The sequence below is a fragment of the Caretta caretta genome, chromosome 13 (assembly GCF_965140235.1).
Source record: "Caretta caretta isolate rCarCar2 chromosome 13, rCarCar1.hap1, whole genome shotgun sequence".
Lineage (NCBI taxonomy): Eukaryota > Metazoa > Chordata > Testudines > Cheloniidae > Caretta > Caretta caretta.
In genome coordinates this window covers 34,199,308-34,271,180 of record NC_134218.1, presented here as the reverse complement: position 1 = coordinate 34,271,180, position 71,873 = coordinate 34,199,308, and the positions used below count along the sequence as shown (strand labels likewise).

Here is a 71,873-nt window from a genome sequence, read left to right as displayed (position 1 = left end):
GAACAGAAGAACCCAATGCACAGCTACAGACTAGGGACCGAATGGCTAGGCAGCAGTTCTGCGGAAAAGGACCTAGGGGTGACAGTGGACGAGAAGCTGGATATGAGTCAGCAGTGTGCCCTTGTTGCCAAGAAGGCCAATGGCATTTTGGGATGTATAAGTAGGGGCATAGCCAGCAGATCGAGGGACGTGATCGTCCCCCTCCATTCGACATTGGTGAGGCCTCATCTGGAGTACTGTGTTCAGTTTTGGGCCCCACAGTACAAGAAGGATGTGGAGAAATTGGAAAGAGTCCAGCGAAGGGCAACAAAAATGATTAGGGGTCTGGAACACATGACTTATGAGGAGAGGCTGAGGGAACTGGGATTGTTTAGTCTGCAGAAGAGAAGAATGAGGGGGGATTTGATAGCTGCTTTCAACTACCTGAGAGGTGGTTTCAGAGAGGATGGTTCTAGACTATTCTCAGTGGTGGAAGAGGACAGGACAAGGAGTAATGGTCTCAAGTTGCAGTGGGGGAGGTTTAGGTTGGATATTAGGAAAAACTTTTTCACTAGGAGGGTGGTGAAACACTGGAATGCATTACCTAGGGAGGTGGTAGAATCTCCTTCCTTAGAAGTTTTTAAGGTCAGGCTTGACAAAGCCCTGGCTGGGATGATTTAATTGGGGATTGGTCCTGCTTTGAGCAGGGGGTTGGACTAGATGACCTCCTGAGGTTCCTTCCAACCCTGATATTCTATGATTCTATGAAGAGTGTGGAGGTGAAGGCTGGCTAGGTAAGTGGTGTAGGGTACAGGGTCTTGGTTTTGTGGAACATCAGTCCACTTTCTATGGAGGGGGGATATATAGTTTGGATGGAGTCCACCTCAGTACAAGTGGGACCAGTCTTCTTGGGGACAGGCTGGCTAGACTAGTCAGGAGGGGATTAAACTATTAGCAAAAGGGGAGGTTAAAAAGAGGGAAGATATGAGCACTCAGAACAAAATGGAAATATATAGAACAAAATTAATCAAGGAATCAAAGGACATGAAGAGAAGGAATTACTGAACTGCCTATACACGAATGCTAGGAGTCTGGGTGACAAACAAGGGGATTTGGAATTGTTCGTTTATTAGAATAAATTTGATCTGTTTGGTATTACTGAAACTTGGAGGGATGATTAATGCAACTGGAATGTTAAAATCTATTATTATAACCTATTTAGGAAAGATCAAATAGGGAATGGCACTATAGGTCATCAATAACATTACTTGTTTCTGAGTTACTGATAACTTGGAAGAAAATGATCTTAAATGCTTATGGATCAATGTCCTAACAGCCAAAGCACAAGATGGTTTCTGCTACAGACCACCAAATCAAAACTGGGAACAAGATGATCACCTCTTTATGCACCTATCTATAATGTGCAGAAAAAAACCTGTGATCATGGGGCACGTCAATGTGAGTGACATATGCTGGAGGTTATTTGCTGTCAGTCCTAAAACATCCTTGTAATTTCTAAACATCATAGATGACAATTTTCTAACTCAATAAATGTTGCATTCTGCATGGGTAGTTCTACATTAGACCTTATCCTGACAGATAAAGAGGAACTGATCACAGACTTAAAAATTAATGGTAGCATAGGTACTAGAGATTATGATCTGATTACATTTATAATGTGAAACCAGAATAAAGTCCATATCAGTAATATATATTACTCTTGAGGGAATTCTGTACCACTGCACACACAAAGAATTCATTTGTCCTGCAGAATTTTTGTCAGCGGAAACTACATTCTGCCCCAGAAGTGCTGCAGTTCCACCTTGTCAAAATTGACATTTTCCTGTGGACAATTTTTGATTTCAGCTATTCCACATTTTCTGATATTAAGATGTACTGTGGAAAAAAAGGTTTCAGAGGAACAGCCGTGTTAGTCTGTATTCGCAAAAAGAAAAGGAGTACTTGTGGCACCTTAGAGACTAACCAATTTATTTGAGCATGAGCTTTCGTGAGCTACAGCTCACTTCATCAGATGTTTACCGTGGAAACTGCAGCAGACTTTATATACACACAGAGAATATGAAACAATACCTCCTCCCACCCCACTGTCCTGCTGGTAATAGCTTATCTAAAGTGATCAACAGGTGGGCCATTTCCAGCACAAATCCAGGTTTTCTCACCCTCCACCCCCCCACACAAATTCACTCTCCTGCTGGTGCTAGCCCATCCAAAGTGACAACTCTTTACATAGTCAAGTCGGGCTATTTCCTGCATAGATCCAGGTTTTCTCACATCCCCCCCACCCCCATACACACACAAACTCACTCTCCTGCTGGTAATAGCTCATCTAAACTGACCACTCTCCAAGTTTAAATCCAAGTTAAACCAGAACATCTGGGGGGGGGGTAGGAAAAAACAAGAGGAAACAGGCTACCTTGCATAATGACTTAGCCACTCCCAGTCTCTATTCAAGCCTAAGTTAATTGTATCCAATTTGCAAATGAATTCCAATTCAGCAGTTTCTCGCTGGAGTCTGGATTTGAAGTTTTTTTGTTTTAAGATAGCGACCTTCATGTCTGTGATTGCGTGACCAGAGAGATTGAAGTGTTCTCCGACTGGTTTATGAATGTTATAATTCTTGACATCTGATTTGTGTCCATTTATTCTTTTACGTAGAGACTGTCCAGTTTGACCAATGTACATGGCAGAGGGGCATTGCTGGCACATGATGGCATATATCACATTGGTGGATGTGCAGGTGAACGAGCCTCTGATAGTGTGGCTGATGTTATTAGGCCCTGTGATGGTGTCCCCTGAATAGATATGTGGGCACAATTGGCAACGGGCTTTGTTGCAAGGATAAGTTCCTGGGTTAGTGGTTCTGTTGTGTGGTATGTGGTTGTTGGTGAGTATTTGCTTCAGATTGCGGGGCTGTCTGTAGGCAAGGACTGGCCTGTCTCCCAAGACTTGTGAGAGTGTTGGGTCATCCTTTAGGATAGGTTGTAGATCCTTAATAATGCGTTGGAGGGGTTTTAGTTGGGGGCTGAAGGTGACCGCTAGTGGCGTTCTGTTATTTTCTTTGTTAGGCCTGTCCTGTAGTAGGTAACTTCTGGGAACTCTTCTGGCTCTATCAATCTGTTTCTTTACTTCTGCAGGTGGGTATTGTAGTTGTAAGAAAGCTTGACAGAGATCTTGTAGGTGTTTGTCTCTGTCTGAGGGGTTGGAGCAAATGCGGTTGTATCGCAGAGCTTGGCTGTAGACGATGGATCGTGTGGTGTGGTCAGGGTGAAAGCTGGAGGCATGCAGGTAGGAATAGCGGTCAGTAGGTTTCCGGTATAGGGTGGTGTTTATGTGGCCATTGTTTATTAGCACTGTAGTGTCCAGGAAGTGGATCTCTTGTGTGGACTGGACCAGGCTGAGGTTGGTGGTGGGATGGAAATTGTTGAAATCATGGTGGAATTCCTCAAGGGCTTCTTTTCCATGGGTCCAGATGATGAAGATGTCATCAATATAGCGCAAGTAGAGTAGGGGCTTTAGGGGACGAGAGCTGAGGAAGCGTTGTTCTAAATCAGCCATAAAAATGTTGGCATACTGTGGGGCCATGCGGGTACCCACGGTAAACATCTGATGAAGTGAGCTGTAGCTCACGAAAGCTCATGCTCAAATAAATTGGTTAGTCTCTAAGGTGCCACAAGTACTCCTTTTCTTTTTGTGGAAAAAAAGATTAGCTTGCTTCTCCTAGCTCAATTATTTATCTATCAGCAATGATCTGTCCCTTACCACACCACCTGTGGTTTCTTTGTCCTTCCTTTTATGGTTTGTGTTCTGGCAGATTGTGAAATCAATGGTGAAGGGAAATCAAACCAATGTGAAGGAATTTATTCTGCTTGGCTTCCCTAGCTCTTGGTATTTACTGATCTCTCTCTCCCTGCTATTCTTGTTCACATACCTCTTGATGGCCATGGGAAACATTTGTAAACAATCCCTGCATAATGGGCTACTCCTGCTCTATTGAAGGCATAAATGTAGATAGACACCTGAGGTCACTACATGGAGGGTATTTTGGTGCCTCAAGATACACATAGACACATTGGTGCCTAACTCCCATTGAAATCAATGGGAGTTAGGCACCTAAATACCTTTGAGGAGCTGGGCCTCAATGGAATTTTCAAAAGTACCTAAGCAGGATAGCCATGTAACATCCAAAGGGAGTTAGGCACCTCATCTGTTCAGGTGCTTTGGAAAGTCCTCCTAGGCTCCTGCTGCACCTTTATGTGCATAAACACCTGGCCTACAAGATCAAAGTGTGAGGTGGGCACCTCACTGTCTGGCTGCTGTTTCTCCTGCAGAGGTTGCCTGGTACATGAGGAGGGAATGACGGATACTTTGTGCTTTATTTTACTTTCCTGTATTTCAAGACCACTTTCTAACTCAATTGAGTGAAGGGAAACAAAAAAGGAAATGTGTTTTTGAGAATGAAATGCAGTGTCTACTAGATTTCAGTTCAGGGCAAGAGAATGAGACATGGGCACCTATAGTTCCTGATATCCCAAGTCAAACTGGGTCAGATCCCCAGTGGATATAAGTTAGAATTGCTCAGCTGAAATCAATAGAGGTTTGCTGATTCACACAAGGCGAGGATCTGGTCCACGCAGTTTGGCCAGGGTTGTGATTCCCCTCTGCACCTCTAAAATTCAGGCACATGCTATGTTCACATGGGGCAGGATCCTGCTCCTATACCAGTGCAAATCTGGAGTAACTCTCCTGAAGTCAGTGGAGTTATAGCTGTGTAAGCCCAGTGTCAGTGAGTGGACGATCAGGAGAAGAGACTCTGGTTTTTGGCCCATTGCAGTCAATGGGCCTGATTCTTCCTCTCATTCACCCCCATGTAAATCTGGAGTAACTCCACTACACTCAGTTTGGCTGATTCCCCTCTCACCCATTCCAGCGTGAATCTCCCCTGTCTGTGCCTCAGTTTCCCCATCTGTAAAATGGGGATCGTGACCCTGACCTCCTTGGTAAAGTTCTTTGAGAGCTACTGATTTAAAGCCCACTATAAGAGCTAAGTGTTGTTGCTATTGGTTGGCTGCCTAAAGAATCTGTCCCACTGCGCTCTGTTATTCAGCCAACTCGTCTCAGGACTGGATCCACGAATAATGATTGAGGCTTGACATGCGGCAAGAGCATGTAGAAGTTGCTCAGAATTTAGTGCAGAGGAAATCTATGAAGGTAGGTAAGTGTGAGTTTACAAAACCCATGTGGGAATTAGAGCCAGCTTCTCTGAGGATTGGCTCTTGAATTATTTGGTTCATGGCCCCTCAAGCAATTCCCTCTGTAGTTCTGAGAAAGTCTGTGAATTTCTCTGAAGATTATGTCCCAAGGTGGCCGCCTGAGCTGATGAAATAAGTCATCCTGAATTGAACACTCTTACATTGCCTGAATGGAGCACCTAAGAAGACAGTAGTATATAAGAGATAAATAGACTTCAGTGCCATAGGGGAGAGAGAGGAAGACAATAGCATATAAAATACATAGTTCATTTTCAATTATAAGTATATACTAAGATATGCTGATAATCTATTAAGGATATTTGATGGTTGACTTCATTAGAGCAGGTTGTGTGCTTGAATCTTTTGAAAATGTTCAAAAAATGTGTCAGAGAAGCAGAATGATTGTCTGTGTTTAAAAAATAACTGTTGGTTTTTTCTCTCTATGCTTAAGAGAGCACCTTTTTTCTACATTTGATGTGATGGCAATTATGTTTCATTCAGGATGCATCCACAGAACTGCCACCCACACAGTGAGTATTCTGAAAGTTCTTTGAGTATCTACTCAGAATGCTTATAAGTTACACCGGTTTAAATGAAATCAGATGTGGTGGTGTTATTATTATTCTTAGCATTCAAATTAATACTAGTTTAGAGGAAGTTGCACAAATCCCTCAGAAATTCAATGGATTTGGGTTCATAATTCCCTCAAGCATCATAGAGCATGCAATCCTATGCTTCTGCATTGCGCTCACTCTCCAGTATAAAAACATTTCGCTTTCGGTTTCTGGTCAGTTTGGCCTTCTTGCTGTCTTACAAAATAGTTGTAGTTTTGCAAACTATGCAGAGATACTTTGTTTTGTTTTGGCAGGTCTAATCTTCCCCCAAACTTAGTCTGAGTCATACGGTGACTTTAGAGGGAAAAGACAAAGATTCTAGCGATTGTATCACCAACAGAATTGTTTACTACATTCCTGTCAGTGACTCCTGTGAGAACATCTTGAAGAGAGTGCAGTTTGCAGAGAGGCTAATTAAACTGAAGAAAATGGGATCACACTTCATATTAAGATTCCCTTTCTAAGTCCTTTAGAAACAGGCTTGGAATTATCAGATTTTTGTCGGTAAATGACAATAAACGTTGACTTCACTGCACACCCAGAAAATGACATAAATATATTTCCATCAATAATCCAAATTAACAGGTAAGGAAGGAAAATGCTGCTTAAGGGTATTTGCTTTGCTTATTTTGACAAGTGATGACAGAGTTTTAACAGTTATAAACCTTTAACATGTTGAATCTCAACATCTACTGTCATTAAATAATTGTCTGACTCTGCTCCATTGTCTGGCCCACATAATGAACTGCAACTTTGAACATTTAATTGATAAAAATGGAAATAAACACTTAAAAGCATAATACTGTGCAAATATGGAAATCTAAATCCATAAAAATAGAAAAGCAATGCTTAAAAATAAGCATTGATATTAGCGATGGGGAAAATGAATTCTTCCATGCCTATTGACAAAGTTTAATTGATTTTAAGCATGCTAAAGACATAAGCAGTATATGTTCCCAGGGTTATAAGCACATCAGTAGAAAGTTTCAGAAATGGTTATATATCGGGTTTATAAACACATTTGGAGTGGTTGGCCTCAATACAAATTGGGTAAGCATTTATTAAAGCTTCAGTTATTAATCCTTTACAAACTATGTATGAATGGAACCTTAATATAGAGAATACCCAGAATTAGAAGTGAATGGAGTCTGGAAATCGGGAGTACCATCATGGTTACCAATGGTTCAAAGGAGGTATAAGTCAAATATGCACTCCATCAACAACAGAGGATTGTCCTTTAGATGTCTCAAGGCAGACATTCTGTTCGTGCCCTCTGGGGCACCTGGCATTGGCCACTGTTGGAAGAGAGGATACTGGGCTAGATGGACCTTTGATATTCTAGAATAGCAGAGTTGGAAGGGACCTCAGGAGGTCATCTAGTCTAACCCCCTGCTCAAAGCAGGACCAATCCCGAATTTTTGCCCCAGATCTCTAAATGGCCTCCTCAAGGATTGAACTCACAACCCTGGGTTTAGCAGGCCAATGCTCAAACCACTGAGCTATCCCTCCACATGACACAGTATGGCTGTTCTTATGTTCTGATGTTCTGGCTCTGGAGGGAGTGTGAGCTAATAGCTTAGAACAGTGGTTCTCAAACTTTTTTTTTCCGATGGACCACTTGAAAATTGCTTAGGGTCTCAGAGACCACTTAATGATCTTTCCAAACATTTGTACCATTAGCTAACTATTGTAAAGTGGTTTGGATAAAAGCGCGATATAAAAAAAACCTTAATGTATTTTTTGTTCTACAAATAAAAGCACACAATTCATATTTTAATATCTGTAGTCTACCTTTCTAATGCAATGGATGTGCCTCTACCCGACCACAGCAGCCCCCAAGCTGGGACTGGGAAGGAGGGTCATCTCTCCCTGGCATCCGCAGCCCTGGAGCTGGGGAAAGTCACCTCTCTGGCCGCTGCAGCCCTGCATGTCCCAAATTCACCAGACCCACTCTTCTCACCCTGCTGCCCCTACCACCTACCCCCTATTCCCTCCAAGACCACAACCTCACCTTACATGTGCGTCTTAAGGGTCCAGGCACCTAATTAGTGAAGCCACACCTTCATGGCTCCACTAATTAGGTGGGTGGCCCTTCATTCTCTTGTGTGCGGCTGCCCAGATGCTCACCTTAGAGGGAAATATCCGTGAACCACCTGAATGGAGCTTGCAGACCACTAGTGGTCCGCAGACCACAGTTTGAGAACCTCTGGCTTAGAAAAAGGAATCAGGATGCTTCGGTTCTGTTTTCCAGCTCTGGGAGTGGGATGGGGTCTAAGGGTTCTAGGGCTAGAAGTCAGGATTCCTGTGTTCCATTCCCAGCTCTAGGAGGGAAGTGGGGCCTCGTGATTAGAGCAGAGGGCTGAGAGCAAGAAATCCAGGATTCTACATCTGGCTTTAGGAGGTCAGTTAGGCCAGGTTTCTTGGCTCTGTGGGAGGACCAGAATCTAAGGCTGGGATTTTCAAAGGAACCTAGGGAAGTTAGGTGCCAATCTGCCATTGAAACTCTAGTTCTCAGATGACAACATACTCATATCTCCTACTGAGAACTGAATGTGCACTACTTCACATAAATTGTGTTCAGTATCCTGCAGGATACTGCTCTTTAATGGGAGATGAGGGCTCTTGTCAAGATAGGATATCTTTTTCCTAAGAGGTAAGCCCTGGTTCAACCATTAGCTACTGGGCTTTGGTGAAAGGAATTATCCAACCTGTGTGATACAGGAGGTCAGACTGTATAATCCCTTTGGGCTTTAAAAAAATAATATATATTATCTATGTACATGACTGCTCAGTTTGTTAACAATGAGCTGCAATTAACCAAGTCACCTGGGTGTTTCTTTGTCTTCCCTTTATAGTTTCCTGTGTCTTAACAGTTTTAAGAGGGCACCCAATGGCGAAGGGAAATCAGACCAATGTGAGGGAATTTATTCTGCTGGGGTTCCCTGGCTCTCGGTATTTGCAGATTGCTCTCTTCCTGCTTTTCTTGTTCATGTACCTCCTGACGCTGATGGGAAATATCACCATCATCTCCTTAGTGGGGATCCACCGCCACCTGCACACCCCGATGTATTTCTTCCTCTGTAATCTCTCCTTTCTGGACATCTGGTTCACCACAGGCTACATTCCCAAAACTCTTGCTCTCCTATTGTCCCAAAGCAAAACCATCTCCTTCCCCAGTTGCCTCCTGCAGATGTACTTTGTCTTCTCCCTTGGCTGCACTGAATATCTACTTCTGTCTGTCATGGCCTATGATCGCTATCTGGCCATATGCCACCCATTGCGCTATAGCTGTATCATGAACAGCACTTTGTCCATTCAGCTGGTTCTTGGATCATGGGCAAGTAGCTTCCTGACTACTTCTGTGCTGGCGTTTCTGATCACCAGGTTGTCCTTCTGTGACTCTACCGTCATCAACCATTTCTTCTGTGATGTAGATTCTTGGATAGAGCTGTCCTGCACCGACACGCATCTCGCTGAGATGGTGTATATTACTGTCTGCTTTATTGTCGTCCTTGGATCCTGTGCCGTCATCCTGGTCTCTTACATTTACATCATCTCCACTGTCCTGAGAATCCCATCTGACCAAGGCTGGCAAAAGGCCTTTTCCACTTGCTCGGCCCATCTCACCGTCGTGGTTTTATGGTACGGCTGCTCCATCTTTCTTTATGTCAAGCCTTCCAAACAAAACTCACTGGAAATGAACAAAGTTGTCACCCTCTTGAACACTATCATGACACCATTGCTTAATCCTTTCATTTACACGCTAAGGAACAAAGACATTAAAGAAATCTTGAGAAAGGCATTCAGTAGGACATAGGGTGAAAAGACAGCAAGTGTAAAAAATCGGGATGGGGGTGGGGGCTAATAGGAGCCTATATAAAAAAAAGACTCAAAAAATTGGGACTGTCCCTATAAAATTGGGACATCTGGGCACCCGAGTAGGACATGATACGATTGCCCAATGGCCTGGATATAACTGATTTAGGCAGGCAGTGACAGGAAATCAAATGGGGAAAATGGAGACTTTTTGACATTTGTTTTCATTCCAAATCACAGCAGAAACAAGTATTTTCCAAATGTCATGTGAAATGGAAATTGCAAAACAAACCCATTTCAAACCGTTTGTTGGGGGGGGGGGGAAGGAATCAAAATTCCACTTCAGAATGTTTGTTTTGCAATGTATGTTATTCCATTTATTTTAACATTGTCATGACATGTCAGTAGCGTGCACTCTATGGCATGCCTTATTATGTCAAGTTTTCACAATATAATAATAAAAGTCAAAATTTTCTTTTCTCATTTATTTTTTCTCTTCCCTTTTTCCTTTTCACAAACCAACCAGTTTTGGAGGGCAGCTGCTACTTAGCAGAGATTGGAGCAGTTTGCTTCCTTGACAATTTTGAGAAGAAACTAGGATAAAAGTGTGAAAATGGCAAACTGTCTCATCAGAACAGAAACAAGAGCCCTTTTGATCTAGAAAGAAGATATTTCAATCTCTTCTGAGTGGTGACTGTCAGTTTTTTTTAGTATAATAGAAGAATACAATGCAATAATAGACGATTTCAATGTACATTGTGAAATATTGTGAAAAATAACAGAAATAATATAAACATGAAAAATAAATTTTGAAAGAAAAATATCTACTCTAAAGCTTAGATTTCAAAAGGAGCCTAAGAGATCAGCTACCCAAATCCCATCAGAAGTGGCTGGCTAACTATCTTGGGATCCTTTTGAAACTGCAGCGTAAATTCTTCCCTCTGACCTATTCCCTAGTACGCTGATCATGAGCATCTATGGTTTGGTGTGTAGGGCACTGAACCGTGAGCCAGGAGAGTTTGGGTCACTCTGTGACCTTAGTTACACTGATCTAATCCCAGAGAAACACCACTGCATTTAACAGCTGGATTCCATAGTGAACAAAATAAGAAGTTTTTCAGTCTTCTGGTTCTTTTCACAGCACTTCCAGGTACTGTAGTGTGTTTGGATTCTATGCCTCCCCTTCCCCATCTGGCACTTAACCTATTTAAGAATCCCATGTGAGCAGTGCTAGGCATTCTTATATTAAAAAACTAGAGATCATAGAATCATAGAATATCAGGGTTGGAAGGGACCTCAGGAGGTCATCTAGTCCAACCCCCTGCTCAAAAGCAGGACCAATCCCCAATTAAATCATCCCAGCCAGGGCTTTGTCAAGCCTGATCTTAAAAACTTCTAAGGAAGGAGATTCCACCACCTCCCTAGGCAACGCAGTCCAGTGTTTCACCACCCTCCTAGTGAAAAAGTTTTTCCTAATATCCAACCTAAACCTCCCCCACTGCAACTTGAGACCATTACTCCTTGTCCTGTCCTCTTCCACCACTGAGAATAGTCTAGAAACATCCTCTCTGGAACCACCTCTCAAGTAGTTGAAAGTAGCTATCAAATCCCCCCTCATTCTTCTCTTCTGTAGACTAAACAATCCCAGTTCCCTCAGCCTCTCCTCATAAGTCATGTGTTCCAGACCCCGAATCATTTTTGTTGCCCTTCGCTGGACTCTTTCCAATTTCTCCACATCCTTCTTGTAGTGTGGGGCCCAAAACTGGACACAGCACTCCAGATGAGGCCTCACCAATGTCGAATAGAGGGGGATGATCACGTCCCTCGATCTGCTCGCTATGCCCCTACTTATACATCCCAAAATGCCATTGGCCTTCTTGGCAACAAGGGCACACTGCTGACTCATATCCAGCTTCTCGTCCACTGTCACCCCTAGGTCCTTTTCCGCAGAACTGCTGCCTAGCCATTCGGTCCCTAGTCTGTAGCTGTGCATTGGATTCTTCCGTCCTAAGTGCAGGACCCTGCACTTATCCTTGTTGAACCTCATCAGATTTCTTTTGGCCCAATCCTCCAATTTGTCTAGGTCCCTCTGTATCCTATCCCTACCTGCCACCGTATCTACCACTCCTCCTAGTTTAGTGCCATCCGCAAATTTGCTGAGAGTGCAATCCACACCATCCTCCAGATCATTTATGAAGATATTGAACAAAACCGGCCCCAGGACCGACCCCTGGGGCACTCCACTTGATAGCGGCTGCCAACTAGACATGGAGCCATTGATCACTACCCGTTGAGCCCGACAATCTAGGCAACTTTTACCCACCTTGTAGTGCGTCCATCCAGCCCATACTTCTTTAACTTGCTGACAAGAATACTGTTGCAACCGTGTCAAAAGCTTTGCTAAAGTCGAGGAATAACACGTCCACTGCTTTCCCTTCATTCACAGAACCAGTAATCTCATCATAGAAGGCAATTAGATTAGTCAGGCATGACTTGCCCTTGGTGAATCCATGCTGACTGTTCCTGATCACTTTCCTCTCATGTAAGTGCTTCAGGATTGATTCTTTGAGGACCTGCTCCATGATTTTTCCAGGGACTGAAGTGAGGCTGACTGGCCTGTAGTTCCCAGGATCCTCCTTCTTCCCTTTTTTAAAGATGTCCGTGTCTATGGGCCTGATCCCCCCCCTCTCATTTTCTCTGGTCTAAATCAGGAATAGCTACCCTTACCTCAATGGGCCACATTCCCAGCAGGAGCAAATTGGCCACACCTACCAATGGGGCCAGATCCCCAGCTGGTGTGAATCTGCATAGTTCCAGTGCAGACAGTGGGCCACCTCCACTAATGTCAAAGGGATGGAATGCTCAGCTGTTGTAAACCAACAGAGCTATGTCAGTCAACAGCAGCTGAATACCTGGCACCATAAGCAGTTCCTGACTAAGAACTATTCATAGAATCATAGAATATCAGGGTTGGAAGGGACCCCTGAAGGTCATCTAGTCCAACCCCCTGCTCGAAGCAGGACCAATTCCCAGTTAAATCATCCCAGCCAGGGCTTTGTCAAGCCTGACCTTAAAAACCTCTAAGGAAGGAGATTCTACCACCTCCCTAGGTAACACATTCCAGTGTTTCACCACCCTCTTAGTGAAAAAGTTTTTCCTAATATCCAATCTAAACCTCCCCCACTGCAACTTGAGAGCATTACTCCTCGTTCTGTCATCTGCTACCGTTGAGAACAGTCTAGAGCCATCCACTTTGGAACCCCCTTTCAGGTAGTTGAAAGCAGCTATCAAATCCCCCCTCATTCTTCTCTTCTGCAGGCTAAACAATCCCAGCTCCCTCAGCCTCTCCTCATAAGTCATGTGTTCTAGACCCCTAATCATTTTTGTTGCCCTTCGCTGGACTCTTTCCAATTTATCCACATCCTTCTTGTAGTGTGGGGCCCAAAACTGGACACAGTACTCCAGATGAGGCCTCACCAATGTCGAATAGAGGGGAACGATCACGTCCCTCGATCTGCTCGCTATGCCCCTACTTATACATCCCAAAATGCCATTGGCCTTCTTGGCAACAAGGGCACACTGCTGACTCATATCCAGCTTCTCGTCCGCTGTCACCCCTAGGTCCTTTTCCGCAGAACTGCTGCCTAGCCATTCGGTCCCTAGTCTGTAGCGGTGCATTGGATTCTTCCATCCTAAGTGCAGGACCCTGCACTTATCCTTATTGAACCTCATCAGATTTCTTTTGGCCCAATCCTCCAATTTGTCTAGGTCCCTCTGTATCCTATCCCTCCCCTCCAGCGTATCTACCACTCCTCCCAGTTTAGTATCATCCGCAAATTTGCTGAGAGTGCAATCCACACCATCCTCCAGATCATTTATGAAGATATTGAACAAAACCGGCCCCAGGACCGACCCTTGGGGCACTCCACTTGACACCGGCTGCCAACTAGACATGGAGCCATTGATCACTACCCGTTGAGCCCGACAATCTAGCCAGCTTTCTACCCACCTTATAGTGCATTCATCCAGCCCATACTTCCTTAACTTGCTGACAAGAATACTGTGGGAGACCGTGTCAAAAGCTTTGCTAAAGTCAAGATACAATACATCCACTGCTTTCCCTTCATCCACAGAACCAGTAATCTCATCATAAAAGGCAATTAGATTAGTCAGGCATGACCTTCCCTTGGTGAATCCATGCTGGCTGTTCCTGATCACTTTCCTCTCATGCAAGTGCTTCAGGATTGATTCTTTGAGGACCTGCTCCATGATTTTTCCAGATTATTCAGTGGGCTGACCCTGCCAGCTGTTACTGAGGAAAGTACTTCTTACCCCAGTAATCTTATTGTTACCAATGAAACCACTGCTGTCAGCAGACTTACTCACATGCGTGAGGATTTTCAGGGTTAGGCACATCTGAGGGTATGCATGACTCAGCACCTAACTAGTGTGGTTAACAAAAGGACAAACGACTGACCGGATAGTGCACTCATGCCAGTTTTTTTGCACTGATCTCTCTCCAACAACTTCAGTGCAGCAACTTGGGATTTGCCTCAGTGAAAGTGATGGGAGAATTTGGCCTGATGTATCCATGTCTGATCCTTTCTCACAGACAGACAGCCTAAGGGAGTTAGACATCCAGCTGGGATTCACAGAGGAGCTTAAGGAAATCCGGTGCCCAACTCCCACTGAAAGTCATTGGGAGTTGGGTAGCTAACTCCCTTAGGCCCAGCTGGAAATCATACCCTCTGGTAGCCTTGAAAATTACAACCTGTGTGTGCTGGATCAGTCTGGCCAGATAAAACACACATGCTTGGCTTGAATCTTATATTCATCCACAGGAGAGAGATAGATATAGTGTGGGCAGCATCCTAGATATGTTCCAGGAATTATTTTGGAGAAGTTCTCTGGCATTTGTTATACAGGGGGCCAGACTAGATTAGCACAATGTTCCTTCCTGGCATCAGAATCTATGAATCTAAGCATTGCATTCTTCCCCATTTCTTTATTCTAGTCGGTGTCCCCCAGCCCTAATGTAGAGGGACCATCTGCCTTTCTTTAGAGCACCACAAATCACCCTTGATCTAAAAGAATCCCTGTGGTAAGTTGTAACATTTCTCTGTTCATGCAAACCTTCTATGACCCCCTGGGGTACATCTGCAGGGACACAAATCCATTCCATGAAACAGTTGCACCAAGGCCAGAGTTGTAACTCTTGAAACACGGGTACCAGGGTCCCCACAACTTTGGGATGACGTGGTAAGAGGAAGCTGGGTTTATTGGACTTTAGCAGTGCATGGACCTTGTGTTTTACAGACATTGGCTTTGTGTTTTCAGAAATAAACTTACAATTTATCTCCTCCTTTATTATTCACCACCATCATATACAGTCTATTTACTCCTTTTCCCCATTCCCAACCTGTGTCCATTTATTAGTGAAGTTTAAGTCTAGCTGGCTATGTTGCCTTCTTGTGGTAATTATATTTATTTGGCTCGGAGCTTCCAAGCACTGCAGGGGAGATGAAATGGTTTGCTATTAGGCTGTCTAGCTCCTTAGGCTGTTTTGAAAATAGGGGCTTAAATCCACACCTTTTTTATGGACAGTTGCTGAGATTGGATGCCTAAACCCTGTGATAATCCAAGCCCCATTGCTCTCATTGTCACACGCTACAGAGCATTGCTTAAGGGCTGACCCAGCCCAGTGTTACCGGGAGCTCATTACAGAGAGTGAACTTCAGGAATCTTGTCCCAGGCAGACCAAAACAGCATTTAAACAGGTTTCAGTTCTCAAGAAATCAACTATTAGTCTTGGAGTCTCCTTTGCTCCACTTCCACAGATAACCCTACACACCTGGAGTGGTTTCACTGCTCTTGGGAAAGGGTGCAAGGGCCACATCCATAGACACACTGGATTTCCTGAGATGCTGCATTCCAGACACAGATAGACAGGCTAAGTAGCCAATTCCATACACTAGTAGGTAAACTAAGAAAACAGAAAGAGAAATCACAGGTCAGAATGATCTCACCATATGTATGATCCATGTTTAAAAGGCAGGTGAGTTGATTCATATTTTTATTACTTGTAGTCTTTCTGTTGTTTCAATTTCAAAGGAACAGATGCTGCCCCACTTGTTTTGGGGTGGATATCTCTGCAAGGTCCCCTTGACTTCTGCCTGGATGCAACAGTCTGCTCCCGCACAGTCAGTTACAGCACAGGGGCCATGGTTGGCAACCCACTTACTTTCGCTCACTCACAACAATGACAAACGAGATCAGTTGGTGCGTGTTAGCCATAGTTTCTATTTGTATGTGTGTGTTAGGGGGTTGCAGGGCATTCTCTGGAGCAGGCACTTAGCTTTGGAATTCACTTTTCACGCAATCATAGAATCATAGAATAACAGAGTTGGAAGGGACCTCTGGAGGCCATCTAGTCCAACCCCTGCCCAGAGCAGGACCAATCCCCAACTAAATCATCCCAGCCAGGGCTTTGTCAAGCCTGACCTTAAAAACTTCTAAGGAAGGGGATTCACCACGTCCCTAGGTAACGCATTCCAGTGTTTCACCACCCTCCTAGTGAAAAAGATTTTCCTAATATCCAACCTAAACCTCCCCCACTGCAACTTGAGACCATTACTCCTTGTCCTGTCCTCTTCCACCACTGAGAATAGTCTAGATCCATCCTCTTTGGATTCACCTTTCAGGTAGTTAAAAGCAGCTATCAAATCCCCCCTCATTCTTCTCTTCTGTAGACTAAACAATCCCAGTTCCCTCAGCCTCTCCTCATAACTCATGTGTTCCAGTCCCCTAATCATTTTTGTTGCCCTTTGCTGGACTCTTTCCAATTTCTCCACATCCTTCTTGTAGTGTGGGGCCCAAAACTGGACACAGTACTCCCGATGAGGCCTCACCAATGTCGAATAGAGGGGAATGATCATGTCCCTCGATCTGCTGGCAATGCCCCTACTTATACATCCCAAAATGCCATTGGCCTTCTTGGCAACAAGGGCACACTGTTGACCCATATCCAGCTTCTCGTCCACTGTCATCCCTAGGTCCTTCTCTGCAGAACTGCTGCCTAGCCATTCGGTCCCTAGTCTGTAGTGGTGCATTGGATTCTTCCGTCCTAAGTGCAGGACTCTGCACTTGTCCTTGTTGAACCTCATCAGATTTCTTTTGGCTCAATCCTCCAATTTGTCTAGGTCCCTCTGTATCCTATCCCTACCCTCCAGCGTATCTACCACTCCTCCCAGTTTAGTGTCATCCGCAGACTTGCTGAGGGTGCAATCCACATCATCCTCCAGATCATTAATGAAGATATTGAACAAAACCGGCCCCAGGACCGACCCTTGGGGCACTCCATTTGATAGCGGCTGCCAACTAGACATGGAGCCATTGATCACTACCCTTTGAGCCCGACAATCTAGGCAACTTTCTACCCACCTTGTAGTGCATCCATCCAGCCCATACTTCTTTAACTTGCTGACAAGAATACTGTTGCAGACCGTGTCAAAAGCTTTGCTAAAGTCAAGGAATAACACGTCCACTGCTTTCCCTTCATCCACAGAACCAGTTATCTCATCATAGAAGGCAATTAGATTAGTCAGGCATGACTTGCCCTTGGTGAATCCATGCTGACTGTTCCTGATCACTTTCCTCTCCTCTAAGTGCTTCAGAATTGATTCCTTGAGGACATGCTCCATGATTTTTCCGGGGACTGAGGTGAGGCTGACCGGCCTGTAGTTCCCAGGATCCTCCTTCTTCTCTTTTTTAAAGATGGGCACTACATTAGCCTTTTTCCAATCTTCCGGGACTTCCCCCAATCACCATGAGTTTTCAAAGATAATGGCTTATGGCTCTGCAATCACATCCGCCAATTCCTTTAGCACTCTCGGATGCAACGCATCCGGCCCCATGGACTTGTGCACGTCCAGCTTTCCTAAATAGTCCCGAACCACTTCTTTCTTCACAGAGGACTGGCCACCTCCTCCCCATGCTGTGCTGCCCAGTGCAGTAGTCTGGGAGCTGACTTTGTTCGTGAAGACAGAGGCAAAAAAAGCATTGAGTACGTTAGCTTTCTCCACATCCTCTGTCACTAGGTTGCCTCCCTCATTTAGTTAAGGGGCCCACACTTTCCTTGGCTTTCTTCTTATTGCCAACATACCTGAAGAAACCCTTCTTGTTACTCTTAACATCCCTTGCTAGCTGCAACTCCAGGTGTGATTTAGCCTTCCTGATTCCATTCCTACATGCCCGAGCAATATTTTTATACTCATCCCTGGTCATTTGTCCAATCTTGTAAGCCTCTTTTTTGTGTTTAAGATCAGCAAGGATTTCACTGTTAAGCCAAGCTGGTCGCCTGCCATATTTACTATTCTTTCTACACATCAGGATGTTTTGTCCCTGTAACCTCAATAAGGATTCTTTAAAATACAGCCAGCTCTCCTGGACTCCTTTCCCCTCATGTTATTCTCCCAGGGGATCTTGCCCATCAATTCCCTGGGGGAGTCAAAGTCTGCTTTTCTGAAGTCCAGGGTCCGTATTATGCTGCTTTCCTTTCTTCCTTGTGTCAGGATCCTGAACTCGACCCTCTCATGGCCTCTGCCTCCCAGGTTCCCATCCACTTTTGCTTCCCCTACTAATTCTTCCCGGTTTGTGAGCAGCAGGTCAAGAAGAGCTCTGCCCCTAGTTGGTTCCTCCAGCACTTGCCCAGGAAATTGTCCCCTACAGTTTCCAAAAACTTCCTGGATTGTCTGTGCACCGCTGTATTGCTCTCCCAGCAGATATCAGGATGATTGAAGTTGCCCATGAGAACCAAGGCGTGCGATCTAGTAGTTTCTGCGAGTTGCCGGAAGAAAGCCTCGTCCACCTCATCCCCCTGGTCCGGTGGTCTATAGCAGACTCCCACCACGACATCACCCTTGTTGCTCACGCTTCTAAACTTAATCCAGAGACTCTCAGGTTTTTCTGCAGTTTCATACTTGAGCTCTGAGCAGTCATACTGCTCCCTTACATACAGTGCAACTCCCCCACCTTTTCTGGCCTCCCTGTCCTTCCTGAACAGTTTATACCCATCCATGACAGTACTCCAGTCATGTGAGTTATCCCACCAAGCCTCCATTATTCCAATCACATCATAGTTCCCTGACTTCGCCAGGACCTCCAGTTCTCCCTGCTTGTTTCCCAGGCTTTGTGCATTTGTGCATTTCCCAGGCACTTGAGATAACCCGCTGATCGCCCCCTGTTCCCAGTATGAGGCAGGAGCACTCCCCTCTCACACGCTCCTGCTCGTGCTTCCTCCCAGTATCCCACTTCCCCACTTACCTCAGGGCTTTGGTCTCCTTCCCCCGTTGAACCTAGTTTAAAGCCCTCCTCACTAGGTTAGCCAGCCTGCTCGCGAAGATGCTCTTCCCTCTCTTCGTTAAGTGGAGCCCATCTCTGCCTAGCACTCCTCCTTCTTGGAACACCATCCCATGGTTGAAGAATCCAAAGCCTTCTCTCCGACACCACCTGCGTAGCCATTCATTGACTTCCACGATTCGACGATCCCTACCCCGGCCTTTTCCTTCCACGGGGAGGATGGACGAGAACACTACTTGCGCCTCATACTCCTTTATCCTCCTACCCAGAGCCACGTAGTCTGCAGTGATCTGCTCAAGGTCATTCTTGGCAGTATCATTGGTGCCCACGTGGAAAAGTAGGAAGGGGTAGCGGTCCGAGGGCTTGATGAGTCTCGGCAGACTCTCCGTCACATCGCAAATCTTAGCCCCTGGCAAGCAGCAGATTTCTCTGTTTTCCCGGTCCGGACGGCAGTTAGATGACTCAGTCCCCCTAAAGAGAGAGTTCCCGACCACCACCACCCGCCTCCTTCTCTTGGGAGTGGTGGTCGTGGAACCCCCAACCTTAGAACAGTGCATCTCATGCCTTTCAACTGGTGGAGTCTCCTTCTGCTCCCTTCCCCCAGACATATCATCTGGGCCACTCCCCGCAATGGTACCTGTGGAGAGAACATGAAAACAGTTACTTACCTGTATCTGCGTTGCTGGTACATGGACGTTCCCCCTTCTTCTTCTGGAGGTCACATGTTGCCAGATTTCTTCACCGTCCTCCTGTCCACGCTGCGCAGCCTGCTCTGAATCTTCAGAACCTTGTGCCTGTAGAAGCATATCCTGATGTCTGTCCAGGAAATCTTCAGTTTCTCTTATGCAACGCAGGGTCGATTACCTGTTGCTCCAGACCTTGAACCTTCTCTTCCAATATGGAGACAAGCTTGCACTTTGTACACACAAAGTCGCTTCTGTCCTCTGGAAGAAAGACAAACATGGCACAATCTGCCTGTGGTGACATTCATGTTCTAGCACAAGATCTTGTCCCTTGGGTGTTTGTCTGAGCTGATAATGGGGAAAAGATTTAGTGTGTCTCTGGGAGGCATTCGGGGTTAAACATAGATTTGACATTGGACAGAACATTGTCTCCAATCTCAGTTCCACTAAAAATCAATGTCAAAATAGTCACTCGCTTCCAAGATGGCAGGAGAGATTCTCTTATGTGTGAGCAGCCTGATATTCAGACTTGCAGGACACTGAGTCAGAAGTGCCAGTGGGTCAGATTTTCAAAGGCACTTAAGTGATTTAAGCATAAAATTCCCTTTAACGTTCAGTCGTACCCCTCTTTTTAAATCATGTCAGCGTGCCTAGAGTATTTGCTGGGCACATTACTTTATTATGATTATTCTGAACGTCTCTCAGTATTACATATGGTGGATTTTTTAAAAAAGAAATAGCTTTTACACCATACTAAATCTTTAAGCTGAAAAAGGAGAAAGCTGCTGACTAAAATGTATCCGCATGAGTCACCAATAAATCCTGGCTGAACGGACTTTGTAGGTTTGGGTAGTCTGGACATTTGTTAAACCCTCTGCAGATTTCCTGCATTTTAGGTGCTCAAATTTATTCATTCTCCTTTGACTTTCTTTCACATTCTCCTTGTGCCTGAGAGTGCTGTCTGCTGGAAGTCGCTGACCATGATGTCTTGCAGTCTGAACATGTCCATACCATAGGGATATCTCCAAGTGCTCCATTAACTGCTGGGATTGTCTTTGTTCTAGTTTTCCATAAGTGCTCCCCTTCGAGGCAGAGTTCTTCATACTTCAGCATCTTCTCTCCTTGTTTCTTTTTTTTGTTGCTGTCTGCTGGCATGGCGACATCAATGTACACAGGCTTGTTTTGTCTTCTTTTCTCAAACCATGTCATTCTCATTCGGTCTGTGACAATTGCCATATCCCATAACATCTTACCCTCTTCATTCACTTCACTGTGTCTGTTCCTATATTCTCTCCCAGATAAGCTCTAGCAGCTGCCTGATACTTGTTCCACCATCTGTTCCTTTTAAAACTCATTCTGTACTTCAAGGAGCAGTCCTGTCGATCGTTTTTACTTCTTACAGAATTAAGATTTACGGCTTTTTTCTTGTCCACTCATAATGAGGCTTTCTGCTTCTCTTTTGAGGGATCCTTCTATCATTAATAGGCTCGATCTCTTTCCGCCATTGTCTGTGCATTGATTTCTGTGTACATCTTTCCACTCTTTTCTAGTAGTATCCTTTCTCCTTTCTTTCATGATTTCTTGGGCTAGGATGCAGCTCAATCATTGCTTGTTAACATGATCAGATGATCTTTATTCTGATTGACTCCTCACATAGTTTGATATAATATTCTTCATTATCAAGTGCTTCCTCCACAGATAGCAGAATTTTCCCTTTGTCACATCATGGGATTTACATTTTGTCCATGCCTTGGTTGCTAGTCAATACTCTGACATCCAAGCAAGACAGCTGTTGCTGATACATACTTTTTTATTCTCCTCTTGATTATTCCAGCAATCTTGTCTACTACTGGCATCACCCGCATATTAATGGCTCAGATCAAATTCTTAAGACTTGAGTTTTGTCCGTAGAGTAGTTCTTACACATCTGCAATATTCTTTCCTTGCTTTGTCTCTCAGTTTCTTATGTTGTAGCTCTGACAGTTCCCTGATTCTAAGATATTTGTAGGGGTCATGCTGAGATAGCATGGACAGTTCCTTCATTAATGTGTATGTCATCAGATTGTACCAGTCTGGCCATCTTTACAGACGCTGACACACAGTTAGCCAAGCCAATCAGTAGCTCTATATCTTCACCAAACTTTTCCACATATTATCCTTCTTTGTAGCCCCTTTTCGTGACTGTTCATGGAGTTTCAGATTGCCCATGTCTAACAAATGGTTAACTGGTCATTGCTCTTTGCTGATCGCCACAATTTATCATATCTAAACAAGATCTGTGCCAGTGGCACCATGGGTACCACAAACAGTGCTGGTGCTAAGGCATATCCTTGAAAGATTTCTTTTAATTTAGACCTCATCAATGAGTCCCCTCCAGTGAGAGTCAAGTGCTTCAGTTAAACATAGATTGCTGCAGAAAGGAAATGATCTTTGGATGAGCCTTGGGCATTTTCAGGGTCTCAGAGATCCATGATTGTGAGATGCTTTTGTATGCCTTGAAGGTAGTCTATCCACACAATCACTAACTTTTTCTTTGTTTGCAACTTAGGTGATCCTCCTATTCGGCCTGGGCTGGTTTTTGTCCCTTTCATACTGTATTGTTTCTTTGCTCAGGAACCAGCATTCCATTGCTAACTGGCACTTTCCAGATTTTTTTTTGCCAGAGATGTTGTTAGAAGTTTCCATATAGTGGGTAAACATATGGTCAGTCTATAATTCTTAGGATCACTATGTCTTTCTTTCTTTCTTTTCTGTATGGGGAGAGTTGTCCCTGTCATCATCCACCCTGGAAATCCGTTCTTCAAACATTTATGAAATTGTTAAAATAAACAATCATGGAGTGTTTCTAAGACGTTTCATCCAGAATCCAAACATACCAGCTGGTCTGAGTGTTTTTTCCAATTTTTCATTCCTCTTAGTACCTTCTTTCTTTCTTTCTTTCTTTCTTTCTTTCTTTCTTTCTTTCTTTCTTTCTTTCTTTCTTTCTTTCTATTCCTCTGGGGTGTGATTTGTAATTTTTTCCTCTCATTTTTAATCTGGTTCACTGTCTGATTATGTTGCACAGTCTTAGACCAGATTTCTTTCCAGCAGTGCTGAAACTATTCCACTTCATTTATTGGCTCTCTATTTTTGCCTATTCTGTTTTTAACATCCATGAGATCAAAGAATCTCCTTGGGTCTCTGGTGAAGAGACTGTTCTCTTGGTACTAATAACTTTGTGTTCAATATCTTTCAAGGCTATGACTCAGATGGATCAGCTTTCATTTACATTGTTCCTTCACGACTCTCTCATCCAGCTGCTATCTCCAAGGCTGTTTGCTTCTCTTACCTCTTCAGATGGTTTTTCTCATGCATCCCGTAGGCTGATATAAAAGCTTACTCTTCTGCTTTAACCTTCATTGCCATGAAAGATGGCTCACATCCTCAGATGGCTTGATCTTACGCTGATGAGCTGCTACTGTTACTGTAGCATAAATTATATAATTCTACCGGCTATTGGTGGTTTTACTCCACAGTTTCCTTGAGTCCTTCATTAAGTTCTTGTGTTATCATCCAGTTTTTCCTGGTGTACAAATTTCTTACTTGGCAACACTGGTCAATCCTCAATGTCTGTTACACTTTGCATGATCTCAAATCAACAAATTATTCATATTTCCTGTACTTTCTTCAGGTGCTGTTTCATTCATATTTTTCCTCAATTTTTCTTCCATTGCTGGTTTCTCTTTATCCTGTATCATTGCTTCTACCAAAATGTTTGCATGTAGTTCTACATGACTAACCTCCCTTTTCAGGTTTTCAATCTCCATTTGCATAAATTCTCCTCTTTGGAATAAAGCTCTCAGTTGTGCAGTGAGTCTATGCTCCTTCATTTCTTTCTCTGTGTTGTCATTTCTCTCCTTCCAGTGTTGGAGCATTTGTTTGCTTCAGCCTCTCTTCTGGTTTTGCAAAAGACAACCTCAGATCACTTTTTGGTTTATAAGATGAGTCCTTTTCACTCTAATGATCTCTGGTTGTTTATTTGAACAGTTGAATGATACATGGGCTTGCCTACCTTCAGACAACTCACCCTGCTAGGGGAGGAGGCTGTCCCAGATAAGTTTGTCTGACCCCCCCCCCCCGCCCCTTTATGGCATTCATAATATTTATCAATTACCTGTATTCTCCATATTAGTTTGGATTGACAGACTATACCCTGCTGGGTGCTAAACCAGAATTTCTAGGCCTTGGAGGTTTCTTCCACTTCCTCTGCCTCCTCCTCGTCTTCTTTGTCTTTGTCTTCTTCTAGAATCCTAGAGATGTTAATAGGAATCCATCCAATAAAATTCTACGATATTACATTCTGTATTTTTGTAAAGTATTTATAGAATGGCCAGATCCCATGCTGGTGTAAATCATCCATAGCTCCATAGGCGTCAAGGGATCAAATCTCCAGCTGGTGTAAATCAGATGTAGCTCTGTTGAAGTTAGTGGGACAGATTAAAGAGATATTGGGCCAGAGAGAGACAGCAAGAGCATGAATGACTGTATATTCTGGTGGTTAGAGCACTCACCCTCCGATGCAGACGGCTGAGTATCCGGTGCCTCTGCTCCAAAGCCTCTTTTATTATTTAACCACAGTGGAACAGCTTCAACAGGAGAGACTGGGACAGACTGACATAGGGGTCCCTCAATGTCACAGCTGAGCAGGGTTTTTGTGAGTACCAGTGGGGCTTGATTCTGGGATTTAGGCACCTAAAATGGTAGGTAGGTGCCAAAGTCGTTCTGTGCAATTAGCCCATTTTGTCTTTTTACAGCACACATTTTATAGGATGTAGTCAGCCTCGGTTTACATTAATCCTTTTGGTCAGATGATTTCGACAGGCCATTTCAATTTACTTCTGTGTTAATTTCATTATTTTTCCCCCAGTCTGACAGGTCAGATTTCCTGACTCGGAATCAAACCAAAGTGACTACATTTATTCTCCTGGGACTTTCCAGTGACCCACAGATGCAGATTTTCCTATTCCTGGTGTTTATAGTTATTTACCTAATCACGCTTGTGGCGAACGTGGTGATCATACTGATAAGGGCTGATCCTCACCTTCACACCCTTCCTGTCTCATTTATCCTTTGTCAATATATGCTTTTCCTCAGCCATTGTCCCTAAGATGATGGTCAATTTCCTAGCAGAGCACAAAATCATTTCTGCTGATGGCTGCCTTGTCCAGATATTCTTCATTTTCCTGCCTACTGGTGCTGACATTTTTATTCTCTCAGCAATAGTGTATGACTGCTACACTGCCATCTTTCAGAGGAACAGCCGTGTTAGTCTGTATTCGCGAAAAGAAAAGGAGGACTTGTGGCACCTTAGAGACTAACCAATTTATTTGAGCATGAGCTTTCGTGAGCTACAGCTCATGTCATCGGATGCACCATGATCACGAAATGCATCATGCACTACAGCACCATGATTTTTGAGTGCTTTTCACTATCTATCTGCTGGTCAGATAAGTGACAGCCTCCCAAGGCTTCTGCAGCTAAGAGGGTCCCTACGCCTTGTCCCTTATTCGTCTTTCCGCGGAATTGAGTGACCGATCCTGGCTTGGCACCGCTGGAATCGAGAGATGCAAGGAGGGTAAGAAGCACCCACACCTGATCTCCTACCTTTAGTGTACACATATTTTGAAATAGAGCTCTATACTTTGTTTTCTTTCTTTGGGATTGTGGCTTCAGTTTTGTAACTTGTTTGTGTGTGTAACATCTCTACATTTAAATAAGTAGGCACTAGCAATTTTGTAACCACATGATTAGAATCTAGCTTAATAAATTTTGGTAACCATTTGTGCATAAGCCTGACTTGTTTTCTCTGGTTTACTGTAACGCAGCCAACACAATTAAAGAACCTCAGCCGTTTTGGCTCTAAAGCCTGGCCATTAGGTGAGAGTACTAAGAGCCTAGCGTTGAGTTGTGCCGCCTCCACGGGGCAAACTCTTGGGGCACCTGTCAGTCAATCCTGGCTGCCCGCTGTGAAGGAGCTCTGAGCTCTAGCAGTTAAAGTCACGGGTGTGGAGAGGCTCTTAGTGCTGCCATTGGGGCACCTGTCAGTCAGTACTGGCTGCCCGCTGCGAAGGAGCTCTGAGCTCTAGCAGTTAAAGTCACGGATGGTATAAACGGGCATAGCTGGCACCTCACCAAACATCCTTGGCCGTCGGCTAACATCATGCATGATGATCACGAAAGCTCATGCTCAAATAAATTGGTTAGTCTCTAAAGTGCCACAAGTACTCCTTTTCTTTCTTCACACTGCCATCTGTGACCCATTGTGGTATATGGAGACCATTAGCAAAGGAATCTGTGTTCTGCTGGTGAGTGGGGCATGAGCAATAGGCTTCATAAATCCCCTGCTTAACAGAGGTTTAGCCCTCAGGTTGCACTTCTGTGGCCCCAATCAAATCAGCCATTTCAGCTGTGAAGCTCCCTCCCCTATTGAATCTATCCTGCACTGTGACCCTCACCAATCAAGTGGTGCTTCTCACTTCTGTTGTGATATTTGTATCAAGCTCCTTCCTCCTCATCCTGATCTCCTACATTCACATCATCGCCACCATCCTGAGGATACACTCTGCGGAGGGCAGCTGTAGAGCCTTCTCCACCTGCAGCTCCTCCCTGATTGTGGTTGGTTTATGGTACCCGACAGGTTTTGTACAGTACACAAAACCCAGCTCAGTCTCTTCCATGGTTGTGGATGAAATGACCCCGATGCGAAATACCATCATCTACAGCCTGAAAATACAGATGAAAACAGCTGGGGGGAAATTACTGGGGAAATTCAAGTTTCTCAAGTAGTGTTGATCTTATTTAAAAAAAAATCAAAGAGCATAAAATTGTGGGTAACTTGCATTTTGGAGATTCTCAGCTCAGGTATCTGACAGTTTGGGTCAAAGGCTCAGCTCGTGTAAATTGGTGTGGCTCTGTCAAGGTTCCTTCCCCACTCTGAACTCTAGGGTACAGATGTGAGGACCTGCATGAAAACCTCCTAAGCTTACTTTTACCAGATTAGGTTAAAACTTCCCCAAGGTACAAACTATTTTACCCTTTGCCCTTGGACTTCCACTGCCACCACCAAACGTTTATCTGGGTTATTTTATTAGGAAAGTGTTGTTTGGAAACGTCTTTCCCCCCAAAATCCTCCCAACCCTTGCACCCCACTTCCTTGGAAAGGTTTGATTAAAAATCCTCACCAATTTGCATAGGTGACCACAGACCCAAACCCTTGGATCTTAAGAACCATGAAAAAAACACTCAGTTCTTGAAGAATTTTAATAGAAGTAACAGTAACAAAAAAGTAACAATAAAAAGAATCACCTCTGTAAAATCAGGATGGTAAATACCTTACAGGGTAATTAGATTCAAAACATAGAGAATCCCTCTACGCAAAACCTTAAGTTACAAAAAGACACACAGACAGGAATATCCATTCTATTCAGCACAGCTTAATTTCTCAGCCATTTAAAGAAATCAGAATCTAACACATATCTAGCTAGATTACTTACTAAATTCTAAGACTCCATTCCTGTTCTGTCCCCGGCAAAAACATCACACAGACAGACTCTTTGTTTTTCCCTCCCCCCAGCTTTTGAAAGTATCTTGTCTCCTCATTGGTCATTTTGGTCAGGTGCCAGCGAGGTTATCCTAGATTCTTAACCCTTTACAGCTGAGAGGATTTTTCCTCTGGCCAGGAGGGATTTTAAAGGTGTTTACCCTTCCCTTTATATTTATGACAGGCTCCATTGAACTCAGCAGGACCATTGGGTAAAAGAGACGCTGCCCAGGCATCCTGGGAAAAACATAGGACATATGGCAGCACGTTTCCTGATAGGGCCAGGTATCAAGATGGAAAGTGCTGTTGATTGATGTGCCCTACTGTGAGTTAGTGCCCTGCACCTTCCTTCATACAGGCATTCCGCACTATTCCAATCAGTGTCTCAGGCTTCCCATTGATGGCTGTTCTTGATTTCACTGCCATATCCCCCTTGCCCACTGCCTTCTAAGTGTTGCAGAAGCAACACTTAATAGTAGGCCAAGTGTCATGATAATTCATAGCAATATCGAATGTCCTGCTCAATGAAATATAGTCCATCATTTTGGCCACCACCACTGGCACTGCTCCTCCTTCTTTGACATGGCTAGAATTCTTTCAGCATTGTTCTGAAACGCGTGCAATTGTCAGCAGTTGCAGTGAGCAGCTCTTGCAATTTTTGAGTGTCAATAGTAAAATTTGGTATCTTCCAAACCAACTCGACCACTTGGTGTGGGATGGGGTAGTACACACTGGTCCGGGTATTCACAACAATTTGTTCCAGTGACCCATTTGTGCACCATAGTCCTGGTAACAGCTTATAGGTGCGTGCAGTTCGGTTATGTGCTGTTGTGTTTCTTCCCTCTAGTGTTACATTGCAGGAGTGTTACATGCATTCCCAGGAGAACACTCCATATCCCATATACATCACATTTAAGTGTCCCCCCTTTGCAATAGGCCACACATTTTGTTTCTCTGACACCATTGAGGTGGGCCATATCCATATATCCCCCCCTGAATACACAGTTGTTTTATTCAATTATGGTCCAATTTATACCATTCCATCCTATCCACTGATTCTCCAAGGGTTCCCATCGAATCCCTCTTTTCCTGTACTCCTGTCAGGCTCATGGGGACTACTTTGGTTGCATTTCCCTCCCAGGGTATCACAGTGCTAGCCTTACAGGTTGGGGATGTTGTTTTCCATGTGGACGGACATGTTTTTGCAAGTGTTGATAGGTATGGGCTCACGCCGTGATTTAAAACTGATAGTCACTGTCCCAACCATGTGTCCCTCATAACATTTATTAATATCATTACTTGAGCATTCTGCATTCCCATACACACCTCTCCCCACATCAAACGTCTAAAACTATCTCCTGCCTATTTCACCAATTGTCCTGCCCAATCAGCAATCCGTAGATTCATTTTGCTACTTCCCACCCATCTGCAATTGCAGCTACTTGATGTACCATCCATTCATTAATTTCTTGTTGCAATTTCACATTGTGACTCATCAAATGCTTAGTTGCCCAATTTTCCCCCAAGGTCCATGCTCCATTCCCTTGTTTATTGTTGACCATAATCCTCTTTTCTGTATGTCCTCTCACCCACCTATTAAATTGTTGTTTCAACCATTCTATGGATGTGCTGCAGTTGGGATATAGCCGGCCCACCCACCACTCACTGGGACAGACTACCCATGTAACAGATCAAAAGGACACATTAAAGAGTGCCAGTTGCACCCGCTTCCATAAAGGATCACTCAGGTCTGCCTGTCAGGGAATACTTTTAGCTCTGGGCTGTGGCCAGTTCAGGTCTAGATTTTTCAAGATGGGCATCTACACCATCTGTAGGGTTACATTTTGCAAACCAGTTAGATTTAATTTCACTGTGTGTGCCCCTAGAGTGATTTTAGCTCCACATCAGCATTTCCATTTATATTGATCCATGTTGTCGTTATCATTATATGTGGACAAAATGATATTTACATCATGGGACACCTCTTTGTGCCAACACCCCTGGTGTCTGGAATGTCAAATTTTGGTTCCCTTTTGATTGATACCACTGTAAGGAATACAATGAGTTAATCCAATACTCAACCTCATCATCATTGAGATGCCATGATGTCTCTGTGACACCTTCATTTATTATACCATTACCTCTAGCCCACCATGTAATATTTTCTGATAGATTTCCAATCTGCCGGAGTAAAGGCTCTTGATCCATTCCATATACAGGTTTCAGAGTAGCAGCCGTGTTAGTCTGTATTCACAAAAAGAAAAGGAGTACTTGTGGCACCTTAGAGACTAACCAATTTATTTGAGCATAAGCTTTCGTGAGCTACAGCTCACTTCGGATGCATATACAGTCTATTGACATTTCCGTTCCCCCTCTACACTCTCCCTTAACCAATCTGTCCATATTGTTGGAACTGATTCCCATTCCTCTTCCCACTTCATTAATTCACAGGTGGGTATTCGGTGAGTGGTTACACATGTGTCCTGGATTATTAAACATAATCCCATCCACAGGTACCTGTGATCGGTTTCGTCACAGAGATCCCCTTGAGACTGCCACCTGATGTGCTGAGATTACCTCTGAGCCTGTTTTCCCTGCCAGCTTGGGACTCAGAACCCTGCCTTGTTGATCCAGGCATGCTAGCCTGCTGCAACACAGACCCAGCTCTGGTTCATGTCCCCAAAGCTGCAGACTTTAACCAAAAACTGCTCAGCAGATCATCTATCTCCAGCCCCCAGTTCCCAATGGTATCCAAACCCCAAATAAATTTGTTTTACTCTGTATAAAGTCCTATCTCTTGGGATCTTCTAACACCTCACCCACCTCCTTCTCAATCTCTGTCCAGGTTGACCCCTGTACCTGGTATGAGCCCTGATTCCTCCATATCCACCTGTTTAAAAAATCAGTTACCCCAGTTTTCGAGAACCCGCAACTCCCTTCATGAGAGCCTGTCATACCCACGTCAAACAGCTGTGCAGACAGTTGATGCAGGGGACTTACCTGACTGCTACTGTATTACTTACCCATCCAGGGAAGTGTATCCGAGTCATGGCACCAAGATGTTGGCAGGGGTCCAGCTCCCTCCTCCCTCTCAGTTCCCAGACACAGTTGGCTGGAAAATAAAACTCCAGAGTCCAGTCTGCAGGCAATTCGATGGGTTTATTGGGGCTAAACAAGCAAGCTTATTCCAAAGCCCTCCACACCAGTCAGGTTTGTCTCTATATGCCGATAGAAGGAGGGAGGGTGCAGCCTTGTGCTTTCACTTACATTCTCTTGCTTGCCTATTCAGACTGTTTAAACTAAAAGCATGCCCAGAAGCAAGATTATTATTGTTTAGTCTCTACCCTATTTACTTCACATTCTCCTAACAAAGTTGAAGCCTGATCTCTTCGATCTCTGTCCTTGCCTTGAACCACACTATCATCCCACTGGTAGTTCCTTATCTCTTCCCGTGCCAGCCTACTACTGACAGAATGCACTCCCTGTCCCAGTTAAGAAAGACACCACCCTCTCCTTCTGGTTTGACAGAGAGAATTTCTTCTTTCACATTCTTCACAAAAAATGAACAGAGCTGGTTGAAAATGGGAATATTTTCATGAAAAAATCATGTATCTCTTTCTCATCAAAATTCACAACTTTTGCATCTAGCTCATTGAGTAGACAAAAAACATGACTGAGGGTATGTCTACACAGCCGATGTTAAAGTGCTGCCACGTCAGCGCTTTAACGTGGCTGTGTAGTCGCGGCTCCAGTGCTGGGAGAATGCTCTTCCAACGTCTTAGGGGGGTTAGTCCTTCACCCACTAACTTCCCTGGTCCTTCTCGCATGAACAGAGAGCAACAATACCCGAAGTCCAAAGGTGCAAACAATTCGATGTTTATTGGGGTGAACTTCCAGCAAGCATGATTCCAGTTTCCTTCCTGAGTGTCCCCCTTCCCAGCTCTGATACTACAGAGCCTTACCTGTGTCCCTGTTCCCATTCCCGCCCTTACTTCCTGATTGACTGCAGACTATATGGTAAAACTTGAGTTCTGCTTAGCTATACCTTAACCAATCATTTTCCTGAAATTTAACTAACCAATCCTAACATATTGTAACATGATTATTTAACCAATTATATCCCACCACCTTAATTAGTTTACACCCAGCAAAATTAATTATACAGCAGACAGAAACAATCACAGAACCAGACAGAGATTATACAGACAAACAATAGCAAAGTGGGAACTATAATGACAAAACAATACAGAAGTGAGGATTTCACAACTACATCTATAAAGACATAAGGGTTTCCCAGCTATGTCTATTGATAAGTAAGTTCTTACTGAACAGAAAACTGTCAAACTAAACTTCCTTTTACATCCCCTAGGCTCTTTCCTTTCTCTGGAGGCGATAGGCATTATCAGGACAGGATTGTATTCTTAACAGCCCAATAGTACCTTATTTCAATGTGACTGGTTTGGAATGTGAGGAGGTGACCGGTCGCTTCCCAGCTTATGGCTGCCTCTGCTGCTTAGCCAAGGGCCTTAGCCTAAGCACAGGGCCTCAGACTGTCACAGTAAGAGAAGGACCTTACACCAGCAGACAGTGATTTTGATTCTCTCTTTTATACCTCTAGAACTAGCTAAGTGATAAGAATACACCTAAATTAGAGTACAGGCCTTTACAGACAGGCCTGAATATCTATATCCTGACACACCACTGTAATAAAACCACCTCCACGAGGGGAAGAGCTCCCAGCACTGTAGCCCTACCTACACTACCACTTTCCAGCACTGAAACTTGCATCGCTTGGAGGGGGGTGCTTTTTCACACCCCGGAGCGAAGAAAGTTTCAGTGCTGTAAGTGGCAGTGTAGACCAGGCCTGAGCTACTGCCACCTCCTGTTTGGCAGGGTGGCATGCCTACTAAGTGTTACTGTGTTGGACTCATTTTTATAGGACTAGAATCATGATTACCTTTATGGTTGTTAGTTCTGGTCAACATTTTCCCCATGTCTGTGGGAAAAACTCTGAAAGTGTTACATCAAGATAGAAAACTTCTGTGGGAAAATATGAATTTTGAAGAAAAATATTTCATGTTATTTTGTTGGGGGGAGGGGATTTGACGTCTCAAGCTGAAATGAAAGTTTCTATTTCAAAATGTCGAATTAAAATGAAAACTTTCATTTTGAATTGACATCTTCACTTAACTTGAAAATAAAATGACTTGTCTCAAGGTCATTTGAAATAAAAATATTCATTCCAAATGAATTTTTTCATTTGAAATGGACACTTAAGAGGAAATGTTTTGTTACAACCAAATTTCAAAATGAAGTGTTTAGACACTTCTGCATCCAGACCGTTTAGAGTTTTTCATCTCATGAAAATTTTGACATTTCATCTTTTCAGCCCCTCTTGGAATTAAAAGAAATGTCAAAAATAGTTGCTGGAGAAGATCTCGCTATACTGTACTATCTATATAGTAAGTTTTTCCACTGTCTCAGTCTATTTATTTCTTCTCTTTCCTATTATTTTCCCGTCTGTCTAATGAGAGTGTGGCTTGGCAGGACAAGACTGGACATTTTGCAGCACTGCTGTGAGCCTGTGAGCAGAAAGAGGCAGCTAAAAACAACACTCTAAACAGCCTGTCAAGGTTCCTTCCCCACTCTGAACTCTAGGGTACAGATGTGGGGACCTGCATGAAAACCTCCTAAGCTTACTTTTACCAGCTTAGGTTAAAACTTCCCCAAGGTACAAACTATTTTACCTTTTGCCCTTGGACTTTATCACTGCCACCACCAAACGTCTAACCGGTATTTTACTGGGAAAGAGCCCATTTGGAAATGTCTTTCCCCCCAAAATCCTCCCTTACCTTTACACCCCCTTTCCTGGGGAAGGCTGGATAAAAATCCTCACCAATTTGCATAGGTGACCCCAGACCCAAACCCTTGGATCTTAAGAACAATGAAAAAGCATTCAGATTCTTAAAAGAAGAATGTTAATAGAAGAAAAAGTAAAAAGAATCACCTCTGTAAAATCAGGATGGTAAATACCTTACAGGGTAATCCAATTCAAAACATAGAGAATCCCTCTAGGCAAAACCTTAAGTTACAAAAAGACACAAGAACAGGAATCTACATTCCATTCAGCACAGCTTATTTTCTCAGCCATTTAAAGGAATCAGAATCTAACACATATCTAGCTAGATTACTTACTAAGTTCTAAGACTCCATTCCTGTTCTGTCCCCAGCAAAGGCATCACACAGACAGCCAGAGAGACTTTGCTTTTCCCTCCCCCCAGCTTTTGAAAGTATCTTGTTTCCTCATTGGTCATTTTGGTCAGGTGCCAGCGAGGTTATCCTAGCTTCTTAACCCTTTAGAGGCAAAAGGGTTTTTCTTCTGGCCAGGAGGGATTTTAAAGGTGTTTACCCTTCCCTTTATATTTATGACACAGCCCAATGCTGGTTCAAGTTTGCCAGATCTCTCAGTGGCTAATAAGACCATGTACTAAACCTGTGTCTCTCCAGCCGTGAGGCTGCAAATGAGAGTCAATGCCAGAGACAGAAGCTGAATTTTCTATCTTTGCTGTTCTTTTCTCTCCCCTTTTGTGTGTGTGGTTCTCTTGTTTTGTCTTCTAGGATCAGAGTTTAACAACAGCAATGACAGCTCCAGCCCAGCTCTGCTAACTTCTTCTCCTTCACCCAAAAGAACAGTTATTGCCATCTTTAATGCCATCAGAAAGTCTGTCAAACAAGGGTGGGTTTTGTGTGTGTGTTCTTTCTAAAAACTCTCCCCAGCTAAAGAGGAGGGGACAAAAATGTTAAAATAAAAGCCTCATTTAATACCTTCCATTCCAAAAGCTTTATTTGTTTTTCCTTCTGTTCTGTATGTTTATTAAATGCAAAAAAAAGTGTTTAATGGTGTATCTGAGAGCACCAGGAAGGCTGAGCTCTCTGTATACCAAATTCTGAAGCTTGTTTAACACTTTTTAATGTTGGACGTGACTGGGTTACCTTTAGTTGTTGTGACCATAAATTCCATTTAAATGAATAGAACCAATGTTGATGCCCATGAGATCCTCTGAGATCTTCAAATAAAGGAAGTGGGTAAAGAACACTGCTCACTTCTTGTACTGCCATTGTCTGTGTCATGGGAACATAAGAATTGCCATATTGAGTCAGACTGGCCATCTAGTCTAGAATCCTCTTTCTGGCAGTGACCAGAATCAGTGGTTCAGAGGATGACTCAGTAACCTGACAGTACACAGATGTGGGGTAATCTGCCCCCAGAGAAGAGTCACTAATTGTTAGAGATTGGTTTAAGCCTTGAAGGAATATCCCTTCCAGAAATATTATCGTAAAGAATGATCGTAGAATCATAGAATCATAGTGCTGGAAGGGAGCTCCAGAGGTCATCTATTCCAGTCCCCTGCACTCAGGGCAGGACTAAGTATTATCTAGACCGGGGTGGGCAAACATTTTGGCCCGAGGGCCACATCTGGGTATGGAAATTGTATGGCGGGCCATGAATGCTCACAAAATTGGGCATTGGGGTGCGGGAGTGGGTGAGGGCTCTGGCTGGGGGTGTGGGCTCTGTGGTGGGGTTGGGGATGATGTGTTGGGGGTGCAGGAGGGTGCCCTGGGCTGGGACCGAGGGGTTCAGAGGGCAGGAGGAGGATCAGGGCTGGCGCAGGGGGCTGGGGCATGGAAGGGGGTCAGGCATATAGGCTCCAGGCAGTGTTTACCTCAAGTAGCTCCCAGAAGCAGTGGCATGTCCCTTCGACAGCTACTACACAGAGGCATGGCCAGACAGCTCTGCATGCTGCCATGTCTGCAGGCGCTGGCCCTGCAGCTCCCATTGGCCATGGTTCCCAGCCAATGGGAGTTGCAGGGGCTGTGCTTGGGGCGGGGGCAGCTTCCCCTACTCATAGGAGCCAGAGGGGAACATGCCGCTGCTCCCAGGAGCCACACGGAATGGGACAAGCCTCCAACCCCGCTCCCCGGTGGGAGCTCGAGGGCCGGATTAAAACATCTGGAGGGCCAGATGCGGCTCTCGGGCCGTAGTTTGCCCACACCTGATCTAAACTGATTATCAGATGATAGCTCTGGCTAGTCTTATGTAATTCTTTCCTGATTCTTCCTACATTTATGGTCTTTATGTCTCCCTTTGGCACGGAGTCCCACAGTCTAATTATGTGTCTTATTTGTGCCATCTGCATATGCATTGAACACCCTCCCAACAGCGGTTCACCAAACAGCCACCCTCACCTTATGCAAAGCCTATAGAAAGAAAGAAAGGATAATTTGGTTGAATGGGCTTTTTCATTCATTATTATGTTTATGTGCAACTCTTGTTCTCTATAGACTTTATACTGCATTCACTTGAGTGTTTAGACTCAATGGTCATATCCCTACAGCCTGTCTGCATTCAGAACTCCAATGGCGTCTAGCAGGACTTCTTCTTTTAGACTTCCAGAGGGACGGAGCACAGTCAAGATTCTGTATGATCCCAATCTTGCAGACAGATTCACATGCATTCTAGTGGTCTGTAGTGACACTTAATTGCAATACGATTATTCATATGTTCATCCTATTCCCTGGAGTAAGGATTGGACACTATATGAATATTTATATGAGCATTTGAATTTTTACTAAGCCAACTAAATTGAAGAGTAAGGTCTACAGGATATAATTAGGTCTGCAATTTTGCCTGGCTCTGAACTCTGGGCACTGAGGAAGAGAAAGGAGGAAATCTTGAATAGAGTGGAAATGAGAATGTTAAGATGGGTGCTTGGAATTACGAGGATGGACCATGTTCAGAAAAAATGAAGTAGGGCAAGTGTGAAGGTAGTACCAATTATAAAGAAGCTGAGGGAATCCAAGTTTAGATGGTTTGGCTATGCAAAAAGAAAATCAGGAGAACGTACAGGAAACATGGAGTTAAACTGAGAAGTGCAGGATAAAATAAGTGTTGGAAGACCCCAAATTAGTTGGATGGACATCATAGTAAAGGATTTGGTTAGCTGCTGGGTTTCAGAAGAAAGATGTTCAAGACAGACTAGAATGGATAGGAAGGACTTGAAGAGCCAACCCCATATAAATGGGAGTAAGGCTAGAAGAATTGAGTTGAGTAAGTGCAGCCAGGGATTCAGACATTATTTTGCAAGATTGTCATGGTGGCAGATATGACAATATCCTGTAACATCCTGGACAAACCGTACTGAATTAAATTAGACCTTACTGAATTAAGTTTACCATCTTTGGAGTTGACTGTATTAAAAATGCAAATATTTATGTAGTAGTGTAGGATTGCATGGAGTTTTTTAGGAGGAAATCATGAATAATACAATCTCTGGGAGATATGAGGAACTTCAAATGACTACTGGGGACAATACATGTGATGTGGATGTCCTAGGATGATTTGTCGGGGAAAAGAGATGCAAATAACCTGGATTCCCTTCTTTTGAAGCTGCATTGCGGGAAGAGATCGTTTGGCTGGTTACCTATTCAAGGTCACTTCAATGGTGGAGTCATGTTCAACTTGCAGAAGAAGTGCTTTTATTGAATCTTCTTATATCTGGGTCAAAGGAAGTAGAGTACGAGGCTGACCAAGAATGAGATTGGAAGATGCAATTTTGTGGGATTTAAGAAACCTTAATCCTCCTATACTGACTCTTCTGGAAGGAAGAAGTCTTGCAAGGGACCATTACAATGGAAACCAATTTTACATGCCAGAGATTAAAGCACTTTTCCGAGAGATGGGAAACCAAACTTCAAAACTCTGCTCCACAACAGACAGAGGTGGGTCATGAGTGAGTGTCTCCCACATTCCAGGTGAGTTCCCTAAACACTATGTTAAAGGTATTAGAAGTCACTAAGGTTCCCTCTGCCTCTTTATGAATTTAGCCTTTTTTTTTCTTTGCCTCAGATGAAACTATTAGGCAAGCTTGTTTCAAATTCTCCGATATATCGGGTCAATCAAAACTGCATTTTTCAGTGAATCAACTCTCTGAAAAATATTGCCCAGCTGTATACAATACAGCTCCTCCTCTGTATCATCGCTTATTATTTCCTGCCATCTTATACAGTCCTTAACCTGTGTATCCATCTATTGATGGTGTTTAAGAATGGCTGGACAATTCCCATGCTTTCACCTCCGGTGCTCTCCTGTGGTATTATACATTATAGCTATCATCTTCACAGGAGTCTAGGATAAAATTCAATAAGGACAAATGCAAAGTACTCAACAATCAATTGCACAACTACAAAATGGGAAATGACTGCTTAGGAAGGAGTACTGCAGAAAGAGATCTGGGGGTCACAGTGGATCAAAGGCTAAATATGAGTTAAGAGTTGTAACACAGTTGCAAAAAAAAAGCAAACATAATTCTGGGATGTATGAGCAGGAGTGTTATAAGCAAGACACGAGAAGTAATTCTTCTGCTCCACTCCACGCTTATTAGGCCTCAACTGGAGGGTTGTGTACAGTTCTGGGTGCCACATTTCAGGTAAGATGTGGACAAATTGGAGAAAGTCCAGAGAAGAGCAACAAAAATTATTAAAGGTCTAGAAAACATGATCTATGAAGGAAGATTGAAAAAACTTGGTGTGTTTTGTCTGGAGAAGAGAAGATTGAGAGGGGAATGACAACAGTATTCCAGTACATTAAAGTTTATTACAAGGAGGAGGGAGAAAAATACTTTCCTTAACCTCTGAGGATAGGACAAGAAGCAATAGGTTTAAATTGCAGCAAGGGTAGTTTAGGTTGGACATTAGTAAAAACTTCCTAACTGTCAGGGGGGTTAAGCACTGGAATAAATTGCCTAGGGAGGTTGTGAAATCTCCATCATTGAAGATTTTTAAGAGCAGGTTAGACAAACACCTGTCAGGGATGGTCTAGATAATACCTGGTCCTGCCATGAGTGCAGGGGACTGGACTAAATGACCTCTTGAAGTCCCTTCCATTCTATGATTTGCTACAATTCTATGATTTGCTATTTGGATGTCTAACTCCTTAGGCTGCTTTGGAGAATCTGAGCCTAAAACATGCCTTTTTAATTGACTGTCCCTGAGGTTGGAAACCTAAATCACTTGGGTCCTTTTGATAATCTGAGCCTCCGTGTCTTCATTCTTATGAACCATATGCCGTTGGTTAAGTGCTGACCCAGCACAGCTGACAGTGGTAGCTTAACACAAAGAGTGAACTTCAGGGATTTTGTCCCGGGGGAACAATACAACATTTAAACAGCTCTCCAGAAATCCTCTCTTCGTATTGGAGTCTGCTAAGGAAAGGGTCTTTGCTCCATTCCCACTGATAACCCTACACACCTCAGAAGTTTTCACTGCTCATCATTAAATATATATAGATAGATTAAGAAAACAAAAAGAGAAAGTCACAGGTCCGAATGATCTCACCATATTTAAGATCCATTGTTAAAAGGCAAGTTTCAGAGGAACAGCCGTGTTAGTCTGTATTCGCAAAAAGAAAAGGAGTACTTGTGGCACCTTAGAGACTAACCAATTTATTTGAGCATGAGCTTTCGTGAAGTGAGCTGTAGCTCACGAAAGCTCATGCTCAAATAAATTGGTTAGTCTCTAAGGTGCCACAAGTACTCCTTTTCTTTTTGTTAAAAGGCAAGTGAGTTGATTCATATTTTTATTAATCTTTTATTTTCCTTTTAATCCCAAAGGACCAGGTTCTGCCCCCATCATCGAGGGGTGGTTCTCTGTGCAGAATCCCATTGATTTCAGCCAGACATAGCAGTCCACTCACCCAGAGTCAGCAGCAGCACAGGGGCCATGGCTGGCAACTCAGCCATCTCTCTCTGTCTGCGTTTCTCAAGGCAGCACTGAGAAAACTGAGATCAGCTGGTGCATGATAGCAGTAGTTTCTACTTTTGGAGTCTGTGTGTTGGAGGGGTGAATAGATTAGGAGCAGGTCCTTCTCTGGAGAAGGAGGTTAGCTTTTGATTTCCCTGTGAACAGAATCTGGCCGTGTTAACATTCAGGTTCTAGTCCAAGGTCCACCTCTTTGTTCAGGCATTTGTCTGATTAGCTGATAATTGGAAAATGTTTTAGTTTCTCTCTGGGAGACATATGGGCTAAACATAGATTTGACATTGGACAGATCATTGGCTTCATTCCCATTTCCTCTAAAAATCAATGTCAATTCCATGATGGCAGGAGAGATTCTCTTATGTATGAACAGTCTGATAGTCAGATGTGCAGGATCCTGAGTCAAAAGTCCCATTTGGTTAAATTTTCAGAGGAGCTTAAGTGATTTAGGAACAAAACTCCCATTAACTTTCAATCAGGCCCCTCTTTTTGAAATCATGTCAGCGTGCCTAGACAGCATTTGCTGTGCACATTCATTTATTATGATCATTATTACTGTTCCTCAGTATTACATAAGGGGAAGTTTTCCCAACATACACAAGTTTTCACAATATAAAAGATCTTTAAGCATAAAAAAGGGAAAGCTATTGTCTAAAATTTATCCCCATGAGTCACCAATAAATCCTGTCCTGAACCAACTCTGTAGGTTTGGGTAGTCAGGAGTTTTGCAGAATTCCTACGTTTTAGATGCTCAAATGCTCTCGTTTTCCGTTGACTTTTCTTCATGTTCTTGCAGTGTCTAAGAGCTCCATCTGCAGGAAATCACTGACCATGACGTCTTGCAGTCGTAATGTGTTCTTCAGCTGCTCACTCATATCCTTAGGGATCGCTCTAAGTATTTCAATAATGGCTGGGATCATCTTTGTTCTCTTTTTCTATAATTGTTCTGCTTCATGGAAGTATTCTTCATACTTCGCTCTCTTTTCCTTCTTGTGTCTTTTCTGTGAGACTGTCTGCTGGTATGGCGCTATCAACTAACATGTTGGGCCTGTTTTTCTGACTGCTCGGTCTGTGACAATTGCCAGATCCCATAAAATCTTAAACCTCTTCGTTCTCTAGAGCACTTTCAATTTGGTGGTTGTGATAACACACAGTTTGTTTAAATCCCTACGTCCACAGAGACTTAAATGCAGGGACTTCGTGGCCTCCTGTCTCTCATCTCTCCCAGCCAGGCACACTAGGTGCTCCACTGTCTCTTTCTTTTCAGAACACATTCTGCAGTTCAGGGAACAGTTTGGCTGGTCAATCTTACTTCTATGTAACTAAGCTTTAAGAACAGCTCTTGTGCGCGCCTATTGAGGATCTCTCTCTCTCTCTCTTTTCAGATATCCTTCTAGGAGCCTTGAGTTTCTTCATCTATCACTAATAGCTTTGATCTCTCTTCACCACTGTCTGTGCATTCCTTTCTGTGCAAAACTTTGGAGTCTTTCTGTGGGGATTTCCTTTCTACTTTCTTTCATGCTTTCTTGGGCTGTAATGCTCTCTCAATCACTGCTTATCCCCACCACCAGATGCTCTTTTACTCTATGTGACTTTTCATATATTTTGGTGTTGTATTCTTCATTATCAATTCCTTCCTCCACAGATAGCAGACCTTTTCCTCCATCACACTGTCGGACGTCCTGTGCATGTGTTGACTGATATTCAGTACTCTATGCTTCAACAGCAGATGTCATGTTTGGATGTCAAATTTTTACTTATCTCCCCGATTCCACTTGATCACCTCTGCAGTGTACCATGTTCCTGTTTATCTTGTGTCATTGTTTGCACCAAAATGTTTGCATGTGGTTCAACATGACTAATCTCCCTTTTCAGGCTTTCAATCTCCATTTGTGTAAATAATCCTCTTTACAATTAAGCTCTTAATTGTCCACTGAGTCTATGCTCAGTCATTTCCTTCTCGGTGTTGTCATTCCTCTCCTTCAATCTTTGAGGATTCATGTCATCCAGCCTCTTTCTTCTGGTTCTGCCAAAATCCAACCTTTGATCATTTCTTGGTTTGTGCGTTCTTTTGCTGAAAATTATCTCTGGTTTTCTTGGATTGTTTGGTCAGTTGCATGATATTAGCCTGTGGTTACCCACTTCCGCACAACACACCTTGCCAGTGGAGAAGACTGTCATGAAGCTAAGCTCTTCTGAGGCTCTCTTTAAGACTTTGGTAATAATTATCAATTTGCCTGTATTCTCTGTATTTGATTGGGTTGTCAGCCTATACTATGCTGGGTCCCAAACCAGTAATTCTAGGTCTTGGGAGCTTATTACTTATTATTATTATTATTATTATTATTATTATTATTTTATTATTATTAATTAATTTATTATTTATTTTATTATTATAGAAATCTTAGATATTTTAATAGGGATCAATCCAATAATATACAAAATCATCTACAAAAGTGGTTTTCAACCTGTCTAAGATTTCCAAAGGGGTCTGCAATTTTGAAATTTTTTAGGAGTCCACAAATGAAAAAAGGTTGAAAACCACTGCTCAACAAAAATTGCAAAACGTAACAGACAAAGGGATATTTCTTATACGATTGGCCACATCCCCAGTGAGTATGAATCAGCTGTAGCTCCATTGGAGTAAATGGTCCAGATCCCCAGCTGGAGTAAAAACAGCGGTATCTCTACTGATGTTAGCAGGACAGATTAAAGAGTTTTTAGGCCCGAGAGAAACAGCAAGTGAGTGAATGACTTTAGAGCCTGGTGGTTGGGGCCTTCACACCAGATGCAGGAGACCCAGTATCCAGTCCCCTTTCTCCAACGCCTCTTTAATTATGGAAGCACAGTGGAACAGATTCAACAGGAGAGAGACGAAGCAAGGCCTGGATCAGACTTTCCCATAGTCCCAGCTGAGCGGGGATTTTGTGAATACCTGTGGGGCCTGATTCTGGGATTTAGGTGCTTAAAGTGGCAGTTAGATTCCTAAATCCCATTGTGTATCGGGCCCATTTTGTCACCGTAAAACACAAATTCCAAAAAGCTTATTGCTGCCTCTTTCTCTAAATCTTGTCTAATTAAAGAAACATATATTACGGGATAGAATAGGGCTCCCTTTGCATTCATCCAACTGAACAGATTATCTCCACATGCTGTTTCAATTCACTTTTATGATATGTGTTAATTTTATTTATTTATTTTTTGGTCTTATAGGTCACAGTTTTCCCGAATAAATACAGATGGAAAATCAAACAACAGTGAGCGAATTTATTCTCCTGGAACTTTCCAGTGACCCAAAGATGAAGATTTTCCTCTTTGTGGTGTTTTTAGTTATTTACCTAATCACTCGAGTTGATAACATAGCGATCATGGTGCTGATAAGAGGTGACCCTCACCTTCACAACCCCATGTACTTCTCCTCTTCCATTTATCCTTTGTTGCTATCTGCTTTTCCTCAGTCATGGTACCCAAAATGCTCATGAACTTCCTAGTGGAAGTTTTGTACTATTTCCATCAATGGCTGCATTGCCCAGATGTTCTTCATCCTCCTCTCAGCTGGTGCTGAAGATTTTATTCTCTCAGCCATGGCATATGACCGCTACGCTGCCGTCTGTAACCCATTGCATTACATGGAGACAATGAGCAAAGGAATCTGTGTTCATCCATGCCCTGCTTAACACAGTTTTTACCTTAAAGTTGCATTTCTGTGGGCCCTGTCAAATCCACTACTTCAGCTGTTTGCTCCCATCTCTGTTACTACTGTCCTGCACTGAGACCCTCACCAATCAAGTGGTGCTTCTTATTTCTGTTGTGATATTTGTATCAAGCTCCTTCCTCCTCATCCTGATCTCCTACATTCACATCATCGCCACCATCCTGAGGATACGCTCTCTGGAGGGCAGGCATAAAGCCTTCTCCACTGCAGCTCCCACTTGATTGTGATTGGTTTATGGTACCTGACAGGTTGTTTCCAGTACACAAAACCCAGCTCAGTCTCCTCTGTGTCTCTGGATGAAATGTTCTCCATTCAGTACAGCATCTTGACCCCCATGTTAAACCCCATCATCTGCAGCCTGAAAAACGAGGTGAAAAGACCACTAGGGAAAGAGTTGGGGACAAGGATGTTTCTCAAGTAGTGTTGGTGACCTTATTTAATTTAATTTTATTTATTTTTAAATAAAAAAGCATAGAACTGTGGATAACTAGTATTTGGGACATTCTCAGCTCAGGTAACGGACAGACACATTGGGACAAAACCTCAATTGGTCTAAATCAGTGTGGCTCCATTCAAGTCACCGGGCCAGATCCCCAAGAGTCACTGAAGCACGGGGAACTGGATTCTGGGTTTCCTATTTCCAGAGTGTGTGCTCTGAGCACCAGGCTGTAGAGTCATTCACACAGTCCTCTCTTTCAATATCTCTTTAATCAGACCCCATGACTGCAGGGGAGCTGTGACCAATTTATACCAGCTGGTGATCTGGTCAATTCTATAAAAAGAAATTCTTCATCTATGAATTTCAGGGGTTTTTTTTACTAAATTGTTGAAAACCCCATTTAATAGCTGTAGTATCTTATTGAAGTCTCCCCTATTAAAAAGCTCAAGCATTTTAAATAATAATACAATAATAATAATAATAATTAATAATAATCTAATAAGTGGAGCCCATGGGTTTCCTCTCCAGGTAGGGCTAGATCCACATGTGAAATTGCTCCCTATATTCTTCGTAGCAATATTGTTATAACATGTGTGACGGGGCAAGGCCAGATAGCTATAGAAATGTAGTGGGAGATAGATAGATTAGCTCCAGGCTAAACAAATCCCTGGTACCAGGATAAGTGAAATGGAAGCTGTTCCAGGTCAATTAAGACACCTGGGGCCAATTAAGAACTTTCCAGAAGGCAGGGAGAATGCTAGGTTGATTGAGACACCTGAAGCCAATCAGGGGCTGGCTGAAACTAGTTAAAAGCCTCCCAGTTAGTCAGGTGGGTGTGGATGTCAGGAGCTGTGGGAGGAAATTGTGCTGTTGGAGAGACTGAGCAGTACACACCATATCAGGCACAAGGAAGGAGGCCCTGAGGTGAGGGTGAAGTGGAGCTTGAGGAAGTGAGGGCCGCTGTGGGGGAAGTAGCCCAGGGAATTGTACATGTTATGTTTCTAAAAGGTCAGCTACCATAGCTGATGCTATTAGGGTCCCTGGGCTGGAGCCCAGAGTAGAGGGTGGGCCTGGGCTCCCGCCTCCCCACACCTTTGCCCCCTGATTAATCACTGAGACTGGGAGACAACAGAGACTGTGCAAGGAAGGATAACTTCTCCTCACCTCCCTCACTGGCTTATGATGAAAATGGCTCAGTAGACTGTGACCCTTGTCTCTAGAGAGAGAAGGATTATGTGGAGGGTCACAGTGAGCCTCTGAGGCTAGCGAAATCCACCAGGAAACGTGGGACCCACGGAGGCAAGGACAGAGCTTTGTTACACATGATTTTGGCATAACTAATATGTATTTTACTCAAGATGGTTCATGTAAGATCCCATTGGAATGGTTATGATTTGCTGAATATGCTTATCCTATTTGTATGCATGTAACATTTCTGTATCTGAAGTTAGGAATATTAACTGTGTAACGATTACAACTGTATTTATACTTGGGGAAGACTCACCAGGCAGAATGCAATCAGCCTGGATGGGCCATGAGGGGGAACAAAGGGACTTGGAAAATACTAATCTCTCTCCTTCCTGAGAAGCTTCCTGGGATGCTGCTTTGGCACTACTAGGTCAGGTGGTCATGTCAGCTGGTACAGGTTCCCATCTTGAGTTGGTATTTTTCCACTGGAAGGGTCTGGGAAACAAAGGATTCCCACCCTATGTAAATTCTATTTAAGGCTGGGGAGTAAGTTGATCTTGGTTCACTCTTCACTGAATCCCCACCCAAGATGACAGCGGGAAAGATTTGAGAAATAAAGATGGGGGGGGGGGGGGGGAGTCTGGAGCCATGCTGGGAAGGGTGTCACTGGTCTGTGAGAGAAATACCTAAGACAACTGTCATAAATATAAAAGGAAGGGTAAACACCTTTAAAATCCCTCCTGGCCAGAGGAAAAATCCTCTCACCTGTAAAGGGTTAAGAAGATAGGATAACCTCGCTGGCACCTGACCACAATGACCAATGAGGAGACAAGATACTTTCAAAAGCTGGGGGGAGGGAAAAACAAAGGGTCTGTCTGTGTGATGCTTTTGCTGGGGACAGAACAGGAATGGAGTCTTAGAACTTAGTAAGTAAGCTAGCTAGATATGCGTTAGTTTATGATTTCTTTAAATGGCTGAGAAAATAGCTGTAAAAAAAAAACAAACTGCCCAGCTATGGGCCTAGGTATGGATCCAAGTTAATACACACAAAATTCTTTGAGATCTTTGTGGGTCACAGATCCTGCTGAAGAAAACTGCTCAATTCTGCCATTGTCTGTGTGATGGGAACAAAATAATTGCCATCCTGAGTCCAAACTGAGGGCCATATCTAGCCCAGTATCCTGCTTCTGACAGTGACCAGAGCCAGACGTTCAGAGGAAGAGTCACAGTAGACAAAGATGGGATAATCACTCCACACAGTAGAATTGTTAACTATTAGACATTTGCTTAATCCCTGAAACATGATGTTTAATATTCCTTCAAAATATGTTCTCCTAATTAATTTTTAATAACCCTGAATATTCTTCTTATCTAAACCTTTTCTGAATCTTGCTACATTTTTGGTCTCAATGTCTCTCTGTGCCAAGAAGCGCCACAGTCTAATTATGTGTCGTCTTAGTGCCATCAGCAAATGCACAGAACGCCCTCCCAACACTGGTTCACCAAACCATCATCCTCACCTTGTGAAAATCCTGCACAAAAAAAGGAAGAGGTCTCCACTGAATGGACTTTTTCATTCCTCTATTATGTTTTTTGTGAATCTCTTCTTCTCTACAGACATGATACTGCATGTACTTGAGTGTTTAGACTAAATAGACATACTCCTACAGCCTGTCAGTATTCAGAACTCCAACAGAGGCTACAGGACTTCTACTTATAGATCATCTGCATTATTGAGCCTAATCAACATTATGCACCATCCCAATCCTGCAGACAGATTTACACTCATGTTAGTAGTGCGTACTCTCATGTAATTTTAATAAGCTTATTCATGTGTTCAACCTATTCACAGATGTAGAGCTTTTGCTGTATTGGACACTATATGCCTATTTATATGAACATGAGTGTTTCCTCTAAGCCTATCAAATTGAAAAGTGAGATATAAAATATGTTAATTAGGCCTGAACTTTCTAGGGCTTTGAATTCTGGGCACTGATGAAGAGACAAGAGCAGATCTTGAATACAATGGAAATGAAAATGTAAAGATGGGTGCTTGGAGTTACATGGCTGGTCCATTATTTGGAACCAATGAAGTAGGGGAAATGTGAAGGTGGTACCAATTATAGAAAAAAACTGAGGGAATCCGGATGTAGATGGGTTGGCCATGTGAAAAGAAAATTGGAAGAATATATAGGAAACAGGGAGTTTGTCTTAGAAGTGGAGGGTAAGAGAAGGGTTGGGAGACCCAAACTGGATGGATGGATGTCATACAAAAGGATATGATTAGCTACAGAGTTTCCAAGGAATTGCATTCAAGACAGGGAGTAAGGCTCCAGGAAGGTTTACTTGACTAAGTGCAGCAGGGGGTTCAGACACTGTATTGCAAGAGTGCCATTGTGACAGATATGATGGTGTCCTGTAACATCCTGGACAAATCTTACTGAACACCTTACGCTTAGTGTATGTCCACACAATCAACTAGGGGTGTGAGTCCCAGCTCATGTAGACATACTCACGCTAGCTCTCACTGAGGTAGATCACTTAAAATAGTAGTGTAGCTGTTGAACACCTAAACACCTGTCAGGAATGGTCTAGATAATACTTAGTCCTGCCATGAGTGCTGGGGACTGGACTAGATGACCTCTCAAGGTCCTTTCCAGTCCTATGATTCTATGAAGTACAGACAGTGGCATGGGCAAGATATGCCAAATACATACCCATTGGGTTCAGGTGGGTTTCTACTCAGTGAAAATAGCCTGTGCCTCCACTCACTGCTGCCCATGATATTACTGCTACACTGCTAATTTTGGAATCCTAGCTGGATGCACTGGGACTGACACCTCTTGCTCATAGTGTAGACATAGCCTTAATGGTTGTTGAGAGGCAATGCCTTAAAGTCTGTAGCCTTCTGCCCTTGGGGAGCACTGGAACCATTTTGAACAGGCTGGGTCACATTCAGGGAACCATACTGACCATTGCATGGACACACTGGAGAATCTGAAGAGGCCAGGAGAGTGTAAATCAGACAGATTCTCTTCCTGTAACTTAAGAGCAAAGCCAGACTAATTTAGCTTCTAGTGAAGGATGAGTTTAGATGAGATTAAGTATGTGTGCCAGGCTCTGGCAGGAGCTGTTCTTCAACCACTACCCAAGGGTTTTCCTGTCTTTTCAAGTTCATTACATCCTCAGCCCAGACCAAGAGCTACTCCTTACTCTATAGGTCATTGATTTCTCCAGTTTTTCTCTTAAAAGCGACCTTGATTACGTAATCAGTCAGACAATCAGTATCTGTTCAAAGTGCAGCTTCAAAAGGATGGATTTCAAGTGAGTCATTTGCATAATTTTCACCACCAACAATTTTCTTGAAAATCCACTTCATGCATATTGTCCCCAAATGGCCTTTGATATCCCCACTATCTGCCAGAGATTGCATGATTCATGTCTTCCTCCTAAAGAAACTCCATCCTCTGTCTGTACTTCATAGAATCATAGGACTGGAAAGGACCTGGAGAGGTCATCTAGTCCAGTCCCCGGCACTCATGGCAGGACTAAGTATTATCTAGACCATTCCTGACAGGTGTTTAGGTGTTTAACAGCTACACTGCTATTTTAAGTGATCTACCTCAGTGAGAGCGAGCGTGAGTATGTCTACATGAGCTAGGACTCACACCCCTAGTTGATTGTGTGGACTTACACTAAGTGTAAGGTGTTAGTCAACTATTGGAAAGGGCCTCCTCCCTCACCCCATAGGGAGGGTGGCTCTACAACCCAGAGAGACCTATTGGGTGAAATGTCCATTCCATTATATGGTACAAAAAGCATAACTGTAGTGACAGATCCTGAAACAATCTTAACAATTATTAAAGGCAAACTCCATGCGTCAGACTTGATAGACAGATAGGTTTACTGAAAAACGAATAGAGTGACCCAAGGATGTTACCATCGTGTTTATAGACTTTGCAGCCAGTTTTGACTCACTGCATCAACCAGCGCTGTGGATACAGCTTCACCAGTGTGGGGTGCCTGAGGGCTTAGTGTACCACAGGGAGGAACAGTACCATGGTACATTGACCTGTGTGAGGGTCAACGGTTGTATTACAGACCGGTTTTCAGTTGAATCACGGGTGTGTCAGGTATGCAATCTCTCACCCTTTGGTATTTAATGGTATAATAGACTATCCGATGACTGAGGCCCAAGGAGGAGGTATACCATTTAAAGATTCATCTTTAGTGGATCTTGAATATGAGAATGATATTGCCTTAGTTGGAGAGACTACTGACCAAGAGCTGAGGAAAAATAGCTTAATCTATGATGATAAAACCAAAGCCATGCTTGCCTCCTATACATCAGAAATGAATGACTTGGTGATGCACATGGAGATAGCAATGACCTTGAATGGGTGAATAGTTTTACCTCTCTGGGTAGCTGGTTGGCAACAGGAGGTTCTCTATGCGAAGAAGTCACACATCTGATCAGTTTTGTGTCACTGGCATTTCAGCATCTTCAAAGGCCTCTGCTTGGCTGGCAGAATGTCTATGTGACCACTAAGAGATGCGTGTGTTAGTGTCACCATGGCTGCATTAGCATGATGTGTATCTCCTGCTGATGATGGGCTGCTGATTTATACAATGTGAACAGCTTCAGCAGAAGAGTCTGAGAAAGCCTTGCCCTAAATTACGTTATGGCCCAGAGATTAAAACACTTTTCTGAGAGGTGGGGGTGGGGGGGCTAACTTCAAATCTCTTCTTCACAGCAGGCAGAGGTGGGAAGTGAATGAGTGAATTTCTCCCACACCTGAGTACCCCAACCAACAGGCTAAAGATATTGGGGGTGGGTGCTATGGGTCCATATGCTGGATTGTAATTTGGACTCTCCCTCTTTCCCCCCATTAATGAAAATATTTGGCAAATAGGTGTCAAATTTGCAAATAGTAGAGGGTCAACCAAATAGTGACTGCTTTTTGATGGGTGCAAGAAAACAATGTTTCATCCCCTATTTTTTTTCTCACTATCTCATGAAGTCTATTTGCTCCATTTACATTGTGGCTAGCATCTTCAAAGTACCATATGGGAGAGAAAATGATTTGCTATTTGGGTGTCTAGCTCCTCGGGTGCTTTGAAAATCTGACCCTGTCACTAAGGTTGGATACCTACATCCATTAGGCTCCTTTGGTAATCCAAGCCTCAATTCTCTTATTCTTATGCATGGTAAATTGCTACTTAAGGACTGACCCGGCACAGTGTTACTGGTAGGTTGTTACAGAGAGTGAACTTCAGGGATCTTGCCCCAAGGGGAACAGGATACCATTTAAACAGCTCTCAAGAATCACTTCTTAGTCTTGCAGTCAGATGAGGACAGGCTTTTTGCTCCACTCCCAGTGCTAACCGTACCTCCCTTGTCAGATGTAAGTGTTTGGGGTAAAGAAGAGTTGATATCCTGAGGTGCTGTATTGTGGAGGCAGATAGAGAGACTAGACAGACAAATCAGTAAGTAGGTAGATAGTCTAAGACAATAAAGAGAAAAGCAGAGGTCAGAATGATCTCACCATGTTTATGATCCACATTAAAAAGGCAGGTGAGTTGATTCATATTTTTATTCCTTTTTAAACTTATTTTACCCTTTCCATTCCAAAGGACCAGATTTTGTCCCTCCTTATCTAGGAGTGGGTTTCTCTACCAAGTCTCATTGGCTTCTGCCTGCTCATACAGTGACAAGGTGGGTGAGGTGATATCTTTTATTGGACCAACATCCGCTGGCGAGACAAACAAGTTTTCGAGCCACACAGAGCTCTTCTCTCTCATCCACAGAAGTTGGTCCAATAAAATAGATCATCTCACGTGCCTTATCTTTCGAATATCCTGGGACTGAGACAGCCATAACTACGCTGTGTGTGCACATAGAGTAAGCTGCAGCACAGGGGTGATGGTTGGGAACCCAGCTGCTACTTGAATCACCCATCTCTCTCTCTCTCGGCAGCACTGAGAGAGTTCATTTGGTACATGTGAGCTGTAATTTTTATTTTTGGAGAGTGTGGTGTGTGTGAGTGTGTTTTATGGGCCTGGAGAGGAGAAGACACTTAGTTTTAATAAGAATGTAAGAATGGCCATACTTTTTCAGACCAATAATCCACCTAGTTCAGTATCCTGTCTTCCAATAGTGGTTCACGACAGATGCTTCAGAGGGAGTCAACAGAACATTGCAATTTATTGAGTGATCCATCACCCCCTGTTGTCCAATTCCAGCTTCTAGCAGTCAGCAGCTTAGGGACACACAGAGCATGGGGTTATGTCCCTGACCATCTTGGCTAATAGCCATTGAAGGACCTGTCCTCCACGGATTTATCTAATTGTTTTTTGAACCCAGTTATAGTTTTGGCCTTCCCAACATCCCCTGGTAATGAGTTCCAAAAGTTGATTGTGTATTATGTGAAAAAGGATTTCCTTATGTTTGTTTAAAACCTGCTGCCTATTAATTTCAGTAGGTGACCCCTGGTTTGTATGGGATGTGAAAGGGTAAATAACATTCCCTTATTCACTTTTTCTACATCATTCATGATTTTGTAGATCTCTGCTATGTTCCCCCTGAATCGCCTTTTTCCAAGTCAACAGTCATTTTAATCTCTCCTCATATGGAAGCTGTTCCATACCCTTGATCATTTTTGTTGCCCTTCTATTTTAATATATCTTTTTGGAGGTGGGCCAACTACACAGTATTCAAGGTGTGGACATACCATGCATTTATATGGTGGCATTCTGATATTTGCTGTCCTATTATCTATCCCTTTCTTAATGGTCCCCAATATTCTGTTAGTTTTTTTTATTTCCGCTGCACATTGAGCAGATGTTTTTAGAGAACTATCCACAATAACTCCAAAATCTCTCTTCTTAAGGGATAACAGCTAGTTTATACCTCTTCATTTTTTTTATGTATGGATAGGATCATGTTTTCCAATATGCATTGCATTTATCAACACTGAATTTCATCTGCCATTTGTCACCGAGTTACCCAGTTGTGTGAGATCCCCTTGTAACTCTTCTCAGTTTGTTTGGGCTTAACTATCTTGAGAAATTTTCTATCATATGCAAAAATTTTGTATGATTTGATCTTTTTTCGAGGTCATTTATGTCTATGTTGAAGAGCAATGGTCCCAGTAAAGATCTTTGCGAGGGCCAGCTATTTACTTCTCTAGATTGTGACATTTCCCCTTCACACAGAATCTACCTGGGCTTACATTCAGGTTCTAGTATAAAGTCAATCTCTGTGCTTAGGTATTTGTCTTATGAGTTGATAATGAAGGAATGGTTATTTTCTCTCTAAGGTCATATGGGGAGAAAAATAAATGGGACATTGGAGAGAGCATTGGCCTCATTCCCATTCCCAATGAAAACTAATGTCAAAATAATCACTGACGTTTATGGGGGCAGGATAGATGCTCTTCTATATGTAAAGCCTGATATTCAGACATGCAGAACAATGAGTCAAAAGTCCCACTGAGTCAGAGTTTAAATGACTTAGGAACAACAGACCCATTAATTTTCTATCAGGCCCTTCTTTTCAAGTTTGTCACAGTGCCGAGAGAATGTTTGCTGGTCCCATTCACTTCTTTTTGAAAAATCCTGATGATTTTAATAGATATGACTCCAATCATACACTACAGATATTAAATAGTGTGTTCAACAAAATTATCTAGAACAACTGACAAAATGTAATAGAGAAAGAGATTATTTTTAAAGATTTGTCCAGATGCCCAGCTATTACAAATTGGCCAAAGCTCCATTGGAGTCAATCTTCCAGACCCCATGCTGCCCTAACTCATCTGTAGCTCTGTTGAAGTCATAAGGCCAGATTGAAGAGAGAGTGTGGGAATGCCTTCATAGCCTTGGGGTTAGAACCCTCATCCCAGATGCAGAAGTCCAAGCATCCAGTAACCCTGCTGCACTGCCTCTTTTATCATGTATCCACAGCGGAACAGGGTCAAGAGGAGAGCCTGAGGGAGGCCCACAGCAGACTGTCCCTTAGTCACACCTGAGCAGGGTATTTGTGAATACCAGCGGGACCTGATGCTGGAATTTAGGCATTGAAAGTGGCACTTAGGTGCCCAAGTCCTTTTGTTAATCCAGCTCATTTTGTCAATTTAAAACACACAAATTCCATGCAGTGTCTCTGTCTCTGTCTTTCTCTCTCTCTCTCTCTCTTTCTCTCTCAGTTTACTCTGTTTAAAACACACCTTTTATATGCAGGAATAGGGCTCTCTTTACAGGCATGCTACTGGTCTGAGGATCTCCACATGCTGTTTCAATTTATTTTTATGAGAAGTGTTAATTTCATTTTTTTCTGGTCTCCCAGATCAGATTTCCTAAATAAATGCCAATGGAAAATCAAACCAAAGTGACTGAATTTATTTTTCTGGGATTTTCCAGTGACCCACAGGTGCAGATTTTCCTCTTCCTGGTGTTTTTAGTTATTTACCTGGTTACTCTGGTTGGGAACATACTGATCATGCTAGTGATTGGAGCTGATTCTCACCTTCACACCCCGATGTACTTCTTCCTCTTCCATTTATCCTTTGTCGATATCTGCTATTCCTCCATCACAGTGCCTACAATGCTGATGAACTTCCTAGCAGAGCACAACATTATTTCAGTCAATGGCTGCATTACCCAGATGTTCTTCTTTAACCTCTTAGCCGGTACAGAAGTTTTCATTCTTTCAGCAATGGCTTATGATCGCTACGCTGCCATCTGTGACCCATTACATTACACAGAGATGCTGAGCAAAGGGATCTGTGTTCAGCTGGTGAGTGGGGCATGGACTATCGGGTTTTTATATGCCCTGCTTAACACAGTTTTCACCTTCAGGTTGCATTTCTGTGGGCCCAATGAAATCCGCCATTTCAGCTGTGAGCTCCCTCCCCTATTACAACTGTCCTGCACAGATACCTTCACCAGTCAAGTGGTGCTTTTCACTTCTGCTGTGATGCTTGGAGCAATCTCCTTCCTCCTCATCCTGATCTCCTACATTCACATCATCTCCACCATCCTGAGGATGTCTTCTGTGCAGGGCAAGCAAAAAACCTTCTCTACCTGCAGCTCCCACATGATTGTGGTTGGTTTGTTGTACCTGGGAGCTTTTATCCAGTACACAAAGCCCAGCTCAGTCTCCTCTGTAGCTCTGGATGAAATGGTCTCCATCCAGTACAGCATCTTGACTCCCATGCTAAACCCCATCATCTACAGCCTGAAAAACAAGGAGGTGAAAACAGCTCTAAGGAATATATTGTGTAAATTCAAGTTTCTCAAGTAGTGTTGAACTGTGGGTAACTAGTGTTGTGATAAATGAAGGTGGGGAGGGGAGCTCCCTTTTATGGACACCCAGCCAGTCAGTAGCTATAAAATCCCTCTTAGTAGCTGTTCTCTAACTGCTCTATCCGTAAAGGGTTAAAAAGTCTCACTGCTATGCATAGGTAAAAGGAAGTGAGTGGGCATCTGGCCAAAAGAGCCAATGGGAAGGCTAGAACTTTTTAAAATTGAAAAAAGACTCCCCTTTTGTCTGTCTGTCTGTTGTTCTCTTGGGGAGAGGCAGACAGGGCACATCTATGCTGTGAAAAGCTTGAGTCAGGTATGAAAAAATCATCAGTATCATACCTAGAAACTACTCATTTAAACCCCAGATATCTAAGTAGATTAGGAAATGTCTAGGAAGATGCAATTAGGTTTATTCCTTTTATTTCTTGATGGCTTGTAGATTCCTCTATGCTAACCCCAGGTGCTTTTGGTTTGTAACCTTTAAGATAGACCTCAAGAAAGCTATTCTTGGTGCTTAATCCTTGTAGTTGCTCTTTTAAAATCTAGCAATAGCTGAGTTCCCAGATGTATTTTCTTTCCTTTTTAAAAAAATAAAATGTACCTTTTTTAAAGAACAGAATAGAATTTTTGTGTCTTAAGAGGTTTGCGCACATGTTGTTTAATTAGCTGGTGGCAACAGCTGACTTTCCCTTTTTTTTTCTTTTTTTTCCCCCTTTCTCAGCTCTTCCCCAGAGGGGGCATGGTGAAAAGACTTGAGGGTACCCCACAGGAAGGAATTCTCAAGTGCGCCTTCCTGGGCTCTCAAAGGGGTTCTGCACTTGGGTGGTGACCTACCAATCCAAGGTCAAAGAAAAGCTATAACCTTGGGAGTTTAATACAAGCCTGGAGTGGCCAGTATTGATTTTTAGACTCCTTGTGGGCCCCCACCTTCTGCACTCGAAGTGCCAGAGTGGGGAATCAGCCTTGACATGGTGGCAGAGCAGTTTTGAACCAGAGGCACAGACCTCAGGATTTTAAAGGGACGCATTTTTCCTTTTGGCAACCTGTAAAGCTGGGGGGGGGTGTCTCTTTTTTTTCTTTTCTTTTCTGCCTGAGGGGGAACAGCCACACAAAGGGTAGAGCCTGCAAAGACAGGGAGTCCAACAAGCAGTTTATTTTTTTTTCTAGCTTCGTGGCAACGAAATAGCTAGGCTAGAGTATAGCTAGGCCTGTGCATGAGGTTGCGGTCAGGCACCGAAACCCTAGAGCAACCAGTCTTCCCAAAGCGGCAAGCCATGGAGAAGGCAGACCCAGATCAAGCCCAGACATCCAGCCTCATGACAGAAATGCAGGGAGGGGATGGGGGACTGGAGATTTCCCTGGAGGGAATGGTCAGCCCTCCCCAACCCAAGATCCAGGTGCCAAGATGGAGGGATGCCCTTAACCCAGACAGAGTTCTAACTACGGAAGTGTCATAAATATAAAGGGAAGGGTAAACACCTTTAAAATCCCTCCTGGCCAGAGGAAAAATCCTCTCACCTGTAAAGGGTTAAGAAGATAGGATAACCTCGCTGGCACCTGACCAAAATGACCAATGAGGAGACAAGATACTTTCAAAAGCTGGGAGGAGGGAGAAAAACAAAGGGTCTGTCTGTGTGATGCTTTTGCCAGGGACAGAACAGGAATGGAGTCTTAGAACTTAGTAAGTAATCTAGCTAGATATGCATTAGACTGATTTCTTTAAATGGCTGAGAAAATAAGTTGTACTGAATAGAATGACTATTCCTGTCTGTGTGTCTTTTTGTAACTTAAGGTTTTGCCTAGAGGGATTCTCTATGTTTTGAATCTGATTACCCTATTTACCCTGTTTACCCTACCCTATTTACCATCCTGATTTTACAGAGGTGATTCTTTTTACTTCTATTAAAATCCTTCTTCTCAGAAACTGAATGCTTTTTCATTGTTCTTAAGATCCAAGGGTTTGGGTCTGTGGTCACCTATGGAAATTGGTGAGGATTTTTACCAAACCTTCTCAAGGAAGTGGGGTGAAAGGGTTGGGAGGATTTTGGGGGGAAATACGTTTCCATACAATGCTTTCCTAATAAAAATAAACCCAGATAAACGTTTGGTGGAAGTGGAAGGGCAAAGGGTAAAATAGTTTGTATCGTTGGGGAACTTTTAACTTAAGCTGGTAAAAGTAAGCTTAGGAGGTTTTCATGCAGGTCCCCACATCTGTACCCTAGAGTTCAGAGTGGGGAAGGAACCTTGACAGGAAGAAAGGAATTTCTTCCTAGAGATGAAGCGCTGGGAGGCGGAAGTGGAGGTGAAATGCTTGGAGTCGGAAGCAGAGGCAAAGCACTTGGAAGCAGAGGAGAAGCGCTTGGAGGTGGAGGGGAGGAGAGGAGAGAGCCAAAACACTTGGAGGCAGAAATGGAGGTGAACCACTTAGAGGTGGAGACAGAGCTGAAGCGCTTAGAGCTGGAAAGGGCTAAGCTGGGTCAACCAGGTAGAATCATAGAATATCAGGTTGGAAGGGACCTCAGGACAACGACCTCCCATGTCTTATATCAAACACTCCTGGTAATGCACCCCAGAAGATATTAGCCTTTCTCGTGGCTGCATAACTTTACTGACTCATTCGATTTGTGATCCACAATAACCCCAGATCCTTTTCAGCTATGCCACCACCTCGCTAGTTATATCCCATTTTGCAGTTGTGCTTTTGATCTTTCCTTCCTAAGGGCATGTCTACACTGGCACCTCACAGTGCTGCAACTGTGCTGGAGCCCCCCCAGCCGGTGGGAAAGGCCAGGGCAAGAAGAAGGGGAAGGGCCCCACTAAAACCACAAGGCCCTCCATGGCAGGGGCCACACCCACTGCTGCGGCCCCACCACTGACCACGGTGTCCTTCCCTGCTGCCCCCTCCACCAGCTCTGCGGGTGTCCCTCCCTCAGCCCCCAGGATGTATGCCCAGGCGGCGGCAGCCCCCCCGCCTGCCGCCTCGTCATCTCTCCTGCCCACCGCCTCTGCCACCATCAATAGCGGCCAGGGCCCCTTTCCCACCATGACAAGGAAGCACGGTGTCCAATGCCTCCTGGTGCCCGCCTCGCCCCACGTGGAGACCTACGTGCGGGCGTTGGTGAGGGTGGTGGGGCCCTTGGCTATTGTGGTGGCCTCCAAAATGTACGGGAAGGTCGTCTTCTTCTTAGCATCGGAGGCTGCCACCCAGGAAGTGGTGGAGAGGGGCCTGGCGGTGTGGGGGGGTGTTTGTCCCCCTAGAACCACTAGAGGACCTGGGCGTCCACCTGGTCCTGACCTCTGTCCCTCCTTTTATCCCCAGTGCTGCCCTGTTACCCACCCTTTCCACCCTGAGGAAACCTGTTTCTGTTATCAGCCCTCTCCCGTTGGGCTGCAAGGACCCCAGCCTCTGTCACACCTTTTCCTTCCTCCAGCAAGTGCAGCTTCTACTGCCATCGGCGGCACGTGACGGAGAGGCGCTTGAGGGGTCCTTCCTAGTCCCCCACCAGGGGGCCCGTTACCGGGTGTACTTCTCCACGGGGGAAGCCCTGTGCTACCTCTGCCGGGCGTCGGGGCATGTCCGAAGGGACTGCCCCTTAGCCCGGCAAGGAGGGGCACCTGGGATTCCTGAGACCCGGCAGGACATCGGCCCCATCATTGCCATCGCCCCTGGCTGCCCGGTACCCGAACCCGCCCCCCATCCTCTTCGGATCACCACTACTCCCGCTCAGGCCCAAGGGGCACCTCCCCTACAACGCCCAGACGAGCGGGAGAGCCCCGCCCTCGCTGCTGACAATCTGGCGGGGCCTATGGAGGAGGGTGTGGCAGAGATACCACCAGGCATGGGAAAGAGCCTGCCCCAGGGAGAATCCTCCCTCCCTTATGCTGTCCCACCGTTCCCCCCCAAGTCCCTGAGCCATCGCCTTTACCCCCTGACACGACCCCTGCTAACCAGCCCCCAGATGATGCCATGGAGGGTCAGGCCCTAGTCCAGGGGAAGCGAGGCAAGCAGAAGGCTCGAGCTCCACCTCATCTAACCGAAGCGGAGGCCCCCCGGAAGACCAGAAAGGGGGGCACCGATGCCGAGCCTTCTGCTTTGCCCAAGAGTGTGTCCCATCCACCAGTGTCAGCCGGGAAAGACGTGGCAGCACCGGAAGGTAGTGTCTCCCCTCCACGGGAGACCCTCCCCTCCGAGACCCTTGAGGAAGCCCCTTCTGTCCTGACACTATCTGAAGCCCCCATGAACCTCTAGGCAACCGTTGTGGCGGGTGCCAGCGGGGAGAACCCCGGGGCGGCGGAAAGTGTCCTCTCCTCCATGTTCGAGGAGATCAGGGCCCTAGATCTGACCCCGGTTGCCAAGGGAGAGGACAATTTTTTGCCAGCAAACCTCGATCTGGGCGACCTCACTCCACCCCTCTTTTCCCCATGCTCCCTCCCCCTAACTGCTGCTTCTGCTCCCACCTCCGAGGAGCCCCTGGACTCCTCCATCGACCCGGCCACTGATGGCACCCCGCTGACGACCACTGACCCTGCTCAGGTGACAGTTGGTGCCACGCGGCCGGGACACGAGTCGCCAGGGGCACCCCCCGGTTGGTGCAGAGCAATCAACTTCCTTCCTGGGCAGGGGTCCTACAGAAGAGAATCCACCTCCTGATGCTGTGGCCGCTAAATCCACCATAGAGCCCACGCCCGGTATCACTGAGAGCTCCCTCCTCACCCCCTTAACCCTCAAGCCTGATCGGGAGGCGCCACCATCCAGCTGCTTGCCTCCCAAAACCCAGAACCTTGCCTCTGCCCCTGCTCCTGCCTCTATCCCTATCCAGTTTACCTCCTGCAATGTTATCGCTGCCCCCGGGGCTGTCTCCATCCCTTTTCCAACTGATGACCCCCAGGGAGCGGCCTTTGTGTTCTCCCGCCCCGACCCAGTAGGGGCTGCTATTTTCCCTCCACCGCCCCCCATCGCCCCAGGTCTTGAGGCGGGCCTAGAAGCTCCAGCCCATCAGGCACCCCATCAGGGGTCCGCACCCTGCTTGCCCATTTTAGTGGGCCACGGGGCTGCACCAAGGGCCCCGCCGGGGAACAATCGGAAAACCGTAACCCCACCCCCCCATGAGCTGCGAGGAGAGCTGCGGAAGTTTTTAGAGGATGTCCGTGGCTACCGCAACAAGGTACAGCTTGCTCTCCAGCGATGGGGGGACTTTTCTCAAATCCTCCGGGCCACAAGGGCCCTCATGGGGGAAGTTAAAGGGACGGGGAAGCGGGATGCCGCGGCCTACTGGCGGGTCCACGTCTTCCATGAACAATTACTCACCTACGGAATGGGTCAAGGACTGTTGCACGGCCCGCTGGGGGATGCAAGCGTCCCTGCCAGTGAGGATCCCCCCTGGCCCTTCCCATGACACCTCTCATCATCGCAACGTTGAACACCCGGGGTTGTAGGATGGCTTTCCGCGGGTCCTAGGTGCTCTCCTTCCTTCGGGAGGGAGGGTACTCTGTGGTTTTCCTGCAGGAGACCCATACGGATCCGACCACCGAAGACAGTTGGCGGCTGGGGTGGGGGGACAGGGTCTACTTTAGCCATTCCACGGTTCAATAGGCTGGAGTGGCGACCCTGTTCTCCCCTGACCTGCGGCCCGAGGTGCTAGGGGTCGCTGAGGCCGTGCCGAGTCGCCTGCTGCATCTCCGGGTCTGTATGGAGGGGCTCGTGGTTAACCTCGTTAACGTCTATGCCCCGACATCGGGCCCGGAGTGGCTGCAATTCTATCAGCAGGCGTCCGCCTTCCTCGGCACCTTAGATTCTCACGAGTGCCTGGTCCTGGGAGGGGATTTTAATACCACCTTCGAGGAGCGGGACCGCTCGGGGAACGAGCAGAGCCTGGCCGCCGCGGACACCCTCCGGGAGATAGTCAAACATCACTCCCTAGTGGACATCTGGCGTGACCACCACCCGGATGACAATTCCACGTCCACCTTTGTCCGGGTGGAGGCCCATCGGTCGAGCCACTCCCGGTTGGACCGCATTTATTTATCACGCTTTCATCTCTCACAAGCCCACTCCTCCAGCATTGAGCTGGCCCCATTTTCTGACCATCACCTAGCCACCGTGACAGCCTCCCTCTGTGCGGAGAGGCCGGGGCCGGCCTATTGGCATTTTAACAACAGCTTGTTGGAGGATGTGGGCTTCGTGACGTCATTCTGGAAATTCTGACTGGCCTGGCTAGGGCAACGGCGTGCCTTTCCCTCGGCGCGGCGATGGTGGGACCTGGGGAAGGTGCGGGCCCAGCTTTTCTGCCGTGACTACACCCGGGGCACCAGCCAGCGGAGAAATTCGGAGATAGAGCAGTTGGAATGGGAGGTCTTAGAGATGGAGAGGCATCTGGCCGCCAGCCCCGAGGACCCGCTCCTCTGCGGAGCGTGCCGGGAGAAGCGGGAGGAGCTCCAGGCCCTTGAGGTCCATCGGGCCCGAGGTGCTTTTGTTCGATCTCGCATCCACCTCCTTCAGGAGATGGATCGCGGCTCCCGCTTCTTCTATGCCCTGGAGAAAATGAGGGGAGCCAAGAAACACGTCACCTGCCTCCTGGCAGAAGAAGGCACCCCCCTCACGGAACCGGTGGAGATGTGCGGGAGGGCCCAAGCCTTCTATGCAAGTCTTTTCTCCCCGGATCTGACCGACCCGAGCACTTGCAGAGTGCTTTGGGAGGAGCTCCCTACGGTCAGAGAGAGTGACCGAGACCAGCTAGAGTTGCCTCTCACTCTGGCCGAGTTCTCGGAAACCCTCCGTCGTATGCCCACTAATAAGTCTCCAGGCATGGACAGGCTGACCGTGGAGTTCTACTGCATGTTTTGGGATGTCCTCGGCCCAGACCTAGTCACCGTCTGTGCCGAGTCTCTGCAGAGCGGGGTCCTCCCTCTTTCATGCAGGCGAGCCGTGCTTGCCTTATTGCCGAAGAAGGGGGACCTCTGCGATTTACGAAATTGGTGTCCCGTCTCGCTCCTCAGCACGGACTACAAAATCGTAGCGAAAGCAATCTCGCTGCGGCTAGGTTCTGTGCTGGCGGACGTGATCCACCCAGACCAGACCTACACTGTCCCGGACCTCAGTATCTTTGATAACCTATTTCTGGTTCGAGATCTTTTGGAACTCGGGTGTAGAGACGGTCTGTCGTTCGCCCTCCTGTCCCTAGATCAGGAGAAGGCGTTCAATAGGGTGGACCACGGGTACCTCCTGAGCACTCTGCAGGCGTTTGGCTTTGGACCCTAGTTTGTGGGTTTTCTCGGGTGCTGTACGCTTCCGCAGTCTGGTTAAGCTCAACTGGACCCTGAACGAACCGGTCAGCTTTGGGCGAGGAGTATGGCAGGGGTGCCCCCTCTCGTGCCAGCTGTACGCTCTGGCGATCAAGCCCTTCCTCTGTCTCCTCCGAAGGAGGTTGACAGGGTTGGTGCTGCGGGAGCCAGAGCTGCGGCTGGTCCTGTCGGCATACGCTGATGACGTGCTCCTCATGGTCCAGGACCCAGGTGACTTGACGCTGGTGGAGGCTTGCCAGGCCATCTATTCAGCAGCCTCCTCCATCCGGGTCAACTGGGTCAAGAGCTCTGGCCTTGTGATAGGAGACTGGGAGCAGACGAGCTCCTTCCCACCCGCGCTTCAGACCATCTGGTGGAGCGCGGGTCCGCTGCTCTACCTCGGCATTTACCTTTCTGCCACGCATCCCTCTCCGCCGGAGAACTGAGAAAATTTAGGGGGCGGGGTGATAGAGCGGCTCCGGAAATGGACAGGACTACTCTGATGTCTCTCCATCCGAGGGAGAGCGCTGGTGCTTAATCATCTAGTCCTGTCCATGCTCGGGTACTGGCTCTACACCCTGGTCCCGGCCCCAGGTTTCCTGACCAACCTCCGGACATCGATTCTGGGGTTCTTTTGGTCAGGAATGCACTGGGCCCCTGTAGGGGTTCCTCATCTACCCCTGAAGGAAGAAGGACAGGGCCTGAAGTGTCTGCACACTCAGTTCCACATCTTCCGGCTTCAGGCCCTACAGAGGCTCCTCTATGGTGTAGGCAGTTCGGCGTGGGGCATACTGGCGCATGCCATCCTGCGCCGTATCTGAGGGCTCCGATATGACCAGCAGCTGTTTTATCCCCGTCCAGGAGGTCTTCCGCGAGACCTCTTCGGGCTGCCGGTCTTCTACCAGGACCTCCTCCGGACTTGGGAACTGTTTTTAATGACCAGGTCCATGGCGGCCACCGAGGGGGCAGATCTCCTCGCGCAGCCCCTGCTACACAACCCCCAGCTCCGTGTGCCGGTGGAGTCCCGCTCGGTGCACCAGAGCTTGATCCTGGCAGAAGTCACGAGAGTCGGAGACCTCCTGGACTACGACCGGGGAGACTGTCTGGATCCCCTGACGCTTGCTCGGCGCATGGGGCTGTCCAGACCTCGTACCCCCCGGCGCGTACTTCAGGAGGTGAAGGCCGCTTTGCCGCCCGCTGCTCGAGCTTACCTTGACTGGGTCCTGCTCAAGGGCATGCCCCACCCACCCTCTACCCCAGGTCTGCCGGACCTTTTCATTGGACCCCTGCCCCGTGGACCCAATTGACCCCCTAACCCCTTTACTGCAAGCCGGCTGCATGAACTGCAGCCGGTATGTTTCCAAACCGTGCCAAGGAAACATCTATACACGCTCGTGCTCCACACCCTTCACGCCCTCACCCTAGTGTCCCACCCCGAGACAAAGTGGTGAGACCTTCTGCCACCTTTGGAGGGTAAAGAGCCCCAGTGGGCCAGCCTATTTTCTGCCTTGGTTCCGAGGCCTGTCGGGGACATCAGTTGGCGGCTCCTTCACGGAGCTGTGAGCATGGGCATGCACTTGGCGCGGTTCACCCCCATCCCAGATACTTGTCCTTTTTGCGGTGTGAGGGAAACCCTGGAGCACGTAGATTTGGAGTGCGCCAGGCTGCAGCCCCTGTTCTGGCTCCTCACAAATCTTTTATTACGTTTTTGGTTGCATTTTTCCCCTTTTTATTTATGCACTCTCCATCCGTGGCCTCACAAAGTCGTGGGATCTCCTAGTTAACCTCCTCCTAGCCCTGGCTAAAATGGCCATCTATAAAACCAGAGAGAGGAGGTTGGCCGATGGAATTTCCTGTGACTGTGGGGCCGTTTTCCGGTCCTCGGTCCATTCACGTATCCGGGTGGAGTTCCTCTGGGTGGCGTCCACCAACTCCCTTGATGCTTTTGAGGAGTGGTGGGCGCTGTCCGAGGTTCTCTGCTCGGTGTCCCCGTCCGGTTCCCTTTGTTTGACCCTTTGACTGGGGGAGAGAGTAAGGGACCCCAGCCCGAGCCATTGCTGCTGCAGAGACCACCACCTTAGAGGGGTCCTTTCACACGCGGGTGCACGTGCCCCGCTCCTGGATTGGCCACCCCACAGCCTGCCCTTCTTGTTGGGTGCTTTCAAAGGAGGGAATTGTTGGTGACACTGGGCGTGGCGCCAGGTAACTCGAGGGGGTGGCAGACCTTGACAGTTGATGAAGCCCCCTCGCTCTGGGCCACGAGGTAACTCGAAAGGGTGCAAGACCACAAGAGTCGAGGAAGCCCCCCGCCCTGGGCCCAGGCAAGCTTGAACACTTACCTCCCCTGAAGCTAATGAGAAAACAATTGTGACTGGTTGCTGTGTTACACATTGCATATGCAGTTGTTTTTGTTTTGTAAGTGTGTTATGCAAATAAAAATACCTTTTTTGCTTCAAAAAAAACCCCACGCTCCTGCTGCCTTCTGGCCATGCTCTATCACACTAGGCACAGAGATGTGGGGTGGCTAATGCAGCATCACACAGGGTGCGTCTACACTGCAGAGTCCACCATGGTTCTGACACTTGTTTATCACCAAACCTGTTGCCATGCACAGGGGCATGTTAATGTAGATGGAATATGTGGGCTCAGCCAGTCACAGGTCCTAAAAAGATCCTCTCACTGTCCAACAAGCGGGGACTGGGGAGACCCAGAAAACAAGAGGCTGAGTGTCAGACTTGATGGCTACCAGCAGAGATGGGGGCAGGGGGAGAACCAAGGGCTGGGCTAGCAGGGGGCAGAGGTTCAGGAGGGTCAGGGCAGCGTCAGAGCTGGGGATGGGGAAAGCTCAGGACTGGGCGAGCTAGGAGTGAGTGGCACCGGCAGAGCTGTTTAAAGCCCACACCTTGGCTAACACACCCTGTCAATTTTCCACTCCCCAGCCCACCTGGCAGGTTATTTCCTTTTACTCCCAGTTCCGAGGAATTCTTGTGACTGGCTTTGTTTACTGACTGTATACCCCTGGCTCTCTGCCCAGTTGGGCTCCATTTCAGCTCTTGATCACAGTCTGCAGGGGAGGAGAAGCTGGAGGAAACACTGACAAATAACCTCTGGAGGCCCCGGCAGCAAAGAAGGGAGAGAGGCCAGATGAGCAGGGGAAAAGCCTGTGTCTACACTGCAGAGTCCACCATGGTTCTGACACTTGTTTATCACCAAACCTGTTGCCATGCTGTCAAGGTTCCTTCCCCACTCTGAACTCTAGGGTACAGATGTGGGGACCTGCATGAAAATCTCCTAAGCTTACTTTACCAGCTTAGGTTAAAACTTCCCCAAGGTACAAACTATTTTACCCTTTGCCCTTCCACTTCCACTGCCACCACCAAACGTTTATCTGGGTTTATTTTTATTAGGAAAGCGTTGTTTGGAAACATTTTTCCCCCGAAAATCCTCCCAACTCTTGCACCCCACTTCCTGGGGAAGGTTTGGTAAAAATCCTCAGCAATTTGCATAGGTGACCACAGACCTGGGTTGGCTGAGAATGTCGGCACGTAGTGCACAGCTTCTTGATCTGCTGTCGCTGCATATGCCCAAGGGTCATGGAGAAGTTCACCTCTTCCATACCACCAGCACTTTTCCCTTCGTAGTAGACACCTTCAGGCCACTCAGCATCATCTCCTCCCTGGGCTGTAAACTGACAAACCTTTAACTCTCTGGAATAAAGGGCTTTAGAGAATTAACATGGTACACTTTAGGCTTTCGGTTGGAGGTGGGGAATGCTATGAGACAATTAACAGCTCCCAGGCGTTCCTGGATGGTGAATGGCCCTTCCCAAGATGCTTCCATTTTATGGGCCTGGAGCGCCTTTAAGACCATGACCTGGTCCCCTACTTTGAAGGAATGATCTCTGGCATGTTTATCACACCAGGCTTTTTGCTCTTTTTGAGCATCCTGTAAGTTTTCTTTAGCAAGGGCTAAAGAGGTTCGGAGGGTGTTTTGTAGGTTGGTTACAAAGTCCAGAATGCTAGTTCCTGGAGAAGGTGTAAATCCCTCCCATTGCTGCTTCAGCAACTGTAATGGCCCCTTAACCTCACGGCCATATACAAGTTCAAATGGGGAAAACCTAAACTGGGATGTGGTACAGCTGTGTAGGTAAAAAGCAACTGCTGCAACACTAGGTCCCAATCATTGGAGTGCTCATTTACGAATGTATGTATCATGGCCCCCAAAGTTCCATTAAACTTCTCTACCATGCCATTTGTTTGATGGTGGTAAGGAGTGGCAACCACGTGATTTACCCCATGAACTTCCCAAAGGTTTTCCATAGTTCCTGCCAGGAAAGTAGTCCCTGCATCTGTGAGGATGTCAGAGGGCCAACTTATCCTGGCAAAAATGTCTGATAGTGCCTGGCACACACTTTTAGCCCTGGTGTTGCTTAGAGGTACTGCTTCCGGCCATCGGGTGGCAAAATCCATGAAAGTCAGTATGTACTGCTTTCCTCTGGGTGTCTTTTTTGGAAGAGGACCCAGAATATCCACAGCTACTTGCTGAAATGGAACTTCAATGATGGGGAGTGGCTGGAGAGGGGCTTTGAACTGGTCTTGGGGATTTCCCACTCTTTGGCATACTTCACAAGACCGGACATAGGTAGAAACATCCTTGCCCATTCCCTCCCACTGGAATGACCCCCCCAAATGATCTTTGGTCCTGTTCACCCCAGCATGGCCACTAGGATGATCGTGGGCTAAGCTCAAGAGCTTGGCCCGGTACTTAGTTGGAACTACCAACTGTCTCTGAGGATGCCAGTCTTCCTGGTGTCCACCAGAAAGAGTTTCCTTGTATAAAAGTCCTCTTTCTACAACAAACCTGGATCGATTAGAAGAGCTGAGAGGTGGTGGGTTGCTCCATTCCGCCGTCCAAACTCTCTGGAGGCTTTCATCTGCTTCCTGTTCAGTCTGGAACTGTTCCCTTGGTGCTGGAGACATCAGTTCTTCATTGGATTGTGGACGTATGCTTGGTCCCTCTGGAAGCGATGTAGGGGATGGGGCTGTCTCAGTTGACTGTGAACCGCTCTCCGCTGTGACGCTATGTTGGGGTTCAGGCTCTGGCTGAGCCTCTTGTGTAGGGTTATGGGCTACTGTCCGTTCAGGTTCGGTGGGGCCCTCTGGTGTTGGGGTTGCAAGTACTGGATTCAGTGATGGCAATGGGTCTGGTGCTGGTAGTTCCGCCGGTTCCGGGACTGGCTCTGTCTGGGTCTCTGGGACTGGATCCACTACTGCTGTTGCAGACATTGGCCCAGGGTCCGGGTCCATTACCTCTGACCGGGTCCTGGTAGAAGTTTCCAGAACAGCGCTAGGCGTGACAGCTGGTTTAGTCTGGCTGTGGGTGACCATTCCCACTCTCTGGGCTGACTTCACATGATTGGCCAAGTCTTCCCCCAACAGCATGGGGATAGGATAATCATCATAGACTGCAAAAGTCCATGGTTCCTGACCAGCCCTGGTACTGGACAGGCAACTTGTCTGTAGGCAAATTGAAAGAGTTGGACTTGAAGGGTTGAATCGTCACTTGGATCTCTGGGTTGATTAAATTGGGGTCCACTAAGGAAGTATGGATAGCCGACACTTGTGCTCTGGTGTCCCTGGACGCGGTGACCTTCTTCCCACCCACACTCACAGTTTCCCTCCGCTCCAAGGGTATCTGGGAGGTATCTGGACCTAAGGCCCTCTGGTGTGATTCCAGTGCAATGAACTGTAATCTGTTGGGGTTCTTGGGGCAGTTGGCCTTTACATGCCCTGGCTCGTTACATTTAAAACATCATCCAGCTGACGGGTCACTGGGGCGAGGTGGGTTGCTGAAGACCGGGGTGGCAGGACGATAAGGTGGCTGGAGGGTTCCTTGGGGGATAGGTGGGGCCTTGGGTGGCCCCCAGTAATAGGGTGTGGTCTGAGGTTGTCCCGTCTGGTATCCGCTCCAACTGCAACCAGTTTTTTTCTTCTCTGCCACCTCCACCCATTTGGCTCCAATGTCCCCCGCCTTGATTACAGTTTTGGGTTTCCCATCTAGGATGTATCTTTCTATTTCCTCAGGAACACCCTCTAAGAACTGTTCCATTTGCATTAGGAAGGGCAAATCTACTGGTGATTCAACACTTGCTCCTGATATCCAGGCATCCCAATGTTTCACAATGTGGTAGGCATGTGAGGTAAATGACACGTCTGGTTTCCACCTTAGGGCTCTGAATCTCCAACGGGAATGCTCGGGTATCAGCCTCATTCTGACTCTCACCTTGGTTTTAAACAGTTCATACTTGTTCATGTGTTCTTTAGGCATTTCAGCTGCCACCTCCGCTAAGGGTCCACTGAGCTGCGGCCTCAGCTCTACCATGTATTGGTCGGTAGAGATGCTGTACCCAAGGTAGGCCCTTTAAAAGTTTTCTAAGAAGGCCTCAGTATCATCGCCTGCCTTGTAGGTGGGGAACTTTCTGGGATGGGAAGTGGTACCTGGAGAAGGATTGCTAGGGTTTGTTGGTATATTCTGCTGAGCCCTTGCCTTCTCCATCTCCAGTTCATGCTTCCTCTCTTTTTCCTTTGCCTCCAGTTCTTTTTCCTGTGCCTCCATAGCTCTCCTGTGAGCAGCCGCTCGGGTGTTGTGCTGCCTCTTTCGCTGCCTCCCTTTCTTTGTCCTTTGCCTCCATAGCTCTTCTGTGAGCAGCTTCTAGAGGTTTTTCTGCTTCTTTCACTGCCTCCAGCTTGGCTAACTCCAATTTGTGTAGTGCCTTGGTGTCTGTCATCTTTACCTCTCTGTTTTTAACTAACTTTACACCCGAGGGTTAGAAATAAAACAAACAAAACTTGGCTTGTAAATTTTGCTGTGCTGTAATAGGATACCTATATTCTCTGATAGTGATTGTCAGCCTACAGAAAAATCCCCCCCCCCCAAAAAAACCCCCACCCAACAACAATAAAAAAAATCAACCCCCCCTCAAACCCTAACACCTTTGTCTCCAGGCAAATAGGCAGAGAACCCCTCTAGTTACTTTTACGTCAAAAAAACAAAACAAAACAAAACAAAAAACAAAACAAAACAAAAAACAAAACAAAACAAAAAACAAAAAAAACCCCCAAACTTCAGGTCTGTGAAGAGTTGTGAATTTCCCTGCAGGAGGTTAACTACTCTGCCTCCAGGCAAAAAAACACTGCAATTCACAAAGATAATTCCCTTTTGTCTCTGCTCTGGCCCCAAAGCAAAGAAAAAACTAGCTGCTTTCAGTTGGACCTCCTTTCCAGCAGCCCCAAAGGAAAAAAATATTTCCTTTTTAAATCTGTTTTTCTGGTTCAAAAAATCTCAAATTGATCTCAAAAGGATTTCAGGTTAATCCCACCGCTCTGCCACCATGTCAAGGTTCCTTCCCCACTCTGAACTCTAGGGTACAGATGTGGGGACCTGCATGAAAACCTCCTAAGCTAACTTTTACCAGCTTAGGTTAAAACTTTCCCAAGGTACAAAATTATTTTACCCTTGGATTTCCACTGCCACCACCAAACTTTATCTGGGTTTACTGGGAAACGTGGTTTGGACACGTCTTTCCCCCCAAAATCCTCCCAACCCTTGCACCCCACTTCCTGGGGAAGGTTTGGTAAAAGTCCTCACCAATCTGCATAGGTGACCACAGACCCAAACCCTTGGATCTTAGAACAATGAAAAAACATTCAGTTTTCTCACAAGAAGACTTTTAATAGAAGTAAAGGAATCACCTCTGTAAAATCAGGATGGTAGATACCTTACAGGGTAATTAGATTCAAAACATAGAGAATCCCTCTAGGCAAAACCTTAAGTTACAAAAAAGACACACAGACAGGAATATTCATTCTATTCAGCACAGCTATTTTCTCAGCCATTTAAAGAAATCATAATCTAACACATACCTAGCTAGATTACTTACTAAATTCTAAGGCTCCATTCCTGTTCTGTCCCCGGCAAAAGCATCACACAGACAGACACAGACCCTTTGTTTTTCTCCCTCCTCCCAGCTTTTGAAAGCATCTTGTCTCCTCATTGGTCATTTTGTTCAGGTGTCAGCAAGGTTACCTTTAGCTTCTTAACCCTTTACAGGTAAGAGGATTTTTCCGCTGGCCAGGAGGGATTTTAAAGTGCTTTACCCTTCCCTTTATATTTATGACAGCCTCTAACTCCAGGAGACTGTTCACATCAGAAAATTCTAAGCAGAGCTAGGTGTCTCCCTCCAGACCAGATATAGGATCTGGACTCCCTGAGAGGGTTGGCTTTAAGACACATCCCTGTCATTGGCATATGCCTTTGGCTAATTTAGGCAGCTCCCCACCTAGCATGTTGGCTTCTGTGGATCCCATTCTTAGGTGTCCCTCTCTCCCCATTCCTTGCATAGAGAGCTTAGATGCCTGACCCAGGATTTGTTGATTCCACTGGCTTCCAGGTGCCTTAAAGTTAGGTCTTAAGACACATTGCAATGCTGTAGTCTCTTTATGGATCTGGGCCTTAGCCGCACAGTGAAAACCAAAAACAAGAGGTTAGTCTGCAGAAGAGAGGAATGAGGTGGGATTTGATAGCTGCTTTCAACTACCTGAAAGAGGGTTCCAAAGAGGAGGGATCTAGACTGTTCTCAGTGGTAGCAGATGACAGAATGAGGAGTAATGGTCTCAAGTTGCGGTGGGGGAGGTTTAGATTGGATATTAGGAAAAACTTTTTTCACTAGGAGGGTGGTGAAGCACTGGAATGCATTACCTAGGGAGGTGGTGGAATCTGCTTCCTTTGAGGTTTTTAAGATTAGGCTTGACAAAGCCATGGCTGGGATGATTTAGTTGGGGACTGGTCCTGCTTTGAGCAGGGAGTTGGACTAGATGACCTCCTGAGGTCCCTTCCAACCCTGATATTCTATGATTCTATGATAACACAGGGTAACAAACTTCGTCCAGCGATTCTTGCCTCCAGCCCAGCAAATTATGGCTTAATTTGAGTGTGTTGTTCAGAAAGGTATCTGATCTTCATGAAGCTGGTATTTTCAAGAGATCTGGAGGGAATTAGTGCCTGATTCTGACTGAATTTTAATGGGATTTGGTCACCTCACTTTCATGGATTCTAAGACTTAAAGAAATGGAGAATGTGGCACATCACTTGTCATGCTGAGGATAAGGCCCTTGCTCCCTGACTGGAAAAAGTCCCATAGTAGCTCTCATGTATATGGCTCTGTAACCAGGACTGGATTAAGACAGGATCCATGGATCCGTTTAAGACAGGATCCATGGACCCAGTGCCTACGCTGGGCAAATGCCCAAGTATATAACAGAGGTTGCCTACCGCCAGAGAGTATTGGAATGTGCTAAGGGGACATCACTGACAGACTGTTGAGCCAGAAAGGTCATCAACTCTTTGCTTTGCTTTGTTGATGGTCCTAAGGCTGGATGGAATCCAGGTCCTAATCCACCGCACCGCACTCCTGACCTTGTCTGTGTATTGTTCTTTAAGGCCCCAATTCAGCAAGGTACCATTAGCACATCTAGTTTTTAAGCATATTCTTAGTCCCATGGAACTCAATGGGAATTCTCACATGCTTAAAATTAAACACATGTTCAAGCATTGTGATAAATTGGTGACTAAAGTGCTTGGAGTCTGCTTGGGACAGCTACCATGTTGCACTCACTTCCGACGCAAACAGTTAATGAGGAGACACATGCACTGTGCTCTTGTTTTTGTTTGTTCTTCTCTCATGGTTAACCTTTAATATAAAATACAGTCTCATTTAGACAGAGGCTGAGGTTTTCAAAGCTGTTTAAGGGATTTGATCACCTTGTTCCCATTAAAACCAAAGGTAATTATGTGTCTAAATCTCCTAGACAGCTTGGAAAAGCTCACCTGGAGACTATATGCTTGCTATTTGTCCATGGGAAAGATAGTAGATGTTAAGATAGTCATAAGAGAGTACAAGATCACAATTCAGGGTTGGAGAATTATGGCCTGAACCACTGCTGAGGATGGTGGGATTTGGGATTATTTATTTATTTATTTATTGCCTTTTGTACTTCTCTATGATAAAATATAATTCAGTTCAGCGGAACATGTGCTCCCACTGTGATGCTGTGGCCAAAAGGCTGATGTGATACTGGGATGCATAAATAGAGGAATCTTGAATAGGGGCAGGGAAGTAATTTTATGTCTGTATTTGGCACTGGTGCGACCACTGCTGGAATACGGTGTCCAGTTCTGGTGCCCACAATTCAAGAAGGTTGTTAGTAAATTGGAGAGGGCTCAGAGAAGAGCCACAGAATAATTAAAGGATTGGAAAATATGACTTCTAGTGATACACTCCAGGAGCACAATCTGGTTAGCTTAACAAAGAGAGTGTTAAGGTATGACTAGATCGCCATCTATAAGTAGCTACATAGGGGACTAAACGTTGAGACTGGGCTTTTCAATCTAGCAGGGAAAGGTCTAAAAGGATCCAAAGGCTGGAAGTTGAAGCTAGACAAATTCAGACTGGAAATATGGCACACATTTTTAACAATGAGAGTAATTACCCATTGGAACAATTTACCAAAAGTTGTGGTCAATTTTCCGTCACTGACCATTTTAAAATCAAGATTGGATGACAAGTCATGGTTGCCCATGACTCTAATTCCCACCTGATGGAAGAGAGTCTTCACGATGTTTGGAGTTTTGTTGACATTCAAACATTTACAGGGCAGATTTCCAAAAGTACAGAGGGTGGTTGGGTGCCTGTCACAAGGGGGCCTGGCCATTGAAGGGAGGTGGGCTTAGCTCTACCTGTGACTAATTATCAGCCTCCCAGAGGATGTATCTTG

At 45.4% G+C, this 71,873-nt stretch overlaps 2 protein-coding genes and 2 pseudogenes across 3 annotated transcripts; all 4 read left to right on the top strand.

Moving 5' to 3' along the window:
• The first annotated feature begins 5,737 nt into the window (after nucleotides 1-5,737).
• Nucleotides 5,738-9,680, top strand: LOC125622607 (olfactory receptor 287-like). 2 transcript variants are annotated; one of them, XM_048820732.1, is made up of 2 exons: nucleotides 5,738-5,783; nucleotides 8,746-9,680. In XM_048820732.1, exons 1-2 carry the CDS (start codon nucleotides 5,738-5,740, stop codon nucleotides 9,678-9,680), a joined length of 981 nt encoding a protein of 326 aa, XP_048676689.1. The 2 variants fall into 2 exon arrangements, with proteins under 2 accessions (XP_048676689.1, XP_048676690.1); XM_048820733.1 differs by lacking the exon at nucleotides 5,738-5,783 and having other exon boundaries at nucleotides 8,721-9,680.
• Nucleotides 9,681-24,275: 14,595 nt separating this feature from the next.
• LOC125622501 (olfactory receptor 5G9-like) lies at nucleotides 24,276-26,544 on the top strand (annotated as a pseudogene).
• A 15,807-nt stretch (nucleotides 26,545-42,351) lies between these two features.
• LOC125622632 (olfactory receptor 8S1-like) lies at nucleotides 42,352-43,248 on the top strand (annotated as a pseudogene).
• A 9,571-nt stretch (nucleotides 43,249-52,819) lies between these two features.
• On the top strand, nucleotides 52,820-53,758 carry LOC125622625 (olfactory receptor 5V1-like). The gene has a single exon (XM_048820751.1). The coding sequence runs from the start codon at nucleotides 52,820-52,822 to the stop codon at nucleotides 53,756-53,758; it is 939 nt and encodes a 312-aa protein (XP_048676708.1).
• The last annotated feature ends 18,115 nt before the right edge of the window (nucleotides 53,759-71,873 follow it).

Coding starts and splice junctions, on each gene's coding strand:
- LOC125622607 (XM_048820732.1), top strand. CDS start 5,738: ATGTTTCATTCAGGATGCATCCACAGAACTGCCACCCACACAGTGA. Junction 5,784..8,745: donor AACTGCCACCCACACAGTGA/GTATTCTGAAAG, acceptor CAGTTTTAAGAG/GGCACCCAATGGCGAAGGGA.
- LOC125622625 (XM_048820751.1), top strand. CDS start 52,820: ATGCCAATGGAAAATCAAACCAAAGTGACTGAATTTATTTTTCTGGGA.